Source organism: Triturus cristatus, chromosome 5_1 (genome assembly GCF_964204655.1).
Source record: "Triturus cristatus chromosome 5_1, aTriCri1.1, whole genome shotgun sequence".
Classification (NCBI taxonomy): Eukaryota; Metazoa; Chordata; class Amphibia; order Caudata; family Salamandridae; genus Triturus; species Triturus cristatus.
Window position 1 is genome coordinate 963,357,386 of NC_140587.1, and position 72,089 is coordinate 963,429,474.

The following is a 72,089-nucleotide window of genomic DNA, read 5'->3' on the forward strand; positions in this document are numbered from 1 at the left end:
ATTTAAATTAATAAATAATTTTTTGAGTGGGTATGGTAAGTCAAAAATGTCATGGTCCCTTTTTTCCACTTCTCCACAATCACATTTTCAGTTTTTCATTGTAGTCTGTCAAGGACCTTGTAATGTGATAATTGATTTTTAGTGTTTTTTAAAAAAAAAAAAAAATTACGCACCGTACGCATACGGAAAAAAAAAAAAAAAAGTTTAAAAAAATATATTAAAAAAAGTTGAAAGGTAAGGTTGGCTCTTAAACGAGCCGTTGTGTTCATGCAGGGACAGAGGAAAGAAAGAGTGGGAATATTAGTCGTTACGACAAATGTGCTGATCTATTAAATTGTTCACTAGGGCAACACTGGTCTCCCTATGACAAATTAGATCATGACAAGTGGCGCACCGTACTAAAACCCTCGAAAACCGATGGTTGATTTCCAGAGGACGAGAAAAAGGAGATGCTCCCCCCACAGATGAAGGGCTCAGCTGACCTGCCGAAGATGGACTCGGCCCTGCAGTTGATGGACCAGGCTGAGCTGCTGTGGATGTGCTTGGTTGACTTACTGAAGGGTTACCTTCAGTATGTCGAGCAAATGTCCTACCGTGTACATCTTGAAGGTGTCTCAACATGGTGTGATTCCCGAAGGAATACTTCTTGTTGGGATTCCCTCTTGAAAGTACACGGCCACAAAGCTTACAAGTCACTAAGGGTGCATTTACCTTTTTCTTGCCCTCTGGAAAAGAAAAATACTCCCATATGAAAGAGCTCTTTTGTTTCCTCCTTCTCTGCCTCAAGGTAGTGCTGCTAGCCTCACTCTCAGAAGAGTTCTGCTGTTCTGCCATCGTATCACAAAGACAACTCAGCTCCTTCTCCTAAGGGATCACAAGCAGAAATGAGGGGAATGGGTGTGGTGTAGGAGAGTTCTAGAACTGAAAGTAGTTTCAACCAATCAAAAGTTGTGTTTCATGATCACATGACCCACCGTGCGCATATGTTACGCTTACGGAGCGCTTACGGTAAAAGTACGCATGCGCGTAAAAAAGACACGCGCACGCGCGCATGCGCATAACAGGCACGCCCCTTCACTTCCGCGTAACAAGCGCGTGTAGCGTAGGCGTTACGCGCTGCCCGCGCGTGACGTACGTCTACGCAAATTGCGTAAATGAACGCAAACAGCGTAGAAATCTAACGTTATGAAAGCAAGACGTGCGCTTACCGTACACGCACGTTAAAAAAAATAATTAAAAAAAAAAAAAAGGGGAAAAAAACCCACTATGTTATACTAATAAATCTTACCTGTTTAGTTTAAAAAAATGGTAAAAAAAAAAAATATATTGTAGAATTTTTAAAATTTAACCATAGTCTTTAAAAAAGGATAGGAAATTAAAATAAAAATATGTTAAAAAAATAGAAAAAAAAAAATGAAAAAAAATAAATAAGAATTAGCATTTAAAAAACCTTGCAAATTCACTGAAAAAACCATGGGTTTAATACACGTTATAGTTAGGAATTAGCATTTAAAAAACCTTGCAAATTCACTGAAAAAACCATGGGTTTCACACACGTTATAGTTAGGAATTAGCATTTAAAAAACCTTAGAAATTCAATGAAAAAACCAAAGGTTTCACACATGTTATAGTTAGCTGGACATTTCACTCGTAAAAAACCAATGAAATTCCCCCGTTATAGTTAGTTCAGCTAACTATAACTCGCGCGCCCGCAATGCACTACTGATGACGTCACATATTACATCACTCATGACATGGTCACTGACATCACTCATGACATCACTGATGACATCTCAAATGACATCACTGATGACATCACTGATGACATCATCCTTGTGATAGAGTGGCAGACCTCCTCTTCCCCTAATATAACCTTTGATACACACATTCAAAAATAGAAACTAAAATTTTCAAAACAATGGACATACCAATATCAGTTACAACAACCTATTCAGTAATTCTAAGAACCACATACACATCCACTCATTCACCAACAGTCCTATACAGTCACTCATACATGCACTCACTCATCATATGTACTCATACACCTATACATCCTGTTACACAATGCCACTCATCCATAGAGTTACTCACACATACTCACTCATGCTAATAAAGAAACAAACATACATTTATTAGCTTATACAGTTATACACACACCACCACACTTACTTCTACGGAAACTTACACATACTTAGTCTTATAAACAATCACTTATAGAAACACATACTTATTCATACAGGAACTCTTTCAATCTCTCACTCTCACATATACTCACTTATTTACACCAATAGTCACATATACTAGTTTAATAGATATGTAGTTACTCATAAAGACACTATTGAGACAGTCATTCACTCACTAACACACCCATACACACACTCATCCACCCATACAGTCCTGCACACATGCTGTCTTCAACACATACAAAGAGTGAATCACTCATTCATGCACCTATGCACTACATAATACCCCCCACCGAACCATACAGACACTCAGACGGATACTCAAAAAAACAACTAATAACCTATATAGACACCCATGAAGCTACTCACCAACCCATGCAGCCACTTATACACAAAGTGAGAGACTGATACAGATATTTTTATATTTAAACATTACTCAGTAAGCCATGTATTCACTATGATACACTTAATCAGTCAGTTACACAAACATTTTTTCAAAAACAAAGCATCCATTTAGACACTTATATACCCATTTATTCTTCCATTGACCTTGAGATATACATATATAAAACATATTTAATTTTCAGAAAAACACACATTCACTGGATGATGTCATCAGTGATGTCATCAGTGATGTCATTTGAGATGTCATCAGTGATGTCATGAGTGATGTCAGTGACCATGTCATGAGTGATGTAATATGTGACGTCATCAGTAGTGCATTGCGGGCGCGCGAGTTATAGTTAGCTGAACTAACTATAACAGGGGAATTTCATTGGTTTTTTACGAGTGAAATGTCCAGCTAACTATAACATGTGTGAAACCTTTGGTTTTTTCATTGAATTTCTAAGGTTTTTTAAATGCTAATTCCTAACTATAACGTGTGTGAAACCCATGGTTTTTTCAGTGAATTTGCAAGGTTTTTTAAATGCTAATTCCTAACTATAACGTGTGTGAAACCCATGGTTTTTTCAGTGAATATATATATATATATATATATATATATATATATATATATATATATATATATATATATATATATATATTCTGCTCCAAAGGTTGTCCACCAGGTGAGCAGCACTCGATCAGCAGCTTTGTTTATGATAGGCATGGACGAGGATACGCTTGTAGAAGCCGCTCCGTAGTGGAATTGCCTGACGCGTTTCGAAGCTCCATATGCTTCTCTTCAGAGGCTTTAACGGAGACGGTGTGTGCAAGCGCTGAACCTACTTCGCCATTTTCATATTGCACTCCCACCAATGGGAAGCTCGAATGAGACTGTGCATTGTGGGAAATATGGTCTGGATAGCACACAAATCTTGTCCTGTATGGACCCTGCAAGTGGACTCGTCCTCAATCCTGTTTGCCGCTGCTGGCCCACATTACTGACATGATGGTTACCATGTCAGGTGGCCCCCGTAACATTACGGGGTGGTGCAAGCTCCGCGGCAGGACGGCCGCGTGTTACATTCTGCTCCAAAGGTTGTCCACCAGGTGAGCAGCACTCGATCAGCAGCTTTGTTTATGATAGGCATGGACGAGGATACGCTTGTAGAAGCCGCTCCGTAGTGGAATTGCCTGACGCGTTTCGAAGCTCCATATGCTTCTCTTCAGAGGCTTTTACGGAGACGGTGTGTGCAAGCGCTGAACCTACTTCGCCATTTTCATATTGCACTCCCACCAATGGGAAGCTCGAATGAGACTGTGCATTGTGGGAAATATGGTCTGGATAGCACACAAATCTTGTCCTGTATGGACCCTGCAAGTGGATTGGTCCTCAATCCTTTTTGCCGCTGCTGGCCCACATTACTGACATGATGGTTACCATGTCAGGTGGCCCCCGTAACATTACGGGGTGGTGCAAGCTCCGCGGCAGGACGGCCGCGTGTTACATTCTGCTCCAAAGGTTGTCCACCAGGTGAGCAGCACTCGATCAGCAGCTTTGTTTATGATAGGCATGGACGAGGATACGCTTGTAGAAGCCGCTCCGTAGTGGAATTGCCTGACGCGTTTCGAAGCTCCATATGCTTCTCTTCAGAGGCTTTAACGGAGACGGTGTGTGCAAGCGCTGAACCTACTTCGCCATTTTCATATTGCACTCCCACCAATGGGAAGCTCGAATGAGACTGTGCATTGTGGGAAATATGGCCTGGATAGCACACAAATCTTGTCCTGTATGGACCCTGCAAGTGGACTCGTCCTCAATCCTGTTTGCCGCTGCTGGCCCACATTACTGACATGATGGTTACCATGTCAGGTGGCCCCCGTAACATTACGGGGTGGTGCAAGCTCCGCGGCAGGACGGCCGCGTGTTACATTCTGCTCCAAAGGTTGTCCACCAGGTGAGCAGCACTCGATCAGCAGCTTTGTTTATGATAGGCATGGACGAGGATACGCTTGTAGAAGCCGCTCCGTAGTGGAATTGCCTGACGCGTTTCGAAGCTCCATATGCTTCTCTTCAGAGGCTTTAACGGAGACGGTGTGTGCAAGCGCTGAACCTACTTCGCCATTTTCATATTGCACTCCCACCAATGGGAAGCTCGAATGAGACTGTGCATTGTGGGAAATATGGTCTGGATAGCACACAAATCTTGTCCTGTATGGACCCTGCAAGTGGACTCGTCCTCAATCCTGTTTGCCGCTGCTGGCCCACATTACTGACATGATGGTTACCATGTCAGGTGGCCCCCGTAACATTACGGGGTGGTGCAAGCTCCGCGGCAGGACGGCCGCGTGTTACATTCTGCTCCAAAGGTTGTCCACCAGGTGAGCAGCACTCGATCAGCAGCTTTGTTTATGATAGGCATGGACGAGGATACGCTTGTAGAAGCCGCTCCGTAGTGGAATTGCCTGACGCGTTTCGAAGCTCCATATGCTTCTCTTCAGAGGCTTTAACGGAGACGGTGTGTGCAAGCGCTGAACCTACTTCGCCATTTTCATATTGCACTCCCACCAATGGGAAGCTCGAATGAGACTGTGCATTGTGGGAAATATGGTCTGGATAGCACACAAATCTTGTCCTGTATGGTCCCTGCAAGTGGACTCGTCCTCAATCCTGTTTGCCGCTGCTGGCCCACATTACTGACATGATGGTTACCATGTCAGGTGGCCCCCGTAACATTACGGGGTGGTGCAAGCTCCGCGGCAGGACGGCCGCGTGTTACATTCTGCTCCAAAGGTTGTCCACCAGGTGAGCAGCACTCGATCAGCAGCTTTGTTTATGATAGGCATGGACGAGGATATGCTTGTAGAAGCCGCTCCGTAGTGGAATTGCCTGACGCGTTTCGAAGCTCCATATGCTTCTCTTCAGAGGCTTTAACGGAGACGGTGTGTGCAAGCGCTGAACCTACTTCGCCATTTTCATATTGCACTCCCACCAATGGGAAGCTCGAATGAGACTGTGCATTGTGGGAAATATGGTCTGGATAGCACACAAATCTTGTCCTGTATGGACCCTGCAAGTGGACTCGTCCTCAATCCGGTTTGCCGCTGCTGGCCCACATTACTGACATGATGGTTACCATGTCAGGTGGCCCCCGTAACATTACGGGGTGGTGCAAGCTCCGCGGCAGGACGGCCGCGTGTTACATTCTGCTCCAAAGGTTGTCCACCAGGTGAGCAGCACTCGATCAGCAGCTTTGTTTATGATAGGCATGGACGAGGATACGCTTGTAGAAGCCGCTCCGTAGTGGAATTGCCTGACGCGTTTCGAAGCTCCATATGCTTCTCTTCAGAGGCTTTAACGGAGACGGTGTGTGCAAGCGCTGAACCTACTTCGCCATTTTCATATTGCACTCCCACCAATGGGAAGCTCGAATGAGACTGTGCATTGTGGGAAATATGGTCTGGATAGCACACAAATCTTGTCCTGTATGGACCCTGCAAGTGGACTCGTCCTCAATCCTGTTTGCCGCTGCTGGCCCACATTACTGACATGATGGTTACCATGTCAGGTGGCCCCCGTAACATTACGGGGTGGTGCAAGCTCCGCGGCAGGACGGCCGCGTGTTACATTCTGCTCCAAAGGTTGTCCACCAGGTGAGCAGCACTCGATCAGCAGCTTTGTTTATGATAGGCATGGACGAGGATACGCTTGTAGAAGCCGCTCCGTAGTGGAATTGCCTGACGCGTTTCGAAGCTCCATATGCTTCTCTTCAGAGGCTTTAACGGAGACGGTGTGTGCAAGCGCTGAACCTACTTCGCCATTTTCATATTGCACTCCCACCAATGGGAAGCTCGAATGAGACTGTGCATTGTGGGAAATATGGTCTGGATAGCACACAAATCTTGTCCTGTACGGACCCTGCAAGTGGACTCGTCCTCAATCCTGTTTGCTGCTGCTGGCCCACATTACTGACATGATGGTTACCATGTCAGGTGGCCCCCGTAACATTACGGGGTGGTGCAAGCTCCGCGGCAGGACGGCCGCGTGTTACATTCTGCTCCAAAGGTTGTCCACCAGGTGAGCAGCACTCGATCAGCAGCTTTGTTTATGATAGGCATGGACGAGGATACGCTTGTAGAAGCCGCTCCGTAGTGGAATTGCCTGACGCGTTTCGAAGCTCCATATGCTTCTCTTCAGAGGCTTTAACGGAGACGGTGTGTGCAAGCGCTGAACCTACTTCGCCATTTTCATATTGCACTCCCACCAATGGGAAGCTCGAATGAGACTGTGCATTGTGGGAAATATGGTCTGGATAGCACACAAATCTTGTCCTGTATGGACCCTGCAAGTGGACTCGTCCTCAATCCTGTTTGCCGCTGCTGGCCCACATTACTGACATGATGGTTACCATGTCAGGTGGCCCCCGTAACATTACGGGGTGGTGCAAGCTCCGCGGCAGGACGGCCGCGTGTTACATTCTGCTCCAAAGGTTGTCCACCAGGTGAGCAGCACTCGATCAGCAGCTTTGTTTATGATAGGCATGGACGAGGATACGCTTGTAGAAGCCGCTCCGTAGTGGAATTGCCTGACGCGTTTCGAAGCTCCATATGCTTCTCTTCAGAGGCTTTAACGGAGACGGTGTGTGCAAGCGCTGAACCTACTTCGCCATTTTCATATTGCACTCCCACCAATGGGAAGCTCGAATGAGACTGTGCATTGTGGGAAATATGGTCTGGATAGCACACAAATCTTGTCCTGTATGGACCCTGCAAGTGGACTCGTCCTCAATCCTGTTTGCCGCTGCTGGCCCACATTACTGACATGATGGTTACCATGTCAGGTGGCCCCCGTAACATTACGGGGTGGTGCAAGCTCCGCGGCAGGACGGCCGCGTGTTACATTCTGCTCCAAAGGTTGTCCACCAGGTGAGCAGCACTCGATCAGCAGCTTTGTTTATGATAGGCATGGACGAGGATACGCTTGTAGAAGCCGCTCCGTAGTGGAATTGCCTGACGCGTTTCGAAGCTCCATATGCTTCTCTTCAGAGGCTTTAACGGAGACGGTGTGTGCAAGCGCTGAACCTACTTCGCCATTTTCATATTGCACTCCCACCAATGGGAAGCTCGAATGAGACTGTGCATTGTGGGAAATTTGGTCTGGATAGCACACAAATCTTGTCCTGTATGGACCCTGCAAGTGGACTCGTCCTCAATCCTGTTTGCCGCTGCTGGCCCACATTACTGACATGATGGTTACCATGTCAGGTGGCCCCCGTAACATTACGGGGTGGTGCAAGCTCCGCGGCAGGACGGCCGCGTGTTACATTCTGCTCCAAAGGTTGTCCACCAGGTGAGCAGCACTCGATCAGCAGCTTTGTTTATGATAGGCATGGACGAGGATACGCTTGTAGAAGCCGCTCCGTAGTAGAATTGCCTGACGCGTTTCGAAGCTCCATATGCTTCTCTTCAGAGGCTTTAACGGAGACGGTGTGTGCAAGCGCTGAACCTACTTCGCCATTTTCATATTGCACTCCCACCAATGGGAAGCTCGAATGAGACTGTGCATTGTGGGAAATATGGTCTGGATAGCACACAAATCTTGTCCTGTATGGACCCTGCAAGTGGACTCGTCCTCAATCCTGTTTGCCGCTGCTGGCCCACATTACTGACATGATGGTTACCATGTCAGGTGGCCCCCGACAACCTTTGGAGCAGAATATATATATATATATATATATATTCAGTGAAAAAACCATAGGTTTCACACACGTTATAGTTAGGAATTAGCATTTAAAAAACCTTAGAAATTCAGTGAAAAAAACCATAGGTTTCACACATGTTATTGTTAACTGGACATTTTACTCGTAAAAAACCATTGAAATTGCCCCGTTATAGTTAGTTCAGCTAACTATAACTCGCGCGCCCGCAATGCACTGCTGATGACGTCACATATTACATCACTCATGACATGGTCAGTGACATCACTCATGACATCACTGATGACATCTCAAATGACATCACTGATGACATCACTGATGACATCATCCAGTGAATGTGTGTTTTTCTGAAAATTAAATATGTTTTATATATGTATATCTCAAGGTCGATGGAAGAATAAATGGGTATATAAGTGTCTAAATGGATGAATTGTTTTTGAAAAATTGATTGTATTACTGACTGATTAAGTGTATCTTAGTGAATACATGGCTTAGTGAGTAATGTTTAAATATGTAAATATCTGTATCAGTCTCTCACTTTGTGTATAAGTGGCTGCATGGGTTGGTGTGTAGCTACATGAGTGTCTAAATAGGTTATTAGTTGGTTTTTTGAGTATCAGTATGAGTGTGAGTGTCTGGTTCGGTGAGGGGTATTACGTAGTGCATGGGTGCATGAATGAGTGACTCATTGTTTGTATGTGTTGAAGACAGCATGTGTGCAGGACTGTATGGGTGGATGAGTGTATGTATGGGTGTGTTAGTGAGTGAATGACTGTCTCAATAGTGTCTTTATGTGTAACTACATATGTTTTAAACTAGTATATGTGACTATTGGTGTATATATGTGAGTATATGTGAGAGTGAGAGATTGAAAGAGTTCCTGTATGAATAAGTATGTGTTTCTATAAGTGATTGTTTAAAAGACTAAGTATGTGTAAGTTTCCGTAGAAGTAAGTGTGGTGGTGTGGGTATAACTGTATATGCAAGTAAATGTATGTTTGATTCTTTATTAGCATGACTAACTATGTGTGTGAGTACCTCTATGGATGAGTGGCATTGTGTAACAGGATGTATACGTGTATGAGTACATATGATGAGTGAGTACATGTATGAGTGACTGTATAGGACTGTTGGTGAATGAGTGGATGTGTATTTGGATCTTAGAATTACTGTATAGGTTGTTGTAACTGGTATTGGTATGTCCATTGTTTTTAAAATTTTAATTTCTATTTTTGATTGTGTGTATCAAAGGTTATATTAGGGGAAGAGGAGGTCTGCCACTCTATCACAAGGATGATGTCATCAGTGATGTCATCAGTGATGTCATTTGAGATGTCATCAGTGATGTCATGAGTGATGTCACTGACCATGTCATGAGTGATGTAATATGTGACGTCATCAGCAGTGCATTGCGGGCGCGCGAGTTATAGTTAGCTGAACTAACTATAACGGGGCAATTTCAATGGTTTTTTACGAGTAAAATGTCCAGTTAACTATAACATGTGTGAAACCTATGGTTTTTTTCACTGAATTTCTAAGGTTTTTTAAATGCTAATTCCTAACTATAACATGTGTGAAACCTATGGTTTTTTCACTGAATTTCTAAGGTTTTTTAAATGCTAAGTCCTAACTATAACGTGTGTGAAACCCATGGTTTTTTCAGTGAATTTGCAAGGTTTTTTAAATGCTAATTTTGTTTTTTTTCTTCTATTTTTTTAAACATATTTTTATTTTAATTTTCTATCCTTTTTTAAAGACTATGGATAAATTTTTAAAATTCTATAATATGTTTTTTTAAATATATTTTATAAAATAAACATGTAAAATTTATTAGCAATACATTTTTTCCTTTTTTTTAAATTTTTTTTTTAGTACGCGTACCGTAAGCTTACGGTAAGCGTACGGTTTACGCAACGCCCGTAATTTATCTACGCTGTTTGCGTATAGTTACGCAATTTGCGTAGCCGCGCGTCCTCCGCGTGGGACGCGTACGCGTGTACGCTACACGCGCACGTTACGCGGAAGTGTCGGGTAGTGACTGTTATGCGCATGCGCGCAAGCGCGTGTCTTTTTTACGCGCATGCGCACTTTTGCCGTAAGCGTACCGTAAGCGTACCGTAAGCGTACGGTAGGTCATGTGATCATGAAACACAACTTTTGATTGGATGAAACTACTTTCAGTTCTAGAACTCTCCTACACCACACCCATTCCCCTCATTTCTGCTTGTGATCCCTTGGGAGAAGGAGCTGGTTTGTCTTTGGGATACGATGGCAGAACAGCAGAGCTCTTCTGAGAGTGAGGCTAGCACTAGCAGCACTGTCTTGAGGCAGAGATCGAGGAAACAAAAGCCCTCTTATGTATGGAAATATTTTACTTTTCCTGAAGGCCAGCAAAAGGTGAATGCACCCTTAGTAACTTGCAGGCTGTGTCAGCGTGTACTTTCTAGAGGTAATCCTGACAGGAAGTATTCCTTTGGGAATCACACCATGAAGAGACACCTCCAGGATGTACACAGAAGGACACATGGTCATCTTTTTGGAGGTAACTCTTCAGAAAGACAAGCAAGTACATCCACAGCAGCTCAGCCTGGACCATCATCTGCAGGGCTGACTCCTTCTTCTGCAGGTCAGGTGAACCCTTCATCTGTGGGGGAGCATCTCCTTCTGCTGGCCCTCTGGAAATTAACCCTCATTTTCTGAGGGTTGATATTCGATGTGCCTCTTGTCATAATCTAATTTGTCATAGGGAGACCAGTGTTTCCCTAGTGAACAACAAAATAGATCAGCACACTTGTCACAGAGACTAATTTTTCCATGCTTTCTTTCCTCTGTCCCTGCATGAACACAACGGTTCTTTTAAGAGCCAACCTTATCTTTCATCTTTTTTTTACATATGTTTTTAAAAACTATTTTTTTTTTTTTTACCGTACGCGTACGGTGCGCGTACTTTTTTTTTATTTTTAAAAAAAAACACTAAAAATCAATTATCACATTACAAGGTCCTTGAGAGACTACAATTATTATTATTGACTTACCATACTCACTCAAAAAAATATTTATTCATTTGTTTTTTTAAAAAATAGTTTTAAAAATGGTTCTAGTTTTCGAAAATTTTCTATATCAATCTGAAAAAAAAGAAAAAAGTATTAATATTTTTAAAACAATTTATAATACAGTACACATATTTACATTTTTTTCCAAAAAATATTTTTGCCTTATTTTTGCTGTTTTCAGAATATATTGCATTTCACTATAAATTGTGAAAGCAATTGCATTCATCATTTTACAGCGGGCAAAAAAAAATAACAATCACAAAGATTGTAATAAAAAAGCCCAGAATCTCTTTTTACTTAAACTTAACATTATAGAAATGCATAATATTCTAAAAAAATATCATCTAATACCAATAGTTATTTCTTTAAAATACCGTCTGATATGTTTGTTTCAGAAGTATAATCACAATATTATATCTCAAATAACTCCAAAATACATCTGATTCCATTTCCTTTAGGCAAAATAGTAATTTTACATTTTTTTTGGGAATAAATTTCAAACGGTAATCCAATAAAATTCTAAAGTTTAATTTGTCCAGATCTCACCGATTCTCTGTAACATTTTGGTTCACGAAAATTTTTTGAATAATTTATTAAGTCCACAATAGAATTGGTTACTTTTCCGCATGGCCAAATAGTAATTTTTAAAATCTTTTTTGAAAAAATTTCCAATGGCAGTCCAATAACATTCCAAAATTTAAATTGTGCAGATGTTACCGATTATCTCTAAATTATTGGTTTTTCAAAGTTTCATTTAAAATTAAAAAAGTCCACATTACAATTGGTTATCTTTCCATTAGGCCAAATGATAATTTAAAAAATCTTTTTTCTATAAAATTGCAATGGTAATCCAGTAAAATGGTAAAATTATTTTGTCGAGATCTTGCCAAATCTGTCTAAAATTTAGGTTTCAGGAAGATTAGATAGGAATTTGCTAATCAAAAGGCAAACGTTGCTTGAAAATCAATTGGGAATCATTACACAGTGTCCAGCCTTTTTCACATTTAAGATAAACTGTGTAATGTCCAGAAGTAACAGTAGGTCCATCATGGAAAATTATTGCAACAGTTACAAAAGTTTTTCCTGAAATTGATAATTGCTGTCCTGTAAACTTCTTTATTAAAGTATCCAATTTTGAACCATCAGCTCTACATCGTTGCATCATTAAAATTACATACTGTCCGTATTCCTTTAAAATTAATGTTGAAAACATGTCAGATTTACACTCACCACATTTCATGCTATGATTAGCATCTTTAACTAATTTTGCAAAAGTAACTGTTTTACTCTCTGGCAATGTCAAATAAATAAACCTTTCATTATCAACATTAGAGCCACATATATTATAACAATTTTCACAACTATGTTCCCATTTATAAGAGAGACCAAAAAAAATTTCAATGGGAACTCCTTCTTCTTCCACTACCTGAAGAAAATACAACAAGAATTCCTGTGCGTCTTGCTGTACATTTTGAGAAAACTGTGTTCGTCCTGAACATACATCTAAAAGTTTTCTAATTTCAGTAGCACTTTCTATTTGAGTTTTATCTTTACTTAGCTTTTGAAAAAGGAGAGTCAGCTCTGAACAGAATCTTTTTCCCTGATTTACTATTATCTGCTCTTGCAAACTTTCCAGATAAAATGCAACATTCAGCACTACATTTGCGTAGCAGTTGACACCAGAGCTATTTTCAAAATGACATCCTACAACCTGTTCTTCATTTTCCTTTTTCTTTTTTGCTTACAATTACATCACTCCTCTTTTTTTTCCTCTTCTCTACATCTTCATTACAGATATTCTCATTTTTTCTTTTACGAGAAACTACACGTTTCTCTAACACAGGATACTGACCTAAATGAGGAGCATAGCTTCTTCTTAATCTATTATACTCCTTTACACAGTTTGTATCAGCACTAACTTTTGAGTCATCAAAGTCTATCATGAATAAACCTGATAATGTTTTCACTCGTGACAAAGCAACATATGCCATACCCTCTTTGAACACAGTTGAACCAATGTTCACAAATGCACAATCTACAGTCAATCCTTGAGACTTGTGAATAGTTACAGCATATGCTAGAGAAAACGGAAACTGCTTCCTACGTACATATAAGTCTTTCACAAGCATGAAACGAACTGTACAACGACAAATATCTTTAACTTCTTCTAACTGAACAAATTTTATTTTTAAACATTCAACTCCTTCTTTTTTCTGATAATTAATAAAACCCACAACTCTTCCCATCGCTCCATTAACTAAACCTTTTTCAACATCCAAATTTCTTCTTAAAAATACTCTACAGTTCATGCAAACATATAGATTTTTTTCTAATCCAGCTGTTTTGGAGATGTTCTTCTCTAGTGAGTCCAATTTATTTTTCATTTTGCCTGTTACTGTGACAGTAATTCTTCCATCCTCAATTTTGTCCACTGCTTCCAATTTCCTGATCTCTTCCTTTTCCAATTTCAAAAGCTCCTCATTGAATATTGAGCATTCACGTAGAGTTGGCATTAAGCAGATGACACTTTTGTTTTCTGCAATGTTCTTGTATATCTTCTCTGCAACTATTTCTTCCTTTGGAAATAAATTATGTAGCAGCCGACTCTGTAATGCTTTTTTGCCAACTTCTGTGAGTAGTCCAATCCTGATATCTTTCAGAATACTTCCATATTCTTCATCGTTTGCTTGCCTCATATTAGTAGTAAGTTCCTTGTACTCAAAGAAGGACCAAATATTTGTATTTCCGATGCTTCCCAATGACTTCTTCGTGTCTTCATGTGTGACAGTATTAAACACTGGTTGTCCTTTAACTGGAGTAAGTTGCAAAAGATCTCCAAAAACTATGACGTGTTTTCCACCAAATAACATGTCATAGTCTGTCTTCAAAATTTGCTGCATTCTTAAATGCACAAAGGCAAGCATTAAGTTTGATACCATGCTCACCTCATCAATAATGAGAACTTGCATCTTCTTCAATACTCTTGAAACTTCCAAGGATGCTTCTCCAGTTAGCTTGTTGAATTGTATTTTGTTCTCATGCTCCACTGGTAACATTAGCAAACGATGTAAAGTGATTCCTTTTATGTTATATGCTGCTAACCCAGTTGGAGCAGTAACCACACAAGACAAAGTAGAATCCGTTTTTTGCTTTAGGTAGCTTCTGATGACTTTTATTAGGAAACTTTTTCCAGTTCCAGCTTGTCCGCTTACATACATCCTGATTGGATGAAATGATGTGCATGAGCACTCTTTTTTTTCATGTAGAAATCCGTGATCAATTTTGTTTTTGATCTCTTCATAAATTTGTTGCTGCTCTTGATTCAGTTGTCTTTCCAAATTTTCTAAGTCTATAAATTCTTCTTGAGCTTGATTCATAGCCGTTTCCACTTCATTCATGGCTATTGATGCTTCATTTTCAACGATTGGTTGTCCTAGGGGATCTTGACTGAGTGTTCCTGAACTTTGGCTGTCCTGAGAACTATCTCTAGCTATTTCTGCTGCAATTGTAGTTTCCTGTTCAATTTCTTCATTTAACATTTGCAGATAAGTTGAGAATGTACTGCATTGTATGCTGTCTTTGCAAGCATTAAAAGAATCTTCATAGCTCTGGAATTCTCCCAGTAGTTCATCCTCTGTACGCCATGGTTTAAACAACTGTAAAAGAGCCAAGTAGTAAAATTCCTTCTTGTCAGTAGTGTCGCAACTCAGCTTCCGGTGATTTATCAAACTTCCTTTTGTTTGCTTCACCAAACATCCTTCTTCACCAACGACTTTATATTTTACATTGTTAATGTCTTCTGCAGCTTTCCGTGAATAAATGTAGTTCTGCAGCACTTCATAGAGACACATGTTCTCCAGATGATGACTTCTCTTGGGATAATATGTGTCCAACATGTTTGATTTCAAAATATCTGTACTTTCTGGGTCATTCTCGGCCAAATATTCAATTTCTCCTACAGATTTCAGTACCCGATTTCTCATTGCTGCAAGGCCTAAACTTGCCCAAATTATTCTTCTTGACTTCGAGTAGAGACTTGCAGAAGATAACCTATCTGAACATTCGTAGGATCCAATTTCTCGATGCGATAACATCTTCAAACTGAAACTGTACAGCTTCTTACTGACAGTCTTCTCGTGAGAAATCTCTTCCCACATTTCCTTCAATTCTGTTTTTTCTGATTTTGTAATGTAAGACGTTACATATCGAGCAACAGCAATGGAATTGTCAGCAACATACTGTATATCCATGTTAGCGTTCCACATGGATAAAATGACTGGGTTGTAGTCATTTATATTTTTTGATTCTTCTTTTCTTTTAAGGTTGTAGGTATTCTTAGGTGATTTTCTTGTGATAGTATGTCTCACAGCTGACATAAAACTGTTTACTCTTCCATTTGAAAGAACAGGTCTAGGAAATCCAAATCGACATTTAGTGTAGTATTTTTCTTTGCTCTTGTATTTCCGTCGACAGTATTTTCCACACCGATGACTTTGGAAACGTAAAACTTGCTCCTTTAACTTGTTCTCTTCTGTGCTTTTTGGTATAGCACATGTTGCATATTCTTCAATGTAAGATAACACTGCTTCATCAGTATCTGTTCCAAACTTTGGGGCATCCTTGATCCACAACAGCATATGAATATGAGGAGCACCTCTTGCCTGGTACTCTTTTCTCCAAAAGAAATCCACTACTTCTCCAAGGGGTGGATTTTTTTTATTGCAGATGAAGGACATCATAGCCTCAAATCTATGATTGAAATATCTGCAAACATTAACCGGATCCAATGAGCACAGTTCTCCTGCTGTCTTGTATTCGATGTTTTTAATGTTTGAATTGGCCTCTCGTAGAAAATCCAGTAAATCATCCCAAGCGTACTCGGCACAGCTTAGGGTAAGGAACCATGTTGGTGTTCCTAAATTCCGTAACATGCATTTTAGTTCACCATGGCGTCTGTACCAATATTCATTTGTCCCACGCTGACAAGCCATCAGATTGATCAGCTGTGTTTCCAAATGATCATCTCGGTGCTGCACTTTCTCCATAAAATCCTTAGCAGACACCTTTTGTAAATGTACTCCACTTTTTAAAATGTGATTTACTGCATAAGACAGTGCAGACAAGTCGCTTTCAAATAAAAGATGGAACAAATAAGGAATACTTTGTCGAAATCTGGGATCTTCAGCATATAGTCTTGTAGTCCGATACTCAGAAGCTGGAATCTGTTCTGGACGTTCATCGTATCGTCCTCCTTTTCCTTTAGGAAACAGCTGGGGAAAACATCGAGCTTCCAAGCTCTCCTCCCATACACTCACGGGAGTTCCTTTTGCTTTCTTCATCTGAAAGAGATCAATATTGTCTCCCATAACTTCTTTCGAATGAAGAGGATGTATGCTAAAATGTTCATAAATTTCTTCTTCCTTTGACTTGTCCACTTTTTCAATTTGTCCAGTTGGTGTTTCTGTGTCTTCTTGTAAATCTTCTTCTTCTTCTATATAAATTGATTCATACCATTTGTTATTCTTTTTCAAATACAAATTTGCTCTTTGTACTTTCCGCACATCTACCAGCTCCTGCCAAATCTTCTTATTCTTTGTAGGTACACCATTAACCAGAATAATTAATGGTTCAGTTTCCAAAGTATCCGCATCAATAGTTTCCATATTTTTTTTCAAATCCAAGGGCAAATACACCACTCTACCTTTTAAACCTCTCAGAAAATCTGAAGGAGGTAATTTACCAGTTTTCGGCTCCATACGTACTATGGTCTGGAACGGATGAACACATTGAATGAGTATAGACTCATATGTATTTAATTCAGAAAGTTCAGCAGGAATAGCATCCAATTCTAAATTATTATGTACAGCTCTGGTCAGCATTCTATTTTCCTCTAACTTGTTGTAACAGTATTTACAAATACGCTGATCTTCACCCAATTCAAAACAATTTTCTAGAAATAGATATGTGGCAAAATCCTTCCACTTATAATTATCTTCATTTTCACTCTTTCTGTAGAGATCAACATTCCTAGTTTGTTTTCTATAATGAGTTCTGCGGCAACAAATACAAGTAAAATTTGGTCTTTCATTAGAGACTATTGCAAATTTTGTTATGTGATCATTAAATGTGTTACTTACAGAGGGTTCTACATTCTCTTCCACTTCTTCCTCATTTACTGTGTCCTTCTCTGCACTGTTTTGTTCAGGACCAAAGTAACAAAACTGAATTTCATCAACAACCTTCTCTACATCTGATACCGTTCCTCGGAACAGAGCCCTATTCAATTCATTTAACTTTATTGCTGGACTTTTGGCAAAATACAACCGTCTCACAAACTTTCTCATTTCAGTATGATGAACAGCCAGCATCCTAAAATGATGGAAAACACTATTGCACACTTTTCTAGATAGACAAGCCAGAGAATGACCCTGCAAACCAGTATTCTCTCTCACTCTGCATGGATCCAGACTTTGAAGCACCTTAATCTTCTGTTTTACACTTTTTTTACTATATTCTCTTAGAAACTCTCGAAATTTGTCAATAGATTCCTGACGCACAGTGCAAATACTACTACAATTCCAAGTGTACACTGGGGCTTTAGGACGTCTCCCCATTGCCTCATCTGCCATCACTTGTACCTCATCTCTTGGAACCATTATCTCCTTCTCCATTATGCAACCATTTTTTACTTCGTATGAACGACCTCTGGTGTCAACTGCATGCAGCAAACTATTACTTTGAAAACAGCTCTCTTCATTAAAAAAAGGTTCACTACTTGAACTATATATCCACTTTCCTAAAAGCACTTTACAAAAGTTTGTTCTGTTCACTACTCTTTTCCTTTTGCTATGTGATTTCAGTACATTAACCATTTTGTCTAATGTACACATCCTATTCAAAATTAAAATGAATAGTTTCCTTTTTAATTCTAATGCCTTTGCTGCAATGGCTTCAATTTCTTTTTTTCTCTTAAAAAACTTAGCCTTTTGCTTATATTTCTTCACATCCTTTATCAAATTGGACATAACTCTTCTCTGAAACATTTTTCTACGTATCTCTTTAAACGCTGTTTTTCTGTTTAAGTTTTACTTTTTAGTTGCAGAAGGTATATTTGCATTAACTAAATTCTCAATTTTTTCTTGTCCTTTTTGTTTGAAATCATTCTTTCCTGTACAGACATTTTGTACATTTTTCCTTTTTTTGAATATATTCCTTAGAAAATCTTTTTTTTGCTTACCAGAAGATTTTTTCTTCCTTCCAACATCAGCATCTTCTACTAACTTTGATCCTCTAGTTGTCTTCAAATATAGTTTTTTTTTTGCGTTTTTTGAACTCTGGATTTTGTAGGCATCTTTAATTTTGTTCACTGCTCTTCAGCAATACCTGAAAAAAACTAAAAAAAAATTCCTTTATTTTATTTAAATATATTACTACATTTCTTTTCACAATAGTCACAAAACGAAATTTCTTTGCCAATTTGAATGCACACTAACTGCTCTTTTTTTTGGGCAAGTGAAAATCACTTTTACAAACTGTCACATTATGAAACCACTTTTCAGATTTTTTAAAAAGCCCATGTCCAGACTGCTACACTCCAGCAAGGGCAACCAGCCTTAGTGATGCTGAATGTATTTGCATTACAGACTGAAACCTGAAAACCCCACTCGCTTGTAAATACTGTGCATGATTATACATGGCAAGCACATGGGTGTGTGCTAAGAGTCTGCTTCTTCCCTCAAAAAATCGCTCCCCCTTTCCATCTAATGCAACTGTGAAATCACCAGAGCAATACGCAATAAATCTCTGCCTATAATTCCTCTCTGCACACAGAGTCATGTTTTCACATTAGTCCCAAAACGAAATTTCTTTGCCAATTTGAAAGCACACTTACTGCTCTTTTTTTTTTGGGCAAGTGAAAATCACTTTTACAGACTGACACATTATGAAACCACTTTTTTCGATTTTCTTAAATGCACATGTCCAAACTTCTTTTTCAGACCACCTCCATGTGTAACCTGGGTGGCTGCCTACACTCCAGCAAGGGCAACCAGCCTTAGTGATGCTGAATGTATTTGCATTACAGACTGAAACCTGAAAACCCCACTCGCTTGTAAATACTGTGCATGATTATACATGGCAAGCACATGGGTGTGTGCTAAGAGTCTGCTTCTTCCCCCAAAAAATCGCTCCCCCTTTCCATCTAATGCAACTGTGAAATCACCAGAGCAATACGCAATAAATCTCTGCCTATAATTCCTCTCTGCACACAGAGTCATGTTTTCACATTAGTCCCAAAACGAAATTTCTTTGCCAATTTGAAAGCACACTTACTGCTCTTTTTTTTTTGGGCAAGTGAAAATCACTTTTACAGACTGACACATTATGAAACCACTTTTTTCGATTTTCTTAAATGCACATGTCCAAACTTCTTTTTCAGACCACCTCCATGTGTAACCTGGGTGGCTGCCTACACTCCAGCAAGGGCAACCAGCCTTAGTGATGCTGAATGTATTTGCATTACAGACTGAAACCTGAAAACCCCACTCGCTTGTAAATACTGTGCATGATTATACATGGCAAGCACATGGGTGTGTGCTAAGAGTCTGCTTCTTCCCCCAAAAAATCGCTCCCCCTTTCCATCTAATGCAACTGTGAAATCACCAGAGCAAAACGCAATAAATCTCTGCCTATAATTCCTCTCTGCACACAGAGTCATGTTTTCACATTAGTCCCAAAACGAAATTTCTTTGCCAATTTGAAAGCACACTTACTGCTCTTTTTTTTTTGGGCAAGTGAAAATCACTTTTACAGACTGACACATTATGAAACCACTTTTTTCGATTTTCTTAAATGCACATGTCCAAACTTCTTTTTCAGACCACCTCCATGTGTAACCTGGGTGGCTGCCTACACTCCAGCAAGGGCAACCAGCCTTAGTGATGCTGAATGTATTTGCATTACAGACTGAAACCTGAAAACCCCACTCGCTTGTAAATACTGTGCATGATTATACATGGCAAGCACATGGGTGTGTGCTAAGAGTCTGCTTCTTCCCCCAAAAAATCGCTCCCCCTTTCCATCTAATGCAACTGTGAAATCACCAGAGCAATACGCAATAAATCTCTGCCTATAATTCCTCTCTGCACACAGAGTCATGTTTTCACATTAGTCCCAAAACGAAATTTCTTTGCCAATTTGAAAGCACACTTACTGCTCTTTTTTTTTGGGGCAAGTGAAAATCACTTTTACAGACTGTCACATTATGAAACCACTTTTTTCGATTTTCTTAAATGCACATGTCCAAACTTCTTTTTCAGACCACCTCCATGTGTAACCTGGGTGGCTGCCTACACTCCAGCAAGGGCAACCAGCCTTAGTGATGCTGAATGTATTTGCATTACAGACTGAAACCTGAAAACCCCACTCGCTTGTAAATACTGTGCATGATTATACATGGCAAGCACATGGGTGTGTGCTAAGAGTCTGCTTCTTCCCCCAAAAAATCGCTCCCCCTTTCCATCTAATGCAACTGTGAAATCACCAGAGCAATACGCAATAAATCTCTGCCTATAATTCCTCTCTGCACACAGAGTCATGTTTTCACATTAGTCCCAAAACGAAATTTCTTTGCCAATTTGAAAGCACACTTACTGCTCTTTTTTTTTTGGGCAAGTGAAAATCACTTTTACAGACTCACATTATGAAACCACTTTTTTCGATTTTCTTAAATGCACATGTCCAAACTTCTTTTTCAGACCACCTCCATGTGTAACCTGGGTGGCTGCCTACACTCCAGCAAGGGCAACCAGCCTTAGTGATGCTGAATGTATTTGCATTACAGACTGAAACCTGAAAACCCCACTCGCTTGTAAATACTGTGCATGATTATACATGGCAAGCACATGGGTGTGTGCTAAGAGTCTGCTTCTTCCCCCAAAAAATCGCTCCCCCTTTCCATCTAATGCAACTGTGAAATCACCAGAGCAAAACGCAATAAATCTCTGCCTATAATTCCTCTCTGCACACAGAGTCATGTTTTCACATTAGTCCCAAAACGAAATTTCTTTGCCAATTTGAAAGCACACTTACTGCTCTTTTTTTTTTGGGCAAGTGAAAATCACTTTTACAGACTGACACATTATGAAACCACTTTTTTCGATTTTCTTAAATGCACATGTCCAAACTTCTTTTTCAGACCACCTCCATGTGTAACCTGGGTGGCTGCCTACACTCCAGCAAGGGCAACCAGCCTTAGTGATGCTGAATGTATTTGCATTACAGACTGAAACCTGAAAACCCCACTCGCTTGTAAATACTGTGCATGATTATACATGGCAAGCACATGGGTGTGTGCTAAGAGTCTGCTTCTTCCCCCAAAAAATCGCTCCCCCTTTCCATCTAATGCAACTGTGAAATCACCAGAGCAATACGCAATAAATCTCTGCCTATAATTCCTCTCTGCACACAGAGTCATGTTTTCACATTAGTCCCAAAACGAAATTTCTTTGCCAATTTGAAAGCACACTTACTGCTCTTTTTTTTTTGGGCAAGTGAAAATCACTTTTACAGACTGACACATTATGAAACCACTTTTTTCGATTTTCTTAAATGCACATGTCCAAACTTCTTTTTCAGACCACCTCCATGTGTAACCTGGGTGGCTGCCTACACTCCAGCAAGGGCAACCAGCCTTAGTGATGCTGAATGTATTTGCATTACAGACTGAAACCTGAAAACCCCACTCGCTTGTAAATACTGTGCATGATTATACATGGCAAGCACATGGGTGTGTGCTAAGAGTCTGCTTCTTCCCCCAAAAAATCGCTCCCCCTTTCCATCTAATGCAACTGTGAAATCACCAGAGCAAAACGCAATAAATCTCTGCCTATAATTCCTCTCTGCACACAGAGTCATGTTTTCACATTAGTCCCAAAACGAAATTTCTTTGCCAATTTGAAAGCACACTTACTGCTCTTTTTTTTTTGGGCAAGTGAAAATCACTTTTACAGACTGACACATTATGAAACCACTTTTTTCGATTTTCTTAAATGCACATGTCCAAACTTCTTTTTCAGACCACCTCCATGTGTAACCTGGGTGGCTGCCTACACTCCAGCAAGGGCAACCAGCCTTAGTGATGCTGAATGTATTTGCATTACAGACTGAAACCTGAAAACCCCACTCGCTTGTAAATACTGTGCATGATTATACATGGCAAGCACATGGGTGTGTGCTAAGAGTCTGCTTCTTCCCCCAAAAAATCGCTCCCCCTTTCCATCTAATGCAACTGTGAAATCACCAGAGCAATACGCAATAAATCTCTGCCTATAATTCCTCTCTGCACACAGAGTCATGTTTTCACATTAGTCCCAAAACGAAATTTCTTTGCCAATTTGAAAGCACACTTACTGCTCTTTTTTTTTGGGGCAAGTGAAAATCACTTTTACAGACTGTCACATTATGAAACCACTTTTTTCGATTTTCTTAAATGCACATGTCCAAACTTCTTTTTCAGACCACCTCCATGTGTAACCTGGGTGGCTGCCTACACTCCAGCAAGGGCAACCAGCCTTAGTGATGCTGAATGTATTTGCATTACAGACTGAAACCTGAAAACCCCACTCGCTTGTAAATACTGTGCATGATTATACATGGCAAGCACATGGGTGTGTGCTAAGAGTCTGCTTCTTCCCCCAAAAAATCGCTCCCCCTTTCCATCTAATGCAACTGTGAAATCACCAGAGCAATACGCAATAAATCTCTGCCTATAATTCCTCTCTGCACACAGAGTCATGTTTTCACATTAGTCCCAAAACGAAATTTCTTTGCCAATTTGAAAGCACACTTACTGCTCTTTTTTTTTTGGGCAAGTGAAAATCACTTTTACAGACTCACATTATGAAACCACTTTTTTCGATTTTCTTAAATGCACATGTCCAAACTTCTTTTTCAGACCACCTCCATGTGTAACCTGGGTGGCTGCCTACACTCCAGCAAGGGCAACCAGCCTTAGTGATGCTGAATGTATTTGCATTACAGACTGAAACCTGAAAACCCCACTCGCTTGTAAATACTGTGCATGATTATACATGGCAAGCACATGGGTGTGTGCTAAGAGTCTGCTTCTTCCCCCAAAAAATCGCTCCCCCTTTCCATCTAATGCAACTGTGAAATCACCAGAGCAATATGCAATAAATCTCTGCCTATAATTCCTCTCTGCACACAGAGTCATGTTTTCACATTAGTCCCAAAACGAAATTTCTTTGCCAATTTGAAAGCACACTTACTGCTCTTTTTTTTTGGGGCAAGTGAAAATCACTTTTACAGACTGTCACATTATGAAACCACTTTTTTCGATTTTCTTAAATGCACATGTCCAAACTTCTTTTTCAGACCACCTCCATGTGTAACCTGGGTGGCTGCCTACACTCCAGCAAGGGCAACCAGCCTTAGTGATGCTGAATGTATTTGCATTACAGACTGAAACCTGAAAACCCCACTCGCTTGTAAATACTGTGCATGATTATACATGGCAAGCACATGGGTGTGTGCTAAGAGTCTGCTTCTTCCCCCAAAAAATCGCTCCCCCTTTCCATCTAATGCAACTGTGAAATCACCAGAGCAATACGCAATAAATCTCTGCCTATAATTCCTCTCTGCACACAGAGTCATGTTTTCACATTAGTCCCAAAACGAAATTTCTTTGCCAATTTGAAAGCACACTTACTGCTCTTTTTTTTTTGGGCAAGTGAAAATCACTTTTACAGACTGACACATTATGAAACCACTTTTTTGATTTTCTTAAATGCACATGTCCAAACTTCTTTTTCAGACCACCTCCATGTGTAACCTGGGTGGCTGCCTACACTCCAGCAAGGGCAACCAGCCTTAGTGATGCTGAATGTATTTGCATTACAGACTGAAACCTGAAAACCCCACTCGCTTGTAAATACTGTGCATGATTATACATGGCAAGCACATGGGTGTGTGCTAAGAGTCTGCTTCTTCCCCCAAAAAATCGCTCCCCCTTTCCATCTAATGCAACTGTGAAATCACCAGAGCAATACGCAATAAATCTCTGCCTATAATTCCTCTCTGCACACAGAGTCATGTTTTCACATTAGTCCCAAAACGAAATTTCTTTGCCAATTTGAAAGCACACTTACTGCTCTTTTTTTTTTGGGCAAGTGAAAATCACTTTTACAGACTGACACATTATGAAACCACTTTTTTCGATTTTCTTAAATGCACATGTCCAAACTTCTTTTTCAGACCACCTCCATGTGTAACCTGGGTGGCTGCCTACACTCCAGCAAGGGCAACCAGCCTTAGTGATGCTGAATGTATTTGCATTACTGAGTCCAACCTCAAACCCTTAAACTATTCTTTTTTTTCCAGTACACCTTAATTTATTGTGAAAACATACTCCATATTATTTTACATGTTCCTCACATTTAAATTTCTCCCAAAACAGAAAATGATAAACGCAACTACAACAAAAAGAATTTCCATTTCTATTATTCATTTCTTAAGTTACCACATACATCCCCTCTCAAACTCTAAACTCACCTTTAAAATTAGTTAGTTGTGAAAGAAATGTGACACTCAAACAGCAGATTATCAGAGCCAGGATCTCTGTTGTGTTCACCTCTCTCCTCTCAGCAGAACCAGATAATGGCAAACTTTCCCTCTATTTTTCCACACATATACATGTAAGTTTCAAATCTCAGTGCTTCCCCCTTTTTTTCAAATGTAATCACACATTTCTATTGGTTGAAAACCAACCCTTTTCCAAAAGTACCCTGCCCCCAACTTGACTTCTGCCTAGTACCCTTCCCCCAACTTGACTTCTGCCTGCTACCATAGCAACAGCTCATGGAACACTGCTGTGTGGAGTTAGGTCAGAAGTTCGCCACACAATGTTTCAATTCCACAGAGCAAGAGTGCTTGACTTTTCAAACCTAACAGCAAATCCATAGTACTGTTCTTTGGTAACACATTTTTTTGTACCAATACAAAACATGCTTCTATTAGTTTACACATACAGCCTAGTTTTTATTCTAGAATGGTATGAAACAGCCAATCAGTTCTTTTTGTTTTGAAAAAAATATGTATGCCTCCATTTCCAAACTGTCTTTCTTTTCATATTGCCATTCTACTGAAAGACACCTCCTGAGTGCATCCAGTTCTCCTTTGAAGATGTTCACAGTGTGGATTGTAGGGCACAGCTATGTCTTCTGGAGTGAAAGGTTTGCAGAGAAAACAGATATGGTGAGAGACCTTGCTTTGCCAAATGTAGACATTAAATGGATTGGTCAGAGAGGGTTAAAGTGGCACCAATTGATGCCATTGGTGAAATCCTTCATGCAAATCCAACACCCTGACCTCATAATAGTGCACTGTGGTGGCAATGACCTAGGCACTTTGACTGGGGTAGGTCTGGAAATGCTTATGAAGGACACCTTTGCACAACTGTTTTCACTTTTCCCTAAAACTGCCTTTGTGTTTTCCAACATATGCCAAAGGCAAAAATGGAACTGGTCCAATCATTTCTGTCCGCAGATTGACAAAGCAAGAAAGCACGTCAACAAATCTGTTTCTGCTTTCCTCCGTGACTATGGTATGGGTGCCATTTACCACAACAACTTGCGTTTTGACATGCAAGACATTTATAGAGGAGATGGTGTGCACTTCAATGATAAAGGGAACAGAGTCTTCCTCTTGAACCTTAGACTCTGCATCGGTACTTACTTGTAGGTACCACTAAAAAATCATTTCATAAACACAACGGCTCTTTTTAGAGCCCCCTAATATCTAAACACTTAAATCTGAATTTCATTTATTTTTTTATTTTTTTTTCTACCGTACGCTTACCGTAAGCTTACCGTACGCGTACCCCGTGATTTTTTTAAAAAATCAATAAATGTTTTCTTTGTACTTTACAGTCCTTCTTTGACCCCCTCACAAATGTAAGGGGGTCTGTAACTCTCCTCATTGCCCCCTTTTCTTGTTTTCACTCTTTTTTTTCTGAGTGAAACACACAAAATGGCGGCCGCCGCTTCCTGGTTTCGGCCGATTCGAATGTTTACTAAGATCTAACAGCCAATCAGAATCGCGCTCGCGCACGCCACCGTACGCGTACCGTAAGCTTACCGTAAGCGTACGGTAAGCGTACCGTAAGCGGGCTCAGATATATATATTGATTTAAAGGCTATTTTCTCAGAATCTACTGAACAGATTTACACCAAACCTACAAAAGGCACTTCCTTGACATAGGGACTACCTCTCTGCCAAATTTCTAGTAATTCTGTTCAGCCGTTCGGGCTGTAGCTCGTTCTAAAGGTCCTATGGAAAAATGCATGGGAAAAACGCGTTTTGGGACCCCCCTTTTATCTCAGCCCCCGCTTGACGTATCCCCCCGAGACTTTCAGGGTAGGAGCGGAGCGTAGCGCCCCACCTATTTTGAGAAATTCGCGAGGATTCATCGACCGGCGCCAAAGTTATTCAAAATAGAATGTTGCGGATTTCCTATGGAAAAGGGGTCCTAACTATAACTACCTACTGGCGACCGCCAGTAGGTAATATATATATATATATATATATATTATCTACTGGCGGTCACCAGTAGATAGTTATAGTTAGGACCGAGTTGCCATAGGAAATCTGAAAATTCTATTTTGGATAACCATGGCGCCGGTTGACAAATCCTCGCAAAATTTTCAAAACTAATGGGGCGCTCTGCTCAGCTCCTACCCTGAAAGTCTCGGGGTGATTCGTCAAGCAGGGGCTGAGAAAAAAGGGGGGTCCCAAAACACGTTTTCCCCATGCATTTTCCCATAGGACCTTTAGTCGAAGGTACAGCCCGAACGGCTGAACAGAATCACTTGAAATTTGGCAAAGAGGTAGTCCTCAGGTCAGGGATGTGCCTTTTGCATATATGGTGTCAATCTGTTCAGTAGTTCCTGAGAAAATTGCAGTTAAAAGTACATAAATATCTATAAGCGCGCACCGTGCGATCACCATGCGCCCACGGTGCGCGCACCATAACGTGCGCGAGCGTAATTCTGATTGGTGGTTACATGTCAGTCAACATTCGAATCGGTCGAAATCAGGAAGTGTCAGCCACCATTTTGTGTGTTTTGTGTGTGACAGTGAAAAAGAAAGGGGAATTTCAATGGTTTTTTGATAGTTTTAGTTAGGACCTATTTTCCATACGAAATCCACAACATTCTATTTGGAATAACGTTGGCGTCGATTGATGAATCTTCGCAAAATTTTCCAAACTTTTGGCCAGCTCCGGTCCGCTCCTATCCTGAAAATTTCACGGTGAATCGTCAAGCGGGGGCCGAGAAAAAAGGGTGGTCCCAAAACGCATTTTCCCCATGCATTTTCCCATAGGACCTGTTGACGCAGCTACAGCCCGAAGTGCTGAACGGAATTACACCAAATTTGGCAAAGAGGTAGTCCTCAGTTCAAACTCGTGTATTTTGCTTAAATGGTGTAAATCCATTCAGTAGTTCCTGAGAAAATCAAAAGTAGACTCACATATACATCTGGGCGGAGCCTAACCACACATCTCATCATGAGATCTGATTGGCTGTCAGCACTTAATCCAAGAAGTGTTGGCAGCCATCTTGGGACCAATATACATGATAGCACCTCATTAAAAAGCATTGCAGTTAATAGAAGGTTTTAAGACTTTAGTTACATTATAAATCATTTGTTGATGGTACCATACTCATTTTAGGAATTGTGGTGTGTTCTAAGGTGATTTTACCATGTGAAAAAGCCTTCTGCTGTGATATCATGAATCATGTTTGAGAAAAAACTATTTTCTCATGCTTTTCCCACAGAGGTTTGGAAGGTGATCTATAAGCTAAACTGAGAGCATATTTTCTGTAAATTCACATTATCTTTCTCAGTCATGTGAAAATGAAGTCTGACATTCTCAGTAAAACATGTACATCCAACAAGGGCAGAGACTGTCAGTTGATTCCTTTGTGTTCTACTGCAGCTTCCCAGAGTGTTCTAAAGAACAACTAGAGCGCTAACAGTCCTACTTATGACAAACGTATGGCACACCTGAAGCCATCTTGGTTGGAATAAAGTGGTAACTCTTAAAACATTTAATTTAAAAAGGAACAAAATGAGGGGGTTAATTTTGCCCTAGAAAGTATGATTACTGCTGCAGAAAGAAAAATTAGGGCACATTTTGAGTGACTTCTCAAATCCTCTTCTATTTCATTAAACAATTCTGACATGCAGACTGAAACATGCACTTTCAATACCAGCAGCAGACTTCCCTGGTGAGCAGTAGCTTTACTACAGTGATCTAATAAGCAACTAGAGTGCTAACAATCTGAATTTATGGCAAATGTGTGACACATCTGAATGCCTTCTTGATGGAATCAAAGTAAAAAACTGAAAGTTTTTCCTACTGAGGAGACTGTAGTAAATGAGGAAATTAGGAAACTTCATAACAAATAAATCTCCCAAGATGGCCACCAGAGACAAAAGAGCCCAAATGTAGCCCAAATATCACCCAGATGTGGCCCAAGTATAGCCCAATGACAGAATGTCCCAGAGTGTTCTAACGAACAACTAGAGCGCTAACAGTCTTACTTATGACGAAAGTATGGCACACCTGAAGCCATCTTGATTGGAATAAAGTGGTAACACTTTAAACATTTAATTTGCAAAGTAACAAAATGAGGGGGTTCATTTTGCCATAGAAATTATGATTAGTTCTGCAGAAAGAAAAATTAGGGTACATTTTGACTTCTCAAATCCTCTTCTATTTCATAAACAAATTCTGACATGCAGACTGAAACATGCACTTTGAATACCAGCAGCAGACTTCCCTGGTGAGCAGTAGTTTTACTACAGTGATCTAATGAGCAACTAGAGTGCTAACATTCAGAATTTATGGCAAATGTGTGCCATATCTGAATACCTTCTTGATGGAATCAAAGTAAAAAACTGAAAGCATTTCCTACTCAGGAGACTGCATTAAAAGAGGAAATTATGAAACTTCATAACAAATAAATCTCCCAAGATGGCCACCAGAGACAAAAGAGCCCAAATGCAGCACAAATATCACCCAGATGTAGCCCACATGTAGCCCAATGACAGAAGTGTGCAAAACACTTATTTTTTGTGTATTTGCAGTTTAATATAGTGCAGACTTGTCAGGTATTGGAGTGCTTTACATGAACATTGGTTACATCACACAAGATCAAATTCATTTTGGTTGTAGACATGGGGAGATTAAGTGATTTGACCAGAATCACAGAATGTTGAGCTGAAGCAGAAACTCCAACCTGGTTCCCCAGTTGCAAAGTCTGCAGCTCTGGAAGTAACACCACATCCTCTCCCCTAGGTGCAACATTTAATCAAGTGGTCAACTGGATAAAAAAACATAAAGATTACAAATAATTTAAAAGTTCTTTGTCGCTATTTGAAAACTCAGAATATATGTCCTCATTTTAGTTTTTTAGAGCACTAACCATAATTTTGATGCAAATAAGACCCTCTCATGTATGTAATTTCTAAAGGAAATACTCTAGGTATTACAGTTTGATTACATCAAGATGACGTCAGGCGTTCCACACTTTTGTAATAAATATAGAACGTTAGCAATCTAGTTGTTCATTGGGATACTGTTGAGAGGCAGAGGCCAGGGGCACGGACTCTCAAAATTGAAGGCAGGTAGGAGAGTGCAGAGGCAACAATTTGACCACACTGGGCAGGCAGGAAGGGCAGTGGCAGCACAGCAGACTATAGAGGGCAGTGGAAAGGGGGGCAGGGGCAACAAACCAACAATACAGGACTGGCAAGAGAGGCTGTGGCAATATAATAGACCATTGTGGGCAGAAGGAAGAGGCAGTGGTAGTACAACCATACATGCCAACAGACCCATTTCAGCCAGGGAACGTCCAATGTTTTTAAGCTCAAATGGGCTTTATTTGATCTGTGTCCTGTCTACAATCTCCTCTTTTTCAATGTAACTCAAAGGGGAAAATCAATACCTCAGTTTTTTTTCAAAATCTCCCTCTTACCAAGTTCAAAATGTTCGCAAGTATGGTACATTGTAGGCAGGAGGAATTGGGATAGGGACATGGACTTGGATAACAGAGGACAGGAGGGACATGGAGAGGTGCACCAAACTGACCCTACAGGGCAAGCATGAGGGTTTGCAGCAGCACAATACACCACACAGCGCATGCTGGATGGGAGTGCAGCACAACAATCCATAGAAAGCAATAGGGAGGGGACAGGACCATGCACATGGACAACAGAGAACAGAGGGGAAAGAGGCAATGGTAGCTAGCTGACCATAATGGACAGACAGGAGAGAAAGCTGCTACATAACAGACCATAAAGGGCAGGAGGGACGGATCAGGGGCATTACAATGGAATAGACAAGCCAGGAGGGATGGAATAGGGGTCTGCACATGGAAACAGAGGGCTGGGGGCAAGAGGGCAGGGCAGGAGCAGCAAGATGACCATGGAGGTCAGGCAGGATGGACACTAGAAACAAGACACACCATGGAGAGCAACAATGAGACTATGATGGCATACACACAGACCATGGAGGGAAGGTGGGAGGGGGTCAGGGGCAGCTAGCTGACCACACAGGGAAGGTGGGAGGGGCTGTGGCAGCACAGAAGACTATGCATGGCAAGCAGGAGGGTTAGTGGCAGCACAATGGCTATGATGGACAAGAAGGAGGGTGCAGGGGCATGCACAAAGGACCATGGAGGATAGAAGGGAGGGTCAGGACCTGGGCACGGACAAGAGAGTTCAGGGGAAGGGGCCTCACAACAGACCGCGCGGGGCAGGCAGGAGGAGCAGTTGCAGCACAACAGACCAGGGAGGGCAGAAGGGTGTGGCAGAAAAATGGACCATGGAGGACAGGAGGAAGGGGATAGGGGCAAGGCATGTGGACAGGCAGGGTGGAGGTGGCAGGGACAGGTTACAGTCATCTGACAATGCGAGGCAGGTGGGAGAGGAGTGGCAGCTCAACAGAACACTCAGAGTAGATAGGAGTGGCAGGTCCATGGAACATGGTGGGCAAAAAGGATGGAGCAGGGGCATGCACAAAGACATCTGAGGGCAGGGGGAAGGAGAATAGGGGCAGCAAGCTAAGCACAGAGGCTAAGCAGGAGGTCAATGATGGGCCATAGAATTGGGCAATGGAGGGCAGGAGGAGTGAACTGGTACATCATGCTAAATGGAGGGCAGTGGCAGCACATCAGACCATGCATGGCAGGAGGGAGGAGGCTAGTCCATGGATTCAGACAACAGAGGATAGGGAGGAGGTGGATGGGGCAGCAAGCTAACTGTTCAGAGAAGGTGGGTATTAGGAACTTTATTGTTTTTAAAATGTGTGTCTGTGCGAACTACTTAAAATATGAACAAGTATGCAGCATAATCCCACTTTTATTCAGGAAGAAGAAGACGTTTGTGACTGTGACTCCGGGCTCACTTGGCAGAAACATCCCCTGACCCTCCACCCCCCATCGCAAAATGTAATGCCCGTGAAAAGGGTAGGTGGACGCAGTATTATATAGAACATTGTCCTGAGAGCACGATTGAAAATGAAAACTAGATATAGTATATGGTGTAAACTATGCACTAAAAAGTGTGATATAAGATGAACAGGGGCGTGAAATATAATATGCAATACATTGTGCGCAATGGCAGATTCATTGGAGAGCGCGAGATAGCATAGGCACTAGCGCGTGCTATGCGATATACGCCTTGGAGTGTAATATGCACAGGGCAGTGTTGTGTAACCTAACTAGTCTCTAAAGTTGTAATATAAAATATGTGCTGGGGAGTGTAACGTTGCATATGCACTTTGACAAGATATGGATCTTAGATTGTAATATGTATGGCATAGCGCTGTGCGTTATAACATAGGCATCGAGGAAGGCACGTTAGATGGGGCAATATAACCCGTGCGAAGGCAAATGTGGCATGACATATTCACGGAGTGGTGTTACAGTGCACATGGGCTAGAGAGTGTCATAGCATACGCACTAGCTGGTGGAATACAACACAGAGGTGTGAGGCACTCGGCGGGTACTGGTGGGTGAAACACAGCATTGGGCTCAGCCAGGAGCACGCTGTGACTCTCAAGTGAGGTTTGTCTCCTTTCATGCGAGTAAAAAAAAAGTATTACACATCCGGGGGTGGATGTGTGTTTTGTTAACCGTGAGGGGGGTTTCTTGCATAGTTTGGTCGAATTTTTGCCGAATCCCCTTGGAATGGCTTGCTGTGCGTGCATATTAAATGTGCCCGTCAATAGCTACCCATGTTTGTATAAATAAACGACAAGAGTGTCTACTTGGAGAGTACCCACCGGCGGGGGCGCCGGGATTAGGCATGGTAGGGCGTCAGACACGTTAGAGCTTCACTAGCGGTATAAATACATTCCATGTGGATTCATTCTATGCATAGTCGCCTTTTAATGAATATCACGCAAATCGTCATGTGATAGGTACATACGGTTTGTCCAGCATGTCCTAGGTGTTTCTATAAATATATATTTTTTTAAAATAATAAAAAACAAAGGCTGGCCCCGTGGTATGGTGTCCCCGGGGCCATAAGTGGCCTGAGGAGGGGGACAACGCAGCCCCCTCCTGAAGAATAAAAAAAAAAAAGACCATGACCCAGGGGTTGGGTCCCCAGGGCCGATTAAGGCCTTGGGAGGGCCAAATTTATTTTTTTCAACAATAAAAATTACAGTGCAGGCCCTGGGGGATGGGGTCCCCTGGGCCAGTAAATTAGAAAAAGAAGGGGGGCCACACAGCCCTCCTTCTTAAAAAAATTAAATAAATAAATGACCTGCATCGCGCTGGAGGCCACGGCCCCTCCTTGCTCCACTCTGCAAACGCACCCCCTGGCCAGTTGTAAGTTGGGGAAATAATTCCCCCTCAATACTGAGGGTCTCTGAGGGCCAACTAGCCCAACAGGCATCTCCAGTATGCGCCAGGGAGCTGCTTTGCAGACAGGTGTTCTGTGGGCACGCCCCTTTTTCCACCTCTCTGCAATGCAGCTCTGTGGCGCTTACTGGAGGTACCTAGTGGTCTAGTTGGACCCTAGAGTCCCTCAGGATTCAAGGGGACTTAATCTCCCAACTTAAAATGGCCACAGGGTGTGTTTACACAGTGGGGAAGTGAGGTGACGGGGCCTGAGGTGACGTGTGCAAACACGCCCTGTGGCGCGTTTTAAGAGGTAGTTTTAATCCCCTGCCCTATTATAGGGGCTTACAGAGGAGGTCATGCTGATCACAGGGGGACCCCAACGCATAGTGTTCCCTAGTGTATGTAGGTGTTTTCACTGTATTCCGAGTGTCTTTTAACATAGCACTGGCTCTAGGACTGGTTAGTCAGACTCAGTTACCACCAGTATCCGTCTGAAAAAGTTTAGGGTACTGGATGATTTTGCAACAAGACTTCTTTCTGCTCTTCTGTTTATTCTTTCTGCACGTTATCCTTCTTCCTGCACTTTTCTTCGTCTTTGGGGACTTCTGTTGCTTCTTTCTGCATTTCTTTTTTTGCTTTCTGTGCGTTTTTTCTTCTTTCTTCACATGTCCTATCTCTGTAGGCATAGTTTGAAATTAGCATTTAAAAAACCTTTGAAATTCACTGAAAAAAACATAGGTTTCAGGCACGTTATAGTTAGGAATTAGCATTTAAAAAACCTTAAAAATTCACTGAAAAAAACCATAGGTTTCAGGGGTGTTACAGTTAGCTGGACTTTTCACTCGTACAAAACCATTTGAGATGTCATCAGTGATGTCATGAGTGATGTCACTGACCATGTCATGAGTGATGTAATATGTGACGTCATCAGCAGTGCATTGCAGGCGCGCGAGTTATAGTTAGCTGAACTAACTATAACGGGGGAATTTCAATGGTTTTGTACGAGTGAAAAGTCCAGCTAACTATAACGCCCCTGAAACCTATGGTTTTTTCAGTGAATTTCTAAGGTTTTTTTAAATGCTAATTCCTAACTATAACGTGCCTGAAACCTATGTTTTTTTCAGTGAATTTCAAATATATATATATATATATATATATATATATATATATATATATATATATATATATATATTATCTACTGGTGGTCGCCAGTAGATAGTTATAGTTAGGGCCTATTTTCCATAGGAAATCCGCAACATTCTATTCCCAATAAGTCTGGCGCCGATTGATGAATCTTCGCGAAATTTTCCACACTTTTGTCCAGGTCCGCTCCGCCCCTACCCTGAAAGTGTTGTGGTGATTTGTCATGCGGGGGCCGAGAAAAAAGGGGGTCCCAAAACGCATTTTCCCCATGCAATTTCCCATAGGATCTGTTGTCGCAGCTACAGCCCTAACCGCTGAACGGAATGACACCAAATTTGGCAAAGAGGTAGTCCTCAGTTCAGACTCGTGCCTTTTGCATAAATGGTGTGAATCTGTTCAGTAGTTCCTGAGAAAATTAAAGTAAAAAAGTTAGTGATATCTATGGCCGCGGAGGGTCCGCGTACCGTACACGCACCGTAAGCGCACCCTCCCCAAACCAAGCGCGCACCCTCCCGATCGCGCGGTGAATGCTAATTGGCTGTCGAGTGTCTCTCTACATTCGAAACCAGGAACTGTTGGCGGCCATTTTTTGCCTCGGTAGAAGCGAGGCTGAAGAAGCAAGGGGAATAAGTGTGTAAAACATATAAAGGGGGCAGAGTGGAAATACTCTGACCGTCTAGAGGTGCTTGGGGGTCCCAGAAGAACCCCCTGGGGCCCCCTTTTAAAAAAAAAAAACGTCGAAATACGCGCACGGTGCGCGCATCCTAACGCGTTGGATGCACGGATTCTCACGCGTTGGGTGCGCGGATCCACGGCAATGTTTTTTGAAAAAAGACAAGAAATCATTGGTTGTATGACTACTTTCTACACTGAAAGGTAGGGTGTATATTTCTGTTTTTTAAAGGTATGATTCTTATTGGTTAACAAAAACAGATTGTAAGGAACATTATATATGATAAGCTGATATGTTGAAAAGTCAAGCACACTTCCTGTCTTGTTTAGTAATATTGTGTGCTGAACTTGTGACCAGTGAGCTCAGTGCAGTGTTCCATGACCTGTTTCTATGGTAACAGGCAGAAGGCAGATTGGGGGAAGGGTTGAAATGTATTTCAGTTGGAAAGGGTTGAAATGTTTAACCAATAGAAATGTCTGTTTGCTTTTGAGTTTATGTGTGAAGGATTGTGATTTGATGTTTACATGTATATGTGTGGAAAATGAAAGGGAATCTTTTCCATTCTTTGTTTTTGCAGAGAGGTGAACAGTGCCGAGATTCTGTAAAAGAAAATATGGTGAGTGATTGATATACTTCTTAATCTACAAAAGAACTTGAAAGATGAGTTATTTAATTGTGAGGGGATGTATGTAGACTATTTTGATTTTAATCAGACTAATGTATTTCTCCTGCTAAAGTGTAGGGAGTACTTTTTTTCTCTACAATGTGTGTGCATGTAGAAACCATTATGTGATAAGCATTTGTGTTTTTCATGTGTTTGTAGACAGATAACTGTGCTGTTTTTATATTTTGGTAGAATTAGAAACCAGTCATTGTTTATGAATTTATGAAATGAGTTATTTTATGTTTCTATACTAAAATGTAGTACTACTTCTAGATGAAGAAATGTGTTTTGGTATAGTGCAAGGGATAGTGTTGTTTGTCTAGAATCACACAGTGAGTCTGTGTGCATTTGGGAACCACTGTGAGAGAAGCATTTGGTAACATCGTGTATTTGCTGACAGATAACTGTTTTAACTTGTCATGTTGTGAAGTTTTAGTAGCATTAGAAGACAGTTATGGGTTATGATTTGATTAAATGAGCCAGGCTTTGACAGAAAAGTGCAGTCCTGAAATATGTAGATCGTGTGCAGTTCCCTTACCACTTGCACTGTAGTGAATGAGTTTTGGTAAACTCCTAGGGATAGTGGTGCTTGTCTAGAATCACACTGTGAGTCTGTGTGCATTTGGGAACCACTGTGAGAGAAGCGTTTGGTAACATCGTGTATTTGCTGACAGATAACCTTTTTAAAACCTGTCATGTTGTGAAGTTTTAGTAGCATTAGAATCCAGTCTTTGCTTATGCGTTGATTAAATGAGTCATGCTTTGACACTGATCTGCTGTACTTAAATATGTAGATTGTGTTCAGTACCATTAACTCTTCTAGACTAGTGAATGAGTTTTGGTAAACTCCTAGGAAAGTGTTGATTGTCTAGAATCACACTGTGAGTGTGTGTGCATTTGGGAACCACTGTGAGAGAAGCATTTGGTAACATCATGTATTTGCTGACAGATAACTATTTTAAAACCTGTCATGTTGTCAAGTTTTAGTAGCATTAGAAGCTAGTCATTGCTTATGCGTTGATTAAATGAGTCAGGCATTGACACTAAAGTGCAGTCGTGAAATTTGTAGATTGTGTGCAGTTCCCTTACCACTTCCACTGTAGTGAATGAGTTTTGGTAATCTGCTAGGGATAGTGTTGTTTGTATAGAATCACACTGTGAGTCTGTGTGCATTTGGGAACCACTGTGAGAGAAGTGTTTGGTAACATCGTGTATTTGCTGACAGATAACTGTTTTAAAACATGTCATGTTGTCAAGTTTTAGAAGCATTAGAAGACAGTTATGGCTTATGCGTTGATTAAATGAGTCATGCTTTGACACTGATGTGGTGTACTTAAATATGTAGATTGTGTGCAGTACCTTTAACTCTTCCAGAATAGTGAATGAGTTTAGGTAAACTCCTAGGATAGTGTTGCTTGTCTAAAATCACACTGTGAGTCTGTGTGCATTTGGGTAAGGATTGTGAGAGAAGCATTTGGTAACATCGTGTATTTGCTGACAGATAACTGTTTTAAAACCGGTCATGTTGTCAAGTTTTAGTAGCATTAGAAGCCAGTTTTTGCTTATGCTTTGATTATATGAGTCAGGCTTTGAAATACAAGTGCAGTCCTGAAATATGAAGATTGTGTGCAGTTCCCTTACCACTTCCACAGTAGTGAATGATTTTTGGTAAAATCCTAGGTATAGTAGTTGTTGTCTAGAATCACACTGTGAGTCTGTGTGCATTTGGGAACCACTGTGAGAGAAGCATTTGGTAACATCGTGTATTTGCTGACAGATAACTAATTTAAAACCTGTCATGTTGTCAAGTTTTAGTAGCATTAGAAGCCAGTCATTGCTTATGCGTTGATTAAATGAGTCAGGCATTGACAGTAAAGTGCAGTCGCGAAATATGTAGATTGTGTGCAGTTCCCTTACCACTTCCACTGTAGTGAATGAGTTTTGGTAATCTGCTAGGGATAGTGTTGTTTGTCTAGAATCACACTGTGAGTCTGTGTGCATTTGGGAACCACTGTGAGAGAAGCGTTTGGTAATATCGTGTATTTGCTGACAGATAACTGTTTTAAAACATGTCATGTTGTCAAGTTTTAGTAGCATTAGAAGACAGTTATGGCTTATGCTTTCATTAAATGAGTCAGGCATTGACAGTAAATTGCAGTCATGAAATATGTAGATTGTGTGCAGTTCCCTTACCACTTGCACTGTAGTGAATGAGTTTTGGTAAACTCCTAGGTATAGTGGTGCTTGTCTAGAATCACACTGTGAGTTAGTTTGTATTTGGGATCAGTGTGAGAGAAGTATTTGGTAACATCATGTATTTGCTGACAGATAACTGTTTTAAAACCTGTCATGTTGTGAAGCTTTAGTAGCATTAGAATCCAGTCTTTGCTCATGCGTTGATTAAAAGAGTCATGCTTTGACACTGATGTGCTGTACTTAAATATGTAGATTGTGTGCAGTACCATTAACTCTTCCAGACTAGTGAATGAGTTTTGGTAAACTCCTAGGATAGTGTTGCTTGTCTAAAATCACACTGTGAGTCTGTGTGCATTTGGGTAAGGATTGTGAGAGAAGCATTTGGTAACATCGTGTATTTGCTGACAGATAACTGTTTTAAAACCGGTCATGTTGTCAAGTTTTAGTAGCATTAGAAGCCAGTCTTTGCTTATGCTTTGATTAAATGAGTCAGGCTTTGACACAAAAGTGCAGCCCTGAAATATGAAGATTGTGTGCAGTTCTCTTACCACTTCCACAGTAGTGAATGATTTTTGGTAAACTCCTGGGTATAGTGGTTGTTGTCTAGAATCACACTGTGAGTGTGTGTGCATTTGGGAACCACTGTGAGAGAAGCATTTGGTAACATCATGTATTTACTGACAAATAACTATTTTAAAACCTGTCATGTTGTCAAGTTTTAGTAGCATTAGAAGTTAGTCATTGCTTATGCTTTTATTAAATGAGTCAGGCATTGACACTAAAGTGCAGTCATGAAATATGTAGATTGTGTGCAGTTCCCTTACCACTTCCACTGTAGTGAATGAGTTTTGGTAATCTGCTAGGGATAGTGTTGTTTGTATAGAATCACACTGTGAGTCTGTGTGCATTTGGGAACCACTGTGAGAGAAGTGTTTGGTAACATCGTGTATTTGCTGACAGATAACTGTTTTAAAACCGGTCATGTTGTCAAGTTTTAGTAGCAGTAGAAGACAGTTATGGCTTATGCGTTGATTAAATGAGTCATGCTTTGACACTGATGTGGTGTACTTAAATATGTAGATTGTGTGCAGTACCTTTAACTCTTCCAGAATAGTGAATGAGTTTAGGTAAACTCCTAGGATAGTGTTGCCAGTCTAAAATCACACTGTGAGTCTGTGTGCATTTGGGTAAGGATTGTGAGAGAAGCATTTGGTAACATTGTGTATTTGCTGACAGATAACTGTTTTAAAACCGGTCATGTTGTCAAGTTTTAGTAGCATTAGAAGCCAGTTTTTGTTTATGCTTTGATTATATGAGTCAGGCTTTGACATACAAGTGCAGTCCTGAAATATGAAGATTGTGTGCAGTTCCCTTACCACTTCCACTGTAGTGAATGATTTTTGGTAAACTCCTAGGTATTGTAGTTGTTGTCTAGAATCACACTGTGAGTCTGTGTGCATTTGGGAACCACTGTGAGAGAAGCATTTGGTAACATCGTGTATTTGCTGACAGATAACTAATTTAAAACCTCTCACGTTGTCAAGTTTTAGTAGCATTAGAAGCTAGTCTATGCTTATGCATTGATAAAATGAGTCAGGGTTTGACACTAAGGTGCAGTACCATGTACTATTCTGTTCACTGTGGCAGAACTGAAAATGTAAAAGTTTTACCTAAGCAGTGTCCTAGAAGTAGTCTGATTATTTAGTCAGTTTCTAAGTACCAAATAGATTGCTTCAAACCCCTATCCACTATGCATGCAGTCCTCTAACCACCTACACACTTGTCTTTCACACCTTCAATTCCCCAGTCAGTATCCGTTCACTTCCAGCAAACACCCTGTCACTGCCGTTGCACTCCTCTAGTGACCCATTCAGCATCATGTACTAATCCATTCACTGCGCCAAACCTTAATAAATTCACCCAGGCACTCTCCTTGCAGTACTCTAATCATTCAGTCAGTACCCAAGTACTGATCCAGTGACCCAGGCCTTAGTATAAGGACTGCTTCAAACCCTTATCCACTATGCATGCAGTCCTCTAACCACGTACACAATTGTCTTTCACACCTTCAATTCCCTAGTCAGTATCCATACACTTCCAGGAAATACCCTGTCACTCCCTTTGCAGTCCTCTAGTGACCCATTCAGCACCATGTACTAATCCATTCACTGTGCTAAAACCCAAACACTTATAAATTCACCAAAATACTATCTTTGCAGTACTCTAATCATTCAGTCAGTGCCTAAGTATTCATACACTGAGCCAGGCCTTAGCACATGAACTGCTTCAAACCCCTATGCACTATGCATGCAGTCTTCTAACCACCTAGACACTTGTCTTTCACATTTTCAATTTCCTAGTCAGTATCCATACAGTCCAGCACTTGTCACTGCCTTTGCACTCATCTAGTGACCCATTCATTACCAAGTACTAATCCATTCCCTGTGCGAAAAGCCTAGCACTTATAAATTCACCTAGGCACTCTCCTTGCTGTACTCTAATCATTCAGTCAGTACCCAAATAGTCATGCAGTGAGCCAGGCCTTAGCACATGGACTGCTTTAAATGCCTATGCAGTATGGATGCAGTCCTCTAATCACCTACACAGTTGTGTTTCACACCTTCTATTCCCTAGTTAGTATTCATACTCTTCTAGCAAACACCCTGTCACTCACCCATTGTGTCTCCTTATAGTACTGTAATCATTTAGTCAGTTAGCATGTAGTCTTTTAGTGAGGTAGGCTTTAGGGCATGAACTGCTTCAAAGTAGTATGCACTATGAATGTAGTGTTTTAACGATCGTCACACTTGTGGTTTAGGGCTATAGTTTCTTAGTCAGTTTTTATATAAAATGTGTTTGTACAGTAATGGAATAGTATAAATTTGAAAGTTATTAATATACATTTATTTGTGATTCTTTTTTACAGATACAGAACAGGAGTGTTTCTCATCTGTTTGCACTCTTCTCGTGCAAGATTGTTTGGATGAAGGGTCCTTAGGTGTTTCATCATACATGCTGTGCCGCACGAGTATTTTTTGTTAGGATCCCCTCATAACAGAACTCTTTGGCAAATCTTGCAAGTGACGAAGGTGGCATTGGTCTTTGTTTGCCCCTTGGGAAAAGTAAAATATGTCCTCACCACTGAAGAAAAACTCTGTGGGCGTGGTGCCTTCTGCAAAAAAATTTCCTCAGATTCGGTAAATATTTTAAAGCGGCAACATTTACAGTTTTAGTAAGTTAAACTTATAAGATGCTGTTAGCTGTATGCATTTTATATATCTGTGATTTGTTTCTTGTAGTATTTTGTTGAGAATACCATGTTGTTGTTTTTTTAACAATCTTTCTGATTTTCCAGGTCTGTCGTCGACATCCATGGTCCCCACAGGAGTGTTCCGCCTTGTTGTTTTGTATTATTGTTGTTACATTTTGTTTATTAGTTTATTGTCCATATATATGTTAATGAAAAAATAAAGTTTGAAAATAGTTTATCGTTTATATATTTATTATTATAAAAAATAAAGTTTGAAAACATTTTTTATAACGTTTTTGGTTGTTCTCTTAACTGCTGTGTGACTCTTTCTTGTTCTTATTGCTGTTATTTGATGGAGTCCACCATGGTGTTATATTTTGGGGCGCTTATCACTGGAATACTGGTGATATCTGCAGTTTGCACCAACTTCTGAATAGTTTGTTAGATTTATCTCAACTTTACTTCCGTTAAAGTGCTGATAAAGAAATGGAGAGTAGCCGTTCCCGTGCAAAAAGGCACGAGGTGCACCTTTCCGATTTATTTCAAATACTAAAATCCTGTATTGAATTGCACTGAGGTATTGGCTGCACTTACAGTGTACACACAAAATCTATTAAGAAATCTCATTCTATTTATATTGATTGGGAATAGTGCGTCAGGTGCTGGATCTTGACGAGATACACTGCTCAGTTCGTATATTGTTCTGCACACGAAAAAAATCACATCACAACTTTCACACCAATTGCAATGCAAAACAAATTCCGGCGATAAGACACGTTAGCACCAGGGATTTTACACCTGCTTTCTGCTGGTGTTAAGCAGGACAACTACCTGCACCATGAAAGGGAACACAGCCAAGAGCCACACCAGAACACCCACAGGTGCCATAGAGTCAATGAGCATGATACAGGGCTACCCATGAGGGCCAAAAGACTCATCTCAACAACTCCAGGACCGCCAATGCCCCACAAACCCACATATTAGTAAGTGTGTCCCTGTGGTCATTGTCTTAGCATGATAGGCACGAGCCCTGAAACATCACAGTGTGCTGTCACCTCAGCGTTGGCAGTGAGCCTGCATGTGTAGCTACGTACTTATCCTCCTGCATGCACAACTGGCGTGTGCTGGCCTGGGGCTCACAAGTCAGTGCAGGGGTGTGCCTATCCGGCAAGGGGAACGGGGTGTCTCGGACATGTCCGTGTACAGGAAGTGCGGTAAGTGTGTTTCTGTGTTCTGGTGTGGCCTGCTACAAGAGCCGCAGCAGTCGATGTTGTAAAGTGGCATGCACCATCTCCAAACGGCACTGTGATGTTGTAGTTGGAATGTAGCAGGACATGCGCAAATAGGCATTACAATAGTGTGCCGTACGAGTGCATGAGATACAACAGTGCACCGTACAAAAGTGTGGGGGCTCATGGGAGGGAGGAGAAGCTGTTTGGCAACATAACACATAGTGAACTCGACCATGTGCCACATGCTGGGCATCTCATCCATGATGACCACGGTCGCAGACATCCCACAACACCAAAGACTGCCCTTTGTACACATCCTGTATGAATGCAGCGTGGTTTTCACTTCTATGCTCGTTCAGTGGTGTGATGTCGGCGGGTTGTGTGACTTGTGCTCCTTGTTGGTGTGTTTCATTTTGGCCATTGTTAGTCTATATGTGTGTTGTACTTAATTGTGCATGTGTGTCATTCTGCCCATCTCCCCCCTCCCCCCACTCCCTGCTTCTTCCTCTTCCTAGTGCTGTTGTGTCTAATATTTTGTTGCTGCACACATAAGTACATGTAAAGAATAAATTAGAATACTTCCTTGATTCTTTTAGGTTTCAAAACTTCTCTATTGGTTTCTTTTTAATTTTCCATATGAAATTAATTAATATTCAACAACACATAGAAGTCAGAAGTGCAACATATTCTATCAACACACTTTCTAGAACATTCTACAACACGTGCAGGCTAAAAGTTCATCAATTTTTTAAAACAACGATTTTTTTTGTAACATTTTCTTGAACATTTAACGACACGTGCAGGTTAAAAGTTCACGATTGTTTTAAGTTCGAACAGTCCCTTCCAAATGCAAGTAGCAGGTGTGGTTGAGATGAGCAAATTTTATGCTATGATATGTACTCCACGTTGAAACAGCTTTTTCTTAACCAATCACAAAGATGCTTTTCCACAAAACTAATGTGCACCCTACTTTTAAAAAAGAATGCTTTTCATGATATCTTTAGAGATAAGTTATAGATAGGAATTAGCATTTAAAAAACCTTTGAAATTCACTGAAAAAACCATAGGTTTCATGCATGTTATAGTTAGGAATTGGCATTTATAAAACCTTTGAAATGCACTGAAAAAACCATAGGTTTCAGGCACGTTATAGTTAGGAATTAGCATTTAAAAAACCTTAGAAATACAGACATTCACACAGTTTAGTCACTAGTCTGCAGTAAGATACATTTAATGACTCACTAATAGTCAGTTACGCACCTAGAAAATCATCCATTCACACACTTGTACACCCACTTATTTTTCAACAGGCCTTTCCCTATCTATATTAAACATAATAAAACTGTTCAGAAACACATACTCAATGGATGATGTCATCAGTGATGTCTTCAGTGATGTCATTTGAGATTTCATCAGTGATGTCACTGACCATGTCATGAGTGATGTAATATGTGACGTCATCAGCAGTGCATTACGGGGGCGCGAGTTATAGTTAGCTGAACTAACTATAACAGGGGAATTTCTAGGGTTTTGTACGAGGGAAATGTCCATCTAACTATAATGCCCCTGAAACCTATGGTTTTTTCAGTGACTTTCTAAGGTTTTTTAAATGCTAATTCCTAACTATAACATGCCTGAAACCTATGGTTTTTTCAGTGAATATATATATATATATATATCTCTGAATTACACCATCATATTATTTTAAGATTTTTTAAATATCATGAAATAAACCTATACATTTACTTTCGAATAAATATAAACAATTTAAAATCAATATGTCAAAAATATAAATAAAATTATTTAATTTATTTCTCACAAAAAAGAGAAACATTTGAAAATACTCCAACCCCATTCCCCTATAAACCCAACATTGCACTCCTAAAATTATATTGAAAATGTAACATAATTTACTGACAAAACATATACTAAATACACATAACACCATGATATACATTACAGGGTTGTATGATGCTACAATGCATGCCATTACCCTGCATGCCTCTGCAATGCAACTCTTTACCCCGACTTGCTGTTGGGGTTCGCTGGAAGTTGGAATAGTTTAATTTACTATTCCAACTCCAGTGTGTGCAACAGTAGGGAAGGTGTTGGAGTTAAATCCAACACCTTCTATCCCCTGCTACACACCTTTCGCGTTGCAACGTCATGCCGGCTAACGGCTGTTTCCCACTTTGCAGTGATATTAAGCCTTACATTTTATTTTTTTTACAGTATTAAAAACATTATTTTCTTACCTGTGATACTCTACTTCATGGAATTCTTACGTCAGAATATTTTAGAAACAATGTTTGTGTCACCTAATATTTTTGAAACTATATGGTGGAACACCCAGCGGTGTATTTCTATTGCTTCCACTGGTTAAAGGATTGAAACACCCTAGTCACCACATCCCTATTTTCCCTTCACATCCACCAAACTTTGAGGACACACAAAAATATTTTTGTCCGAGGGGCATGATGTTACAAACCTTGAGCACCAATGCTCTAGGGACACCAGCTCTGTAAGAGGGAGGTTCTGTTGTCATCACACATGCCTATTGTGAAAAATGAAAACTCTACAGTGATTTACCATTAAATAACATAGGGATGGGTTGTATGTTTCCCAGACTGATGTACAGGACATTTCTGCCATAACAGACCCAATTCAATGTTATGGGCCGAGTCTTCAACAAAATCAAAACTAAAGCAAGGGAATTTCCTCGGACCATAGTATCTTTCAGAGATAGATGAGATATGTTGTAATATGTCTTCTGTAGTGGCTGGAAAACTACATACACCAAGCAATTGAAAACTAGCTTTTAGTTTCCTTCTTTTCTCAAAAGAGAAATTGATAATAGATTCTTGGGTCATTTACCTCTTGTTACTTACCCTAACCCATTGCTTGCATTTTCAACAATCTGTAGCATATACCTTTTTTGTAGGGTATGCTTTGAAAGGTACACTGTTTTATGGAATTCCCATGACAGTCTCTCTTTGGTGTTTTCCATAAACATTACGTGATTTTGCTATCATCGTACACTAGTTTACAATGCTGTTCATGGCCCAACATCTGATGGATATTTCTTAGTACAGTATCTGATTTCAAATGATTGACAATCTATGAATTCATAGTTGTTGATATAGTATCTAATTGTGATTTAATTAAGTAATATCTGTAATGCACCTAATGATACATTACTAGAAGAGAAAGCTATGGCAGAATTCCTTGAATCAAATAACAACTTTTTTATACACTGGTCAACCTAAATTTCAGTGTCATTTGCTTAAATATCATAAGGCTAAGCTTCCGGTAAACAATATTTCCCAAAACAAGTCAAGTGTTACTTTTTAATGGATATAAATGTAGTTTTACAAATCTCTGTAAACACCTTGATATCTGAATTCAAACATCAATTTTCATCCTATAAATATGATAATTTAAGTTTCTCTGTTGGTTTTGAGGTGAAATCACTGCCCAACTCTCTCTTTTCATGCTGATTTGTTCCTGATCTAGCTTGCCATTGGGGCTCTACGCTTTCTTGTTTTGCGCCACTGGCTCTTTTCCAGCTAGAGACCAAGGTGTCCTTGAATAGGCACAGATTGTGTGCCTAAGGCTTTTCTTTCTGTGGTTGTATAGTGGCACCATGGGCCTTGAGAAGGGTCTTTAAGACATGCAGAGTGGCATAGTACAGTTATGGAGTATTGAAGAAGTATCCGCACAAAAAAAAACAGCAAGGCGGGATAACTGCTCTGTGTTTGTATACTACACACTCTCATACACATGCATTAACGATTTTCAGTTCATGGATGCATGCCAGAGGCACGATTTTTAATAAAAGGGAACTTATGGTCTTTACCAAGCATGTGCTCAGGGGCACACTGGAGATGCATCTGTTTTGTAATCTGGACTATATATACTTCAGCACTCAAACCTATAGATACAAAAATTAAAAGAACAACTCCACAGTTTGTTGTGGGAGCTATAAAACCTTCATATCATGTGAAGTAGCCAACAGCAATACTGCTCCCAAGAGGAGTCAGGAAACAATGGAAACCCAGATAATGCATCAAATAACTTTTTAATAATACAAAAGGTGTTCTGCCCATACACTTAACACAGAGTAAATGTGTAATTTCCTTTACAAAGCTAGTTACATACAAAGTCTACAAAAAGCAAACAGCAAACCATCTCTCAGAGCTTGAAGTCTGTACATCTGATACAAACTAGCAATGGCCTTTGTGAAAGAAACAATAATTTTCAGGTTTAGAAAAAAATGTAGGTCATTTTTTAGGAAACCCTTGCACTAATGAACATGAATATGTCAATGTATAGAACATTTTAAGTTTACTATTTGGTTGTTACATATTTTCAGGAAGTTTGCTCTATAAATCGCAATTCAAATAAAAATATGAATGAACTATTCGAAATTGGGGAAGCTTGAGAGCAAATTGATGTAGGTATTCATTGTTATTCAAGTCAATCATTGAAAACATAATGAGAAATCTGAAGGAGACATAAAAAGCAGATGGTTTTAGTGTGTATTACAATAAATGTCAATTACATTTTAATCAGCGAGAGAGAAGATACACCATGAAGTGACAAAAAATAGTTAAATATTTGTTGTGTAGTGTTGGTTCAGTATTCAATAAAAATCAGAATCACCTACATTTGCAAAAGATTCAGATTCATTTGAATGAAACATATTATCTGATGAGTAGACAGCAAGGTAGTAAGACATTTACTTTTCTTATGTGCGGGTAGAACCATGAAGAGCAGCGCTTTAAGAAAATATTGTACACATTAAGGTAGAGGGCAGAATCAACAGAATAGTGTATCATTTCATGCCACTCTTACTCTTCAACTAATGATTTAAAACTAGGAGAAAGACTCATTTCTGCTATTTCTATGATATATGGAGTGCAGACATACTCTTACTTCAATGCTAATGTTGAAGGCATACTGTTATAAGTAATCTACATAGGGCCTCATTACGATGTCAGTCAGGGTTTCCTCTGACTGACACCATCACGGTCTTGGGACTGACCGACCACTGGTCGGCAGTCCCGGCATCGCAATTACAGTGTGACTGCACATGGTGCGGTCACATTCTCCCATTTCTCTATGTAAACCTGCCGTAGTACAAGCTCCCATAGAGAAATAGGAGATTTAGTTAATCCCTGCCCTGCGTGGCAGGCACCTCAAGGTACCTGCCATACAGTGCAGGGATTAACAGGGGGGCACCATAGGTGCTCCCGGCCCTCCACCAATGGCAGCAGGGAGGAGGGGGCCTGCTAGGTGCCCCCAATGTTGCTTTCCGACAGGCTTTCCATGTCAGAAAGCCTGACATGGAAAGTCTGTTGAAAATCGACATCATAATCCCTACAGTGGAAACGCTGTCCATAAGGATTACGTGCCAGTCTCCGACTGGCTGATGGGCCCCTTGAGTCCGTCGGAATCCAGCCGGAATGACCAGCCGGTTTCAGTTTCAACCGCCTGCATTGTAATGTGGTGGTCAGGACTGAAACCACAATGAGGCTCAGAAAACCTCCGACCTGTGGTCGGAAGCTTTACAACCCTCATCATAATGAGGGTCCTAGTCTAATAGAAGTTAAATGTAGCATTTCTACTAGATTTATGCCCAAAGTCAGAGCTGTACAGGTGATTAGGCACCGCAAATTTGGGATTGCTGTCTTGGGATCTTTCATCCATCACAGGGAGTTGCATGTTTTGAAAAACATGTGGAAAATTCGTGTTTCACCCCTACCCTTCCCAACTGTGATACAAATGTAAAATAAATAAGACATTTAGGGCACACAAATCTTCCTGGGAGTATAATCAAATAAGTATAGGAGCCAAAGTAAACCACAGAACTGCAAAAATATCCTTGAATGCTCTATGGTCTCGAGCGGAGAGATGTACACGCTAATTTTCATCTGATTGTCCCTGCATCTTTGTCATGATGGGAGTGTAGTCTGTTTAGATTGAGGAGTTTCCTGATATTTTTGCAAATGAAGCCCAAGGTGTGAGGTTTGAGAAATATTCAGAACTACCATAAAGAGCAGATGCAAAGAATTTCTGACAAATGTGGGAAAAAGAATGCAACTGAATATAACTTATTCCTTTCTAAGATGTGTTGGGGTTAGGAATTCAGGGATCAGATTATCACTATGATTAAGGGATGGGGCAGTTTAGTTGCTACTATAACCGAGCATTCGTGTAAAGACCAGGGCAAAAGTTCTACTGGTCTTGGTAAATTATGATACCAGAATTTAATTGTGAGAATATTATCTAATAAAAACATAATACCCTAAAGATCGTTTAGAAAACTGTCACTCCATTGAGTTAGTAGCAGAACATTTACATCCAATGGTACAGTGCTTTTTAAATGACATTGAGGATACATTAATCATGTCAGAGGTTATTTTTGACAAAGAAATTTTGGCATACGACACTTGTCACAAATGGAGGAGGGTCCTGAACAGTCCAAGTTATCTGTTCATTCAGAGAAGCAAGATATACTAAGAGAAAAGGTACACAAAATAAACAGTGGTGGCTGCCATAAACAAGGGGTAGTGGGGCGAGTGGGGTCACATGGGAGGTGTTGCGCAGGGGAGGCTGGGTGTGTTAGACATACTATATTAAAAGAAAAAAAATACCTTACACTGACGGCCGCCTTCAGCATCGCGTTGTGCAGCCTCTCCTATTCCTGCCTGGTCCCAGAAACCCCTGGGACATACTCCCTGTCCAATCCCAATGCTACAGAGCAGCGCTGGGATTGGTCTGAGTGGGCAGGAACGATGCCCTGCTCAGACCAGGGAGTCTATGGTGTTCCTCCAGCCTAGCTGCTCAATACAGCTGGGCTGGAGAAAACCTAAGCTAACAAGAGTACTTAGGTAGTGAGGTGCACTTAGCACTCCTCCTCCACCCTCCCATGCCTTGGCCCCGCTCCTCCCAACAGCGCTGGCAAAGAGCCGGCAAATGCAAAATGAAACGATGCAAGAACATCATTTTATTTTACATTTGCTGGCTCTGAGCCAGGCAGTGGGGCGACGCTGCTCCGCCATTGCGGAGGAGCCACCACTGAAAATAAACAAATATGTTTTATTTGATTAGATCTTTATTGTTGCCTAAATATTGAATTTATAAAGCATTCAATAATGTTTGGAAACACTTTGTAGCCATTAATGCGTGATGATTTATAATATTTTTAAATATTAGATTATTCAACCTGCATTAAATTCTGAACATAAATGCAGGTTTCTAGTGAAATTTTTCATGACAGCCTGTTTTCGAAAGTATGAAAAGTATTCATGCACATGTAATGATTATTTAACTTATAGAGAGAATGCCACATATTGTCTCATCTCTAGACACTGAAAACAGATGTTAAATATTATCCAACTCAGTCATTCATTTTATAAAAGGGTAATGCTCTTTGAAATTCAATTCTTTGACTTTCAGGTTGCACTGAATTCTTTTCAATGGAAGGCACATTACATTCAGTTTACTTAACATACTTAATAGGGCCAGCAAGGAAGACTTTAAGAAAAGAATAACTCATATTGTAAGCACCCTAATGTATTTATAAATAATAGCATACAATTCTGTACCGCTTCATAGGAAGAAATGTGCAGTTCATGTAATCAATTTCAATCAACTGAAAATGTAGAAACAACTTCAATTTGTGCAACTGTATCTTCTGCTGCTTAATAACTTTGAGCTATGAATTCCCAGTTTAATATATTTCTAAGTATTAGGTCCTCAACATCATGCTCAATACATTGTCATTTTTAAGCTATTATAATTGCTGAGAATGTTTTTCCTTTTCTGGAAGATGCCAGGTTCACTTTACCAAAGAAACACTGAAAGGATCATATTGCAACAGTCAAGAAAAATATATATGCCTAAATTCCCTTTGTACTTTCGAGGTGCCGGATGCACAAAAACTGAGATCAGACCACTTCTCACCCTCTCAATACCGCTCACTAGAATCTTTGGACCAGATGTGCAAATATTAGGAATTATGATTTCCTAATTGTGATTATCCCGGATCGCAATTAAGAAATCGGTATTCCTGATGTATGGAACTCTTTGAGTTTAATTTAGAGATTCCTTTTGGGTCACAAATTGACCTACACATGATAATAATGAGGTAGGTCGCAGTTTGCGACCCATTAGAAATCACAACTATCAGAGGGATGGTGGCCTGCTCAGGTCAGCAGACCACCATGTCTGAGATTAATTTTTAATGAAGCAATCTTTTCTTTAAAATGCAACCCATTTTCCTAAAAGAAAAACAGGATGTGTTTAAAAAGAAAAATTAAACCTTGAAGTTTTATTATTTCAGATTTGGCAGCGGTCCATGGGACCACTGCCCGCTCTTAAAAAAACATTAATATTTACAATCACAAAAGGGAAGGGGTTCCTTGGGGACCGCTTCCCCTTTGCGAATGGGTTAAAACCAGTTTTAAACTGGTGGTAAATTCTCACTGTTTTGCAAACAGAATTCAGTCGCAAAACAGAAATACATACCATACCGATTTGGTACTTAGAAAGGACGCCCTAAACACATCCCTCCAAAATACTGAATCTCAAATACAAAATGAGATTTGGTTACAAATTATTGAACCAACTTTTGTACATTAGAAAAAGCATTTTTCAGGTCGCAAACGCCTCAATCTGCAAATCAGGTTGTTTGCCCGCATTTTTGTTTACAATGCAATAGGACTTGCGTAAACACAAGTCCTATTGCTTTTGTAAATGCTTTTTTTTATATGATTGTCTGCCTGTATTCGCACTTTCTTTTGTCTGACCTGTCCAGACTCTCGCATGCGCACGATGCTTTACATTGTGTGCATGCGTGCCAAAAGTGTTAGTCTGTAGTGCAGCGGCTGCCTCTGGCTCAGAGTCAGCACGCAGTGACTCGAACCACGCTCGGCTGCCTGGCTGCAGGATGCAGGCGTGTTTGCCTCACTTCTTTTCAGAAGGGTGCCGAGGCCCTGTGAACAAGCCCCTGTATAACCAGCCGTCCTTTGACACCAGACACTCGGCCGACTGTGCAAACAGAGGTTTAATGTCTCTCGCATGGGCGGAGGCCGCTGGTGACGGATAAGACATCTGAAAAGGTGGCTTGGGGGTTAGTTTGGGTTAGTTTGGGTTAGTTTGGGGACAGCGGGGCCCGGCTCTTGTGATAAGAGAGGCAAATAGGTCCAGTAAAAGGGGTCGCCTCTTCAAAAAAGTGTTAGCTGCCATCTCTTATTGGGTCTTCAGCTAAAGGACAGAACCCCACCTCTGAACAGAATAACAAAGTTAACAGCCCCCTTATATTTATTTATGTAATATCTTACATAGCATCGACTCCACCCAGCGGGGCTTCATAGCGCAATGCGATGCACTCTTAAACACAGCCGGTCAACCGTTTATTGATTGCTGTAAACACGCTCCTAATGCAGTTGAAATCAGTTTTGCCTTTCTTTTAAGAAATACGTCCTAAACGCTGACAGTGTGCTAGTTTCTTTATGTCTCAAAACTATATCTAAATAACTTTAAAGTGTATATGAGAGCAAGAAAAATTCTAAAATATTTTAAACATTTATATATTTCTAACTGTACTTAACTTATATTATGGTAAATATATTTTCTCAAAATCGAGTCGTGCGGTCTCCTTGCACGCTGGGTGCGCGATAGGGGTGGGCGGAATTTGCGAAATCCACTTTTGCAAATTATCACGAAAATGTTTAAAATTATCGCAAACAAGCGGAAATATCGCGAAGATGCGGACGTTTTTTACCCGCATGTTCGCGAGATTTTCTGCATGGTTGCGGGTCGCCAACTTACCCATCTGGTTGCTCGCGGGCGCGGCCATCTTGTCTTGAGTTGTCTCGCGGTGCATGATCGCGAGAAGAAAGAATTGATCGCCGAAGCATGACGTCACTGCGGGCGCGAACTGTCGCGAGACAGCGCAAATGGCTAAAAACAATACAACATCTCATGGAGAACGCGACCGGATCAAGAAAACTTGTCGGCGAACGCAGGGATTCAGGTAAGGCGATCGCGCGCGCGCCAGAATGTATTATTTTACAGCGCGAGCAAGAAACAAATTATCGGCAAGCTGCGGAAAGCGGAAATTTTGACATTTTCGCGCTCTCCGCGGAGCGCGAAAATGTCAAATTATCGCAATTTCCGCGAACGGAATGAAATTTTAGCCCAGGCCTAGTGCGCGATTACCATGTGACTTTAAAAAAAAAGCATTTGATTAGTTTATAACATTTCCCATTGTAGCAGTTGGAGAACACCACCCATTTTAGTCATTCTCTCTACAGCATTTGATGAGACACACCTCTTCTGTTTAGAGAGCTTTTATTTAAAACCTTTTGCTATGTGCACATATCTTACACTACTCACAACATGCAACCATCATCTTCATCAATTTTCATGGTCTGTAAAGTAGCCTTCCGCCTGTGATAGCCTAAAAGTTACATAACTGAAGTTTTCCCCACTGCCAGAGGTAACATGGTTGCATACGCTGTCCACAGCACAATGTAATGTGGTACGGCCCAGGGGCAGTATCATGCATAGATAATGAACACACAGACACAGATAGATAGTGGAAGTGGGTACGGGCACGTGCGCTCGACTCCCTTTTATTACCAGGGTCACCTATCCAGTGACATCTGTGCTGGATGCGTGTGGGGTGAGTGTAAACCAGCCCTCAGGGAACAGTTGCTGCTAGCATCAACTACAACAGTAATCATTGGATCACACACAGAGATTCAATAATAAAAGGGTCAATAGTTTGTGCTGCAGTAAGGTAGGGACAGTAGATGTGAAATAATACACAAAAGATTCTATCGTAAAAGAACCATACCTTGTGGTATACTGAGATACAGGCAGTAGATCTGAAATAATACACAAAAAGATTGTATCATAAAGGAACCATCAGTTCTAGTGCACTCAGATAGCCACATCAAAAGCATTCAACATGTGCACAGCCAGAGATGCTGCGTGCTGCGGGTGGGACGTACTAGGAGCAATGTTTGTTGCCTACAGGACTGCATCATCTGCAATAGCGACTCGATCTGAATTGTGAACACTGCTGTCTACAGTGTAGGCCAGAGAGAGCGGTCAGCAAGGGCCCACAGCCACGTTGTGTTGACTTGAGCTGCCCAGTTTGTAATACACAAAGCAACAAAAAGCGTATGCAGAGCTTGCGATGATGCGTATGCGTAGTGCGGACAGAGCACACTGGAGCAATGTCTTTTTTGCCTACAGGACTGCGTCATCTACAATAGCGACTCGATCTGAATTGTGAACACTGCTGTCTGCAGTGTAAATTGAAGGCAGTAGTCAGCCCAGACATCCATGAATACTTTTTCTCACTTCCTCTTCACAAAATACAACAACATAACTTACAAAAAACTCTGCAATAAATAAATCAAAACAATTCGAATTGCGATCTCTGCTGTCCACAGTGCAGACTGTTATTCAGTGTTCTTTTCCACTACCAAGAAGAATTTGGTCATTGTACTAAACCTATAACTCATCTAAAAAAAGTTCTTCAAGCAAGTATACTAAAAGAATACTTAGTTGCCTACTGGATTATGTAATTTAACAATCACCACTCAATCTGAATTGTGAGCCCTGCTGACCGCAGTGTAGGCCAGTTACACAGAAATCATCACAGACTTTAACTTCTGACATCCTCAATCATAGAATCAAGACCCCGTTTCACTGTTCGGACCTGCTGTACCGCGGTGTAGTCCAGCGACTACAGTCAACCAAGACCAATAATCATGTGCAGCAGTTAGCTACAGAAGCACAGAGTGTGATGCACCTCAACGGAGGGAGTTCTGTGAAAACCAAGCAGCTGGTAATATCGGACATTGTCCATTGTGGGATCAAGACACCGTTCCACTGTTGGGACCTAGAGTTGGTTGCACCTGGTCGAAGGGAGTACTATCATCTCCACTCTCAGATGCAGTTCTAACATCATCCATTGTGGGATCAAGACACCATTCCACTGTTGGTACCTGTTGGACTACTGTGTTAGTAGTATACAGAGCACTCCACGGTGCTGGGCCTCAGGCTAGGCACTGTGTGCCTGTGTCGCGGTAGCCAGCGTTGATCTCAGGAGCCTTCCCAGCTTGCAGACCTCGGCCCACGAGCTTCCGCTGCATGTGGAGGGCCCTCTTTCACATACGGCGGTGTCGAAAGGTGAACTGTGGGGCATATGTGCGTCGCAGCAGCCACAATGGTTTCTGGGTGCCAGCAGGCTGAGAGCATCATTCACGCACCCACCTTCTCTCATGGCATTAGCCTCGTGGCGGTGTAAGCTGCGCAGACCTGGCAGACACGTTTGCCATTCCGGAAGAGAACCACACCCAGAGAAACTTGACTTTTATTCATACCCCTATGCTGGCCTTGCGTACGCCGAGCCAGCCCACGCTAAAGATTTGGGGGGGAGGGGGCACGTACGTGCTATGTTTTTGTAATCTTCCCTACTGACTGTACTATCATGGTTGCATCCACTGTCCACTTCACTCAATAGACCATCAGTGTATGTTGACATATACATGTCTGTGTTCTGCATACTCAAGTCTCTCCGGCACATCCCCTCAACACTTTGCATTGTATACTTTTATAATCAAGAATCACTTGCCACCTTCGCACATACTTTGCTCCCATCTCTCCCCCATTCTGAATTGTGTGGCAGAGGTGCCATGTCATGTTTGGTTTGTGTACATGGCTAGCCACGGGTCCCACAGTACGTAGTGTTGTTGTGTCTGCTAGGTGTACATGTTGTTTGTCATGTTGTATGTAATTATATAAGGTAGCACGTTTATTCACAAGCAGTTGTTTCTCCCATTTCCATATCGCTGTCTTAAAGAGGATACAGAAGTTTTTCTCACAGGTGAAAAGTGCGACCACAATGGCAGTCATTCGTTACTATGCAAGAATGTCCAACTGCACAATGCTTCTAAGCTTACAGCCCCCAATTTTGCGTGCTTTCTTAAAAGCACTCCAAATCCCACAATCAGACCGACATTCACACAGCTTTCTAACGGCAGTTATCTGGTTCTTAATAACATGGACTGCTACGGAATGTGAGCTGGCATACCGGATGTTCTTACTGTTTCAAACCGAGTAACTTCCTGTGGCAATGTCTATTCTCACCCACACAAAGTAACTCCCACAGTTCAACTTGGCCTTCAATACCTACTTTGAAAACAGATTTCATCAAACTGAGCAAAATGAAAGCGCTTTTGTTTCAAACAGAAGTGTCCCTCACTTCTGCAAAAGAAAGAAATTTATCGACTGCAGATAGCACGAACTTCAAGTAAAATACAGTCCCTTTTAATTACACTTTGTGAATTGTTACACAATTTTCAACACATCTGACACTCAAGGTCTGTCACATTTTTTTAACACTGTGTCCTCCGGCCTTGTCACAGGCTTTCAAACTGTTTTTGGTATAATACCAGACTTCATTCATTCGATCATCTCTGGAATAACAGGAACAGTGCCCATAATTCTCGCTCTGTTTGCGGCCATCCTACTACTATTTTTGCTTGTAAAAAATGGCTGCGCTCCCTGTGGTAACAATCATGTCCGACAGAATACGCCTCTATGTGAAGCTACATCAATACCGTGAAAAAATGGAACAACTTTTCGGCTGTCTGCCTCTATCTATTATTGGAGCCAGAATCAACATGACATTTATTTACTCATATGCAATCTGAGTGCAACCATCTTTTTATTGCAAAACTTGCCCATTCGACTTGCGAATGGATCTATGCCTTGCCAACATCCCAACAATCGCTCCCGATATCCAGCAGGCAATGGAGTATCTTGAAAACCATGAACTTGATTGTTCGGGCAGTGGAGCAATGGCGAATGCAACGCAAAAATGTATCCTGGCGGAATGGGATTCCTGCGCAGCCGTGAAAGATCTCCTGCAACGTGCGACGTTTGACAACATCGCAGATTGCCTACCAATCAAAATTGCGGCTCCAACATTCGAGAAACATTACTGTCCCTTCGAGGATATGAATTGGATCACTTCGCTTTTCTCACACGATGGCAACAATCGCCACTTGGAACATTACGCGTCTCAAGCCGCTGAAGAACGTCAGGACTGCAATCTCCAAGACTTGTAAGAAATTCATGTTATCCTTGGATTGATTTTTTCCAACATTTTTGACTTTTTCCTATATATTTTTTTAATACACTTCAATTTAACTATTTTCATATATAATAACTTTCTAAGTATGCTCAGGCATTTGAACTCTGTTTTCATTATTTCCCCTTACGTCTTCAGCCTAACCAGGGATGCGTGATGTATTGCCTATGCAAATACGCTATTTACTTGCTAAATTAGCCTAAACCCAACATCCATTTTGAAACCATGTCTATTGTTTGTGCACACGTCTCTCTGCCTGCCTGTTATCCACGAAGCCCTTTCATACAAATTAGCTCATCCTCAGCCTCTGCTCACAAGCTGGTGATCAAGATCAAAAAACACGACATTGTTTAGGAACTGGTTGGCACAGTCTGGTAATCGTATCCTACCTTTATTTTCATTGTAGAATGTACTCATTCATGCCTAATAGCTATTGTTTATGTCACATGGACTGTAACATGTAATGTGCAATTCACTGATGCAGGAACTTAGGTTTGAATACAACAGAAGCGGTTGGAGTTTGCCTCAGCTCCATGCCTTAGCTCTTGCACAAGAATGTTTTTATGAAAGGGCTGAAGACAATAATGTATGGTTTGGCGAGAAGGGTACCGACTGTGCTTCTGAGAAGCGTAATGTTTGTGTTCCTCCTTAAAGTTCTGATGTGAGTAGAACTATTACCAATTCTGACACACACCAGATTGAATCTACTGTAGAAGAGATTGCTGACTTCTGCTGTTGATAATTTTGTGTTGCAAAAAAGGAGTACCAGGGTACCTAAGAAGTTTGATGATTACATTTTGGATTTTTTTTTTTTGTTTTCTTAAAGGATACATGTGGTAATCGTATCCTACCTTTATTTTCATTATAGATGTTAGAGTCATTCATGTCTAATAGGTATTGTTTATGTCACATGGAACTGTGGCATGTAATGTGGAATTGACTGATGCAGGAGCTTAGGTTTGAATACAGCAGAAGTGGTTGGAGTTTGCCTCAGCTGGATGCCTTAGCTCTTGCACCAGTGGGTCCATTTATGGCACTTAAATAAAGACACTTTTTTATAAAACTTGCAGACTCCATCGCTTTATTACACAAAGCCACTTTCTTAGACACACCGGATTTCACCATTTGTCTTCTGTGGCATTGCAAAATTCTGCATTTTATTCTTCACGACTATTTCTTTATTCCTGCTTGGTTTAGGTGCACGGTTTCATCCCTGAGTGTAACAGCATCTCACCTCAGCACCATCTCACTCTGGGCAAAACAGCACTTTCACACCGGTAGGGGTGAATACTTCGCTTCACACTCCCTGTATTGCACACCCTAACAACCCCCACAGATCTCACAGCACTCCTACCCTCCTCTTTCCTAATTTTTTGCCCTTTTTTCCCCTTATTCACTTCAACGGAATCACAAAATGGCTGCCAACACTTCCTAGTTACAACCGTTCGCAGCCAATAACCAGCAAGCTCGGGGTCATAACGCCTCAGCCAATCAGATGTCAGAATTCCCAAATATCGATATCTGTAAATTTTGATATTTCTCCAAAACTACTGAACGGATTTACACCAAATAAACAAAAGCATGCTTTCCAGACCAAGACCCTTCTCCCTGCCAATTTTGGGGTAATTCCATTCACCCATTCGACCTGTAGCCTTGTCTAAAGTTTCCTATGGAAATTGCATGGAGAAAACACGTTTTGGGACCACCCTTTTTTCTCTGCCCCCCCTTGATGAATCACCCCCAAACTTTCAACAAAGGAGCTGATTTGAACACAGAATTAGTTTGGAAATTTTCATGAAGATTCATCAAACGACGCCAAAGTTATAAGCAAAACATTAAATGTTCTTCCTATGGAATGTTGGTCCTAACTATAACTACCTACTGGCAACCGCCAGTAGGTAATATGTATATACATAAATATGTATATATATGTGTGTGTGTGTATATATCTATATTACCTACTGGCGGTCGCCAGTAGGTAGTTATAGTTAGGACCTCGTTTCTATTCAAAAAGCGTTTTGACATATGCCAATATCTTTGGCGCCGTTTGACGAATCTTCACGAAATTTCAAAACTATTGGCCTGCTCCAGTCAGCTCTTATCTTGAAAGTTTTGGGGTGATTCGTCAAGCCGGGGCGAGAATTAAGGAGGTCCCAAAGTGCGTTTTCCCCATGTTAATTTCCAGAGGAAACTTTAGACAAAGCTACAGCCCGAACTGCTGAACGGAATTACACCAAATTTGTCAAAAAGGTAGGTCTTGGTTCAGAAATAGCCCCTTTTTTTTAAATGGTGTAAATCCGTTCAGTAGTTGCAGAACAATTGAAAAAATTAAAAATATCGATATCTGAGCACCGAGGAGGAGTCGCAACTCCTCCCGGGCACGAGCGTCACTCTGATTGGCTGCCAAAACTCTAAACCAGAATGTGTTGGCAGCCATCTTGTGATTCAGTTACCGAGTCACAGGAAAACAGAAAAAAAGGTGAAAAACAAGAAAAGGGGGTAGGGTAGAAACACCCTGACCACCTAGGCCTGCTGAGGGGGTCCCTGCCCAAAAAAGCATTTTTTACTTTTAAATTGGCAGAATTCGCGCTTCATTTTAATGAGGCCCCAGGGTTGGCCAGGTCCCGGGGGTAATGTCACAATGAAATAGCGGAGGCCCACGGGGCCCCCACTGCCCTGGGGACGCCACCTCCCCAGGGCTATGCTAATTATGTGCGGGGGGCATGTGGCTCCCCTGCAGCCCCGGGGACCGCCACCAGCTTGGGGCTTCTCTGATAGTGAATGCATGAGGGGGTCTTAAACCCCATGCTGCCCTGGGGACCGTCACCTCCCTGGGCACTGTATAATTGTATGCGGGGGCAAGTGGCACCCTGTGGCCCCGGGGACCGCCACCTCCCTGGGGCTCTGTTTATTTTTCTTTAAAAGATGTGTGGGGGCAAGAGCTCCCTCACATGCCCCAGGGACCACCACCTCCCCAGGGCAATGAAAATAAAGGGAGGGGGCCCTTGATGGCCCTGGGGACCGCCACCCTCCAGGGTCAGCTCCTGCAATGTCCCGGGGTGCCCACTCCGAGACATTGCTGTTTACAATTCCAAAAACCGAAGCAGAATTGCTTTTGGACAAGGGGAGCTGCATGTGAGCAGCTCCCCTTGTGCAAAAGCTATGCCGGCTCCCGCAGGAGGCGGGGAGCCGGTGGTACCGTGGGGGCATTGGGGCTCCCTCCACGGTCCCCAACACAAAGGGCCAGCCCCGGGCAATAGGGTCCCCAGGGCCAGAAGTGGCCCAGTAGGGGGGCCACAAGGCCCCCATCCCCTTTATTTTTAAAAAAAAAAGGCCGGGCCCTGGGGGATGGGGTCCCCGGGGCCAATAGTGGCCTGAGGAGGTGGGCAACGCGGCCCCCTCTATAATTAAAAATGAAAGGGTGGCCAGGCCCTGGGGAATGGGGTCCCCAGGGTCAGAAGTGGCCTAGGGAAGGGTGGCCACGTGGCCCCCCTCCCATAATTAAATTTAAAAAAAACAGAAGGCCAGGCCCCAGTGGATAGGGTCCCCGGGGCAAAAAGTGGCCACGGGAAGGGAGGCCACACGGCCCCCCTCCCATATAACAATAAAAAAAACAAGGCCATGCCCCGGGGATGTGGTCCCCGGGGCCAAAATCGGCCTCAGAAGGGGGGCCGTGTAGCCCCCTTCAAAATTTCTTTTGTTTTTAAATGTGGTAGGCACTGGGGGATGGGGTACCTAGGGCCCAAAAACAGAGTAAAAGAAGAGGGGCCACACAGCTCCCCTTCTAACAATTTTAAAAAGGCTGCATCTCAGTGGTGCAGGGAGGGGGCGGGGCCTGATATAACAAATGTGCAAACACGCCCCCTGGTGCATTGTAAATTGGGGGATTAAGTCCCCTTCCTTTCTGAGGGTCCCCAGGGGCCAACAAGACCACCAGGTACCTCCAGTAAGCACCACAGAGCTGCGTTGCAGAGAGGTGGTCTGAGGCCATGCCCCTTTTTATACCCCTCTGCAAACGCAGCATCTGGTGCAGTGCTGGTGGGGTGATGAGATGCTCTTGTGTCCTGAGTACCTCGGGACACAAGTGGACTTCATCCTCCAAGCAGCAGTGCGCCAGAAGCCGCGTTTGTAGCATGGTGTAGAAAGGGGCCTGGCCTCAGACCACCTCTCTGCAATCTAGCTCTGTGGCACTTACTGGAGGTACCTGGTGGGCTAGTTGGCTCCCAGGGACCCTCAGTATTCAAGGGGACTTAATCCCCCAACTTAGAACGTGCCGGGGGGCATTTGCAGAGTGGTGGAGAAAGGGGCCATGGCCTTTGTCCACCTCTCAGCAATCCCACTGTGTGGGGCTTACTGGAGGCCGAGGTAGGCTAGTTGACCCCTAAAGGACCCCCTGCAGCAAAGGGGACTTCAATCCCCATCCAAGAGCATGCCAAGGAGTGTGTTTGTAGAGTGGTGGGAAAAGGGGGCGTGGCCTGCTTTTCGAACTTAGCAATGCTGCTGTGTTGGACTTACTGGAGGTAATAGGAGGGGTAGTTGGTCCCCAAGGATGTCCTTGGGGGCCAACTACCCCTCTTGTTACCTCCAGTAAGTCCTGCACAGTGGGATTGCTAAAACGTCTTCGGAGGTCATGCCCCCCTTTCTCCACCATTCTGCAAACGCGCCTCCTGGCAGACTACGGGATGGGGATGAAGTCCAATTTACTCCTGAGGGACTTTGGGGGCCAAGGAGCCCTACTGGTACCTCCTGTAAGTCCTACGCACCGGAAATCCTGAGCGCTGGTCGGAGGCCCAGCACCCTTTCTCCACCACTCTGCAAACGCAACCGCTAGTTAAAGAAGTGTTTGCAATGTAATAGGTTTAGTATTTGCGAGAATTAGAGCTATTGGCGTCGTAAATGCAAACGTTTTTTACTAATGTTTTTGTGAGTGAAGTGGATGTACATTGTGTGTAGTGGAATTATGTGATATGTTATGCAGTGAAATTATGTGGATAGAAAGTATGTGGTATTTAGTGTATAGGAATTATGTAGAGTGGGATTATGTGTTATGGAGAGTAATTATGTGGTATGGTAGTCTGTGTTGTGGAGTGGCAAGCTCAGGTTTAGTCTTCCTCGTTTCCATAGAAGCACAAGGATGAACTCAGTGAGACAAAAAAAGATGGAAGCACTGAGGAGCACTTGTGGACCTAGTCAGAGGTATGAGCTGGGCCAGTGGAATTATGTGACTGTTTGGCAGCATCGACTTTCGCACAATCATACATTTTCTGCCACATAATTCATCATCTGCACCCTAATCTGCAGATTCGAACAAAAAAAGCCTTGTTTCTAGTTGAAATGGGTCAAACGTTACCACAAATGCAGTGACAAGTGTTACAGCATGGTGGAAGGTCCTTTGCAAACCTAGAATGGTCACCTGTTACTTATTGCTAAATGTGGGTGTTAAATTGGCACTAATGGTGTGGAAGCCACTCTTACTTCCCTCTGCACCTCTCTTGCCTCTTTCTGCATTTCTGTTGCTTCTTTCAGCACATTTCTTTCTTTTTTCTGCACTTTTCTTGACCTCATTCTGCAACTCTCTTGTACTTTCTGCACATCTCTTCCCTATGTCTGCACATCTGTTGCCTCTTTCTACACCTCATTTGCTTTTATCTGCACCTCTGTTGTCTCTTTCTGCACTCGTCTTCCCTCTTTCTGTAACTTTCCTGCCTGTTTTTGCATCTCGCTTGCATCTTTCTTCACTTTTCTGGCTTCTTTCTACACCGTTGGTTCTTTCAGCAATTCTCTTGCCTCTTTTTGTACTTCTCTTGCCTGTTTCTGCACTTCTCTTGCCTCTTTAGGCACCCCTGCTCCTTCATTCTGCACTTTCCATGCTTCTTTCTGCACCTGTCTTGCTTCTTTCTGCACCCATGGTGTCTATTTATGTACCTCTTTCTGCTCTTTGCTTGCCTTTTCCTGCACCTCTGTTCCCTCTTTCTGCATGTCTGTTACCTCTTTCTGCACCTCATTTGCTTTTTTCTGTACCCCTGTTGTTTCTTTCTGCACTCGTCTTCCCTCTTTCTGTACCTTTCCTGCCTGTTTTTGCATCTCACTTGCCTCTTTTTGCACTTTGCTTGCTTCTTTTTACACCTCTGTTGCTTCTTTCAGCAATTTTCTTGCCTCTTTGTGTACTTCCCTTGCCTGTTTCTGCACCTCTCTTGCCTCTTTATGCACCTCTGTTGTCTCTTTCTACACCTCACTTGCTCCTTTCTACACTTCTCTTGCCTCTTTCTGCACCCCTGTTGCTTCATTCTTCACTTTCCAAGCCTCTTTCTGCACCTGTCTTGCTTCTTTATGCACCCCTGTTGTCTCTTTATGTACCTCTTTTGCCTCTTTCTGTACTTTTTTGCCTTTTTCTGCACCTCTCGTCCCTGTTTCTGCACGCCTGTTGCCTCTTTCCGCACCTCATGTGCTTCTTTCTGCACCCCTGTTGTCTCTTTCTGCACTAGTCTCTCCTCTTTCTGTACCTTTCCTGCCTGTTTGTGCACTTTGCTTGCTTCTTTCTACAACTCTGTTGCTTCTTTCAGCAATTCTCTTGCCTCTTTGTGCACTTCTCATGCCTATTTCTGCACCTCTCTTGCCTCTTTTTGCACATCTGTTGGCTTTTTCTGCACCTCAATTGCTCCTTTCTACACTTCTCTTGGCTCTTTAGGCACCCCTGTTGCTTCATTCTGCACTTTCCATGCTTCTTTCTGCACCTGTCTTGCTTCTTTCTGCACCCCTGTTTTCTCTTTATGTACCGCTTTTGCCTCTTTCTGCACTTTTCTTGCCTTTTTCTGCAGCTCTCTTCCCTCTTGCTGCAAGTCTGTTGCCTATTTCTGCTCCTCATTTGCTTCTTTCAGCACCCCTGTTATCTCTTTCTGCACTCGTCTTCCCTCATTCTTTACCCTTCCTGCCTGTTTTTGCATCTCACTTGCCCCTTTATGCACTTTTCTTGCTTCTTTGTACACCTCTGTTGATTCTTTCAGCAATTCTCTTGCCTCTTTGTGAGCTTCACTTGCCTGTTTCTGCACCTCTGCTGGCTCTTTCTGCACCTCACTTGCTCCTTTCTAAACTATTCTTGCCTCTTTCTGCACCCCTGTTGCTATATTCTGCACTTTTCATGCTTCTTTCTGCACCTGTCTTGCTTCTTTCTGCACCACTGTTGTCTCCACATGTACCTCTTTTGACTGTTTCTGCACTTTTCTTGCCTTTTTCTGTAGTTCTCTTGCCTCTTTCTGCACCTCTGTTGCTTCTTTCTGTACTTCTCCTGTCTCTTTCTGCACCGCTGTTGCTTCATTCTGCACTTTCCATGCTTCTTTCTGCATCTGTCTTTCTTCTTTCTGCACCCCTGTTGTCTCTTTATGTACCCCACTTGGCAATTCCTGGACTTCACTTTCTTTTTTCTACACCTCTCTTGCCTCTTTCGGCACCTCTGTTGCTTCCTTATGCACTTCTCTTGCCTCCTTTTGCACCTCTTAGAGGTAGTTTTAACCCCCCTGCCCTATTATGTACTAGGGCCATACAGGGGACGTCATGCCAATCATAGGGGTACCCCAACCCATAGTGTACCCTTGTGTATGTAGGTGTTTTCACTTATTCTAAGTGTCTTTCAGCATAGCACTGGCTCCGGGCCTGGTTAGTCAGAGTCAGTTACCACCAATTCTTTGTGCACATCTCTTGCTTCTTTCTGTGCCTTTCTCCCTCTTTCTGCACATGTCCTTCCTTTGTAGGCATAGTTAGAAATTAGCATTAAAAAAACCTTTGAAATTCACTGAAAAAACCACAGGTTTCAGGGACGTTATAGTTAGAAATTAGCATTTAAAAACCTTTGAAATTCACAGAAAAAAACATAGGTTTCAGGGACGTTATAGTTAAAAATGAGCATTTAGAAAACCATAGAAATTCACTGAAAAAAACATAGGTTTCAGGGATGTTATAGTTAGTTGGACATTTCACTTGTACAAAACCAGATAAATCTGGCCGTTATAGTTAGTTCAACTAACTATAACTCGCGCCCCCGCAATGCACTGCTGATAATGTCACTTATTACATCATTCATGACATGGTCAGTGACATCACTGATGACATCTCAAATGACATCACTTATGACATCATCCATGTGATAATCTGATGCACCTCCGCATACCCTAATATAACCCACTCTAAAATACAGACTACCATTTTTGAAACCATAGATACACCAATACCAGTTAGTACATACCCACTCACAAATCCCTAGGTCTATACACACATCCACTCATTCACCAATACATTCACTCAAACATGCAGTCAACCATCAATACGGCACTATCATATGCACTCACATATCTACACAGACACTCACACACCGCCACTCATCCATAGAGTTTCCCACACACCTAGTCAGTCATACAAAGACTCAATCACACTCCCATTTACTCACCTATACAGTTATATACACACTACCTCACTTATTCAAACACATACTAACACATACTTATACTCTTATACAATAACTAATACAATCACACACTCATCCATACAGCCACTCTCACAATCACTCACTCTCACATATAGTCATTTATATACTCCAACACTCATATATACTGCCTTTCACATATGCGGCTTCTCACACATGTACCACTGAGACATCCATTCACTCACCAACACACCCATACATACACTCACCTACCAAACAGTCCTTTGCAGATGCACTCTTGAACCCATACACCCAGTGAATTACCCACTCACACATCTATGCACAGTCACTCCCCCACCCACCCACACATATACTTAGGCACCCATACAGATACTCAGACAACCAATCAATAACCCATATAGACCCTCATTTAGCTACTCATCAACCCATGCAACCGCTTACACACCAACTGAAGAACTAAACTGTGTGAATGTCTGTATCACTCTCTAACCCATGCATTCAGTAAGACATATTTAATCACTCACTTATACAGTCAGTCACACACCTACTAAATCATCCATTCAGACACTTATACACCCACTCAATACACCTTGGCCTCTATTTATATAAAACATATTTAAACATTACAGAAACACACAGTCACTGGATGATGTCATCAGTGATGTCATCAGTGATGTCATTTGAGCTGTCATCAGTGATGTCATCAGTGATGTCACTGACCATGTGATTAATGATGTAATATATGACGTCAGCAGCAATGTATTGCGGGGGCGCGAGTTATAGTTAGCTGAACTAACTATAACGGCCAAATGTCTCTGGTTTTGTATGAGTGAAATGTCCAACTAACTATAACGTCCCTGAAACCTGTGTTTATTTAACGAATTTCTAAGGTTTTTTAAATGCTAATTTCTAACTATAACGTCCCTGAAACCTATGGTTTTTTAGTGAAAAAAAAAAAATATATATATATATATATATATGGGAAGAAAGAGAGTTGCCCCTATTTGAACCGCACTCCCAGGAGGCCAGTAAAGATCAAGGGAAGTTCCAGATTCACACCGCGTCTCAGCCGTTTCCTGACGCGTTTCAAGCAGACGCTCTTTTTCAAAGATTGTAGGCTGCACCCCTGGCTCACCAACACTGACTCAACCAGTATATTCCCTCTTTTGTTTCTTTTATTTAATTATGCTCAGGTGCAAATTTTCAAAGGAATTATGGGACTGGAAGTCCAAGTGAGACCCATGTGGGCTGTTGGTGATTTCAGGCATCACAGAGTTCACTGCAAATCCCGGTGTAGAGTCCAGGTACCTCCCTCAGTGCCAACAATCGTCCTCCTGCTCCGTTATCCTGTTGTTCAGAAAACAACGGCGGACCCGCTTTTTCAGGCATCACAGAGTTCACTGCAAATCCCGGTGTAGAGTCCAGGTACCTCCCTCAGTGCCAACAATCGTCCTCCTGCTCCAATATCCTGTTGTTCAGAAAACAACGTCGGACCCGCTTTTTCTTCGGCGGTGGTGTCAGTTCCTGACCGGGCAGGCCGTATTAATGGGAAGAAAGAGAGTTGCCACTAGTTGAACCGCACTCCCAGGAGGCCAGTAAAGACCAAGGGAAGTCCCAGATTCACACCGCGTCTCAGCCGTTCCCTGACGCGTTTCAAGCAGACGCTCTTTTTCAAAGGTTGTAGGCAGCACCCCTGGCTCACCAACACTGACTCAACCAGTATATTCCCTCTTTTGTTTCTTTTATTTAATTATGCTCAGGTGCAAATTTTCAAAGGCATTATGGGACTGGAAGTCCAAGTGAGACCCATGTGGGCTGTTGGTGATTTCAGGCATCACAGAGTTCACTGCAAATCCCGGTGTAGAGTCCAGGTACCTCCCTCAGTGCCAACAATCGTCCTCCTGCTCCGTTATCCTGTTGTTCAGAAAACAACGGCGGACCCGCTTTTTCTTCGGCGGTGGTGTCAGTTCCCGACCGGGCAGGCCGTATTAATGGGAAGAAAGAGAGTTGCCCCTAGTTGAACCGCACTCCCAGGAGGCCAGTAAAGATCAAGGGAAGTCCCAGATTCACACCGCGTCTCAGCCGTTCCCTGACGCGTTTCAAGCAGACGCTCTTTTTCAAAGGTTGTAGGCTGCACCCCTGGCTCACCAACACTGACTCAACCAGTATATTCCCTCTTTTGTTTCTTTTATTTAATTATGCTCAGGTGCAAATTTTCAAAGGCATTATGGGACTGGAAGTCCAAGTGAGACCCATGTGGGCTGTTGGTGATTTCAGGCATCACAAAGTTCACTGCAAATCCCGGTGTAGAGTCCAGGTACCTCCCTCAGTGCCAACAATCGTCCACCTGCTCCGTTATCCTGTTGTTCAGAAAACAACGGCGGACCCGCTTTTTCTTCGGCGGTGGTGTCAGTTCCCGACCGGGCAGGCCGTATTAATGGGAAGAAAGAGAGTTGCCCCTAGTTGAACCGCACTCCCAGGAGGCCAGTAAAGATCAAGGGAAGTCCCAGATTCACACCGCGTCTCAGAAAAGAAGAAATTTATGAACATTACACTATACACCCTCTACACTCAAAAGAAGTGTTAGGAGATAGTATTGAATTGTACCAGATGAAGAAAGCAAACAGAACTCTCATGAGTGTATGGGAAAAAAGTTTGGAAGCTAATTGTTTTCCACAGCTGTTCCCTACTGGAAAAGGTGGACAATATGATGAACGACCTGTTCAGATTCCAGCTTCAGAATATCGACTGTACTTGGAAGATGCAAGATTTAGACAATGTATTCCATATTTGTTTCATCTTTTTTTTGAAAGTGACCTTTCTGCACTTTCATATGCAGTGAATCACATAATAAAAACAGGGATTCATTTTTCGGATGTTTCTGTAAAGCAATTCATGGACAAAGTTGAAGAAAGAGACGAAGAATTAGAAACACAGTTAATTAATTTGATGGCATGTCAACCAGGCACTAATGAATTTTGGTATTGACATCATGGGGAACTGAAATGTTTGTTAAGGAATTTAGGAACCCCTACGTGGTTTGTTACACTTAGTTGTGCTGAGTATGCATGGGATGATTTACTAGATTTTCTACGACAAGCAAATTCAAATATACAGAAAATTGAATTGAAGACAGCTGGAGGACTGTGTTTCCTGGATCCTGTAAATGTGTGCAGATATTTTAATCATAGGTTTGAACCTATGATGTCTTTCATCCGTAATAAAAAAAAATCCACCTATTGGTGAAGTTATTGATTTCTTTTGGAGAAAGGAATATCAAGCTAGAGGTGCACCTCATATTCATATGCTGTTATGGATCAAGAATGCACCAAATTTTGGAACTGACAGTGATGAGACTGTTTTGTCTTTTATTGAACAATATGTTACCTGTACCATACCAAAAGAAAAAGCAGGAAACAACTTGAGACAGCAAGTTTTATGGTTTCAAAATCATCTATGTGGAAAATATTGTTGATGGAAATACAAGTCAAAAGAAACATTTTACACAAAATGTCGATTTGGTTTTCCACATCCAGTAATTTCCAAAGGAACAATGAACAGTTTTATGTCAGCAGTGAGGCATACTATCACTCAAAAATCACCCAAAAATACTTATAATATAAAAAGAACAGAAGAATCAAAGTACATTATTGATTATAATCCAGTAATTTTGACGATGTGGAATGCAAATATGGACATACAAATATGTTGCAGATTACACAATTGCTGTTGCCCGGTATGTAGGGAGGGAGGTAAAGCTTTATTCGATAAAAAATATCATAAAAGCACAACATACAATGATAAAAGGATCAAGTTAGACAATAAAAACAACAATAGTTGATCGTGGATACGTCTAAAAGGGTTATAAAAAAAGGTTAAGAACAGCATATGAAAGACAAAGACAAAGTGCTTAGTGACCTGGAGTTCGTTAAAGTGCAAATAGGAACAGATCGCAGAGGTGGATCAATGCGGTTAAGGGGAAATTTTTTTCTTACGCAACAGCCAAGCACAGCCCAAATACTTGGCAATGCCGCAGACAATAGTAAGGGACGAGGTATCAGTCTGCAGAATGCGTAGCACAGTACGATAGTCACGGCATCCGAGCATTCTACAAATCGGACGCAGCCATTTGGCTCTTGGCCTTCGATAATGGTAGCAAGCAAATAAAAAGTGAGGAATGGACTCATTAGGTGCTGTACAGCTCGGACAACCAGCGGATGAAGGTAAGGATCCCTTCCAGCCAGCAGTCACACAATTAAGGGGGAGGGACCCAAATCTAAAACGTACGTACAAGGATCTGTCTAGTGGGGACTGGATGAAGTCGAGATATGCCTCCAATTTACAAAAGGGCTTATGTTCGAAAAAAGCCTCGCTCAGCTTCCCCGATTTGGGATTGCTCAGCTCTCTTGTATTTACCCAACTCCAATAGGCTTCCTTAAGATCCTGTTTCGAAGGGGGTACCTGGGATACCCAGGAATCTTCATAGCCAATGGATTTCAATGTTTGCTTTATGTGAGTAATCCATTTTAACCTCCGCCCAGTGTCTGCTGATATGAGATCATTTAAACCTGCTGCATATTTAACAAGTTCAGGGGTCCGCCGCAGTCTTGCCCAGAATAATAAAGGTCATAGACGTGCAATGTCCTGAATAGAGTGTCTACCGAGGTCATACAGCAAAGGTTTTAGGGGGGATGATGTTGGGACAGAGATGAGATTCCTCATAAATTTATTCTCCGAGACAACCAGATCGTGAATATTTTCATAGCCCCAAATTTCAGCCCCATACATAGAACTAGACAGTGCCTGGGCCTCATATACCACAAGAGCCGGTGCCACAGGTCGACTAGTAGAGAGATATTGTTCTCTTATAATAGCACCGGATACCCTCTTGTGGCACAGAAGCATCTTAGTCAGATGCGAACTCCACTTCATCCCTTTTGCAATGCGTATCCCTAGGTAATCAAAAGAATCTACAATATCTAAAGGAGTGCCATCCAGGGTAAAAGTATAACTAAAACGTCTCGGAGGGTTTATTACCATTAGTTTGTTTTTTTCGGTATTTATAATAAGCCCATAGGATTTGCAGAAGGAGTCGAATCTATCTAGGTTTCTTTGTAGGCCAGCCGGGGATTTGGAAATCAGGAGAGTGTCGTCGGCGAACAGGAGAGTGGGGATCTTTTCGCCAGCCAGGACTGGAGCATCAGCTGGGACCTCTCTAAGGAAATCCACCACCCCGTTGATGTATAGGGAAAACAGGGTGGGAGCCAGCACACAGCCCTGGCGTACCCCCCTATTCACCGCGACACTCCCTGTAAGCTGGCCCTGGGCCCCCCATCTAATATTGGCATGATTGTTTTCATGTAAAAGCTTTAAAAAGGCAAGAATCTCATGGGGAACACCTAGTTGAAATAAGACCTGCCACAAACGTTGGCGAGGAATTAAGTCGAAAGCCGACTTTAAATCTATAAAAGCTAAGTATAGGGTTCCCTTGCCTAGAACTACCGTTTTCCAGTATATCATAAAAAATCTAAAAACTTGATCCATAGTGCCTACCTTTTGTCTAAAACCTGCTTGGAAGTGTGATAAAACATCCCCGTTCTCAATCCAGCATCTCAGTCTCATCAGGAGAACCCTGCCAACCACTTTCTGTATTACGTCAATTAGACTAATGGGTCTATAGTTGGCAGGGTCCTCCTTATTGCCCTTTTTAAAAATTGGTACCACCACCGCGGCTTTCCAGGACTCAGGTACTATAGAACCCTTAGCTATGGCATTCATAACAACAGAAATAAAAGAGGCCCAGGGGATTGGATCGTGTAAAAGAAGATCACCTGGTATGCCATCGGGCCCAGCCGCCTTACCGGGGGCAATACTTTTGATAGCCAAAATAGTTTCGTGGGTCCCAAAATTGGTCTCCGCTGGAAACTCAACGATAGGGGGCAAATCATCCGCCACCGGTGTAGCAGAGACAGTCTCACCCTCATATATAGCAGAGAAATGGTCGAACCATTGCAGCTCCGCTATGTGATTTGGGATGCTTATTGTTTTGGCCCTTTTGGCTCTATTCAAAATGTCCCAGAAGGCTGTAGAATTCCGGTTTAGGGCCGCCTCCTTAAGTTCCTGCCAGTGATTTTCTTCCCAGTCCCGTTTGGCGACTTTCAAGGATCTCGAATAGTCTTGTCTTGCCTTGCTAATTAGATTTCTATCCTGTTTCCTTAGGGCTTGGGACAGGGTAACTCTGGCCCTTTTGCAACCTTTAGAGTACCAAGGGTTTCCGCTTCTCGAGGAGTCCACCTTGGAACGGGTTTTCTCCCCCAGAATAAAGAAATCCCCTATTTTATTGATGGTATCAAGATAAACAGAAGCTATGAGATGGGGATCATCCATTTTGGTGCTGGCATCGCAAAGTTCAATGTGTTTTCTAGCTAGGAGCTCTTTAATTGAAGCGAGCTTCTCCTCATGTTGGGAGATCCCATGCCATTTGAGGCGTCGACAACATCCTGCCAGTGATACCTCCTTGGTTGCCATTAAGGGAGGTTCGTTGGCCACATTGGGTATTGTCATCCAGAGATCTTTAGTTTGTAAGCATAATGGATTGTGATCGCTATCTATTGTGTTTTTGACAACCATATCTATGATGAGCCCCCAGGAATAAATATCGACAAGGATATAATCGATGCGTGATGGCGAAGTTAACCTGTTAAAAGTAAAGGCACCGCCCTTGTCGGATATGGATCTGCCATTCACTGCACGTAGATTGAATTCTTGAGTAAGTGCATTCAATTGAATGGCCCTTTGTGACCATTTCTTAATCGGAGAGAGCTCCAAGGGCGGAATTCCCCAAGTGAGATCTGAGTCACTGGACCCCAATAGATCTTCTGAGGCTAGGGGTTCGAAAGTACAGTTAAAATCTCCACAGATGATAACAGTAGAGTTCCGATCAATGAGGGTCAGTTCGTGCTCCAAAGCAGACACTGTCTGAGAGATCTGTCCACCCGTAGAACCTCTAGCATAGATGTTAAAGAGATCTAGGGTGGGGCCGC